The sequence below is a fragment of the Pelophylax lessonae genome (genome assembly GCF_965119305.1).
Source record: "Pelophylax lessonae genome assembly, chromosome: 5".
Lineage (NCBI taxonomy): Eukaryota > Metazoa > Chordata > Amphibia > Anura > Ranidae > Pelophylax > Pelophylax lessonae.
The window spans coordinates 117,106,798-117,178,886 of NC_138772.1; positions in this window are offsets into that span (position 1 = coordinate 117,106,798).

Sequence of the window (72,089 nt, forward strand, 5' to 3'; positions counted from 1 at the left end):
ATACTTTTTCCACCTGCACTGTGAATGTTTACATGGTGTGTTCAATAAAAACATGGCAACATTTCATTATTTGTGTGTTATTAGTTTAAGCAGACTGTGATTGTCTATTGTTGTGACTTAGATGATGATCAGATCACATTTTTGACCAATTTGTGCAGAAATCCATATTATTCCAAAGGGTTCACATACTTTTTCTTGCAATTGTATATATGAGGCGCCATTCAAAACTCTTTTTTTGGTGCAGTTTAAAGGAAATGAAACCACCCATAAAATATATGATGAAGTCTGTGCCATTACAACAAGTGCATGTACTGATTTTTTGTGGTAAATACTTCCTTAACTGCCAAGTTTTAATTTTTTTATTTTGCTCTACAGTTTTCACAGTCTGTCTGCTGCTTATTTCAGCGCATATTTCTGAATCTATTTTTAACTTTTTGTCTTTCATATTTTTCATCCTCTGTAAAACATAACTGGGTTATGAAAGGAGGCAAAAGACTTGAATCCATTATATGAATCTAGCCTTAAAATGACATAAATACTTTATTACATGAACAGGTGAATTGCCTCCCAAATGTCCCGTATAGACAAAGTCGTATATGAAGTATATATTCTCTTTCTCGGGATGGGTTTTTTATGGCAGGTGAAGTTAGGGGATGAGTGACCGCTCTTTCTCGGGATGGGTTTTTTATGGAAGGTGAAGTTAGGGGATGAGTGACCTCTTTTCCTCGGGATGGGTTTTTTTATGGCAGGTGAAGTTAGGGGATGAGTGACCGCTCTTCCTCGGGATGGGTTTTTTATGGCAGGTGAAGTTAGGGGATGAGTGACCGCTCTTTCTCGGGATGGTTTTTTTATGGCAGGTGAAGTTAGGGGATGAGTGACCGCTCTTTCTCGGGGTGGGTTTTTTATGGCAGGTGAAGTTAGGGGACGAGTGACCGCTCTTTCTCGGGATGGGTTTTTTATGGCAGGTGAAGTTAGGGGATGAGTGACCGCTCTTCCTCGGGATGGGTTTTTTATGGCAGGTGAAGTTAGGGGATGAGTGACCGCTCTTTCTCGGGGTGGGTTTTTTATGGAAGGTGAAGTTAGGGGATGAGTGACCTCTTTTCCTCGGGATGGGTTTTTTATGGCAGGTGAAGTTAGGGGATGAGTGACCGCTCTTTCTCGGGGTGGGTTTTTTATGGCAGGTGAAGTTAGGGGATGAGTGACCGCTCTTTCTCGGGGTGGGTTTTTTATGGCAGGTGAAGTTAGGGGATGAGTGACCGCTCTTTCTCGGGATGGTTTTTTTATGGCAGGTGAAGTTAGGGGATGAGTGACCGCTCTTTCTCGGGGTGGGTTTTTTATGGCAGGTGAAGTTAGGGGACGAGTGACCGCTCTTTCTCGGGATGGGTTTTTTATGGCAGGTGAAGTTAGGGGATGAGTGACCGCTCTTCCTCGGGATGGGTTTTTTATGGCAGGTGAAGTTAGGGGATGAGTGACCGCTCTTTCTCGGGGTGGGTTTTTTATGGCAGGTGAAGTTAGGGGATGAGTGACCGCTGTATCGGACACAGGAAGTTTGCTGTAATATCTGCAGACTTTGATCTTCTAGAACTCCTTAGAATCCTACTGCCATATTGTGATTTCAGCAGACAGTAAAACTGGCTGGACAGGATGTTTGGGGATGCAATCTATTAATCTGATAATTAGTGAAGCAGCAGTCAGCAGTCACCAGCAGGGATCTGGTGTAACTGAGAAAATTAGGTTATGGAAGAAATGTATATTCCACTTAAATATCCCTATTTTGGTGACAGAGTTTCAATATTCTGATTTTGAGGAGCTTAAGATGACTGTAAAGTGGGTTGGGTGGTTTTTTTTTTTTTTTAAATAGTCACACTGGGGATGGCTTTTTAGATGAAAAATAGGGCATACATGTCCTCATTTAAAGGAGAATTCCACCTTTTGCAAAGAAATAATAAATACATCCATACTGCAAAAGCAAAAATGTGCATTAATATTTTTTTGCATTTGATACTGAAAAGCATTACGATTATGATCAGACTTCTGTGGGCTGTTCCTCCAGCTCCACTTCGTATGAAGGTATGGATTTCAGCTACATGGCTGGAGGAAGTATCAATGGCAGGAAGAAGAACCCCCCTATTCTGTAAATGGGATATGGGAAGGAGGGGGAGTGAGGGTGGGGGACTGTGGACTCCAACCATGTTTCATGTTACAACCTAAAAATGGGTTTGGGACATGAGCCGTGGTCAGAAAGAGTTAAGCATTATGTACCCTCATAAAGTTTTTATTTGACAGAATATAACTTAAGTGTTGTAATGTAATGTATTGTATTGTAATGTATTCTTTTGTTTCCAAACATGCGTGGTGGTGGTCACTCATATTTTCAGACATATACTGTACTGATTAACTACTTCAATACAGGGCACTTTCACCCCCTTCTGCCAATGCCAATTTTCAGCTTTCAGCGCTCTCACACTTTGAATGACAATTGCGCAGTCATGCTACACTGTACCCATATGAAATTTTTATCATTTTTTTCACACAAATAGAGCTTTCTTTTGGTGGCATTTAATTACCGCTTTGTTTTTTATTTCATACAAAATAAAAGAAAAAGACAGAAAATTTTGAAAAATAAAGTTCTTTCTTATTTTCTGTGAGTAAATTTTGAAAATAAATAATTTTTCTCCTTCACTGATGTGCGCTGATGAGGCGGCACTGATAGGCTGCACTGATGGGTACTGATGAGGTGGCACTTATGGGCACTGGTGAGGTGGCACTTATGGGCACTGATAAGGTGGCACTGATCAGGAGGTACTAATATGCTGCACTGATGGGCACTGATAGGTGGCACGGATAGGCGGCACTGATGAGCACTGAAAGGTGGCACTGAGGGGCACTGAAAGGTGGCACTGATGGGCACTGAGAGGTGGCACTGATGGGCACTGAGAGGTGGCACTGGAAGCGGCACTGATGGGCACTGACGGGCAGGACTGATGAGCACTGATGGGCGGCACTGATGGACAGCACCATCAGTGCCCATAATCAGTGCGCACAGTGCTGCCAGTCAGTGCAGAGATGAGCAGGCACTGATGGGCACTCACTGGCAGCACTATGGGCACTGATTTTGGGCACTGATGGTGGGCACTGTGGGCACTGATTGGCACTTTATTTCACTTCAGTGTAATCAGGGCACTAATGATCAGTGCCCTGATTACATGTCCTTTTCTCCCCTATGAGGAGGAGCCACTAATCGGCTCTCCTCGCCTCACACTCTGACAGTGAGAGGCAAGGAGAGCCGGATAACGGCACTTCCTCATTTACATGTGACCGGCTGTGATTGGACACAGCCAATCACAGCTTCCCATGCTCAGAAGCTGTGCAGGGATGACGCGCCTGCACCGGAAGTTACGAGTGGGGCCAGTGCAGGGCATTCTGGGACCAAAGAGGACACCCTGGCTTCAGCTGCCCACACCTGAGTTGGCAGCACTGGACAAGAAAGGTTCAATGTAAGTATTTCTTCTAAAAGGTAAGTGCATCTTGGGACAGTTCAGAGGCTATCCATTCTGAAATGCACTAGCCCTGACTGTCCAGGGGGTATTTTTATCTCAAAAACGTTTCCGAGGCCGGAACTCAGCTTTAAGTAAATCAACCCCTCTATGTCTGTCCCCACCTGAAGTATAGATAAATCTCTGATCTTTAAATGTCCGTGCTAAATTTATTTTAGATTAACATAAACCTGCCTTCTGATTTACGCTGCTGGCCAGCTGAAGTTCTCCAATGGCCATCAAGATATGGGTTACCTTTAAAAGGTGCCACCTACCTAAAGCCTCTTACATACGATGAGAATATCGGACAAATTATGATTATTATTATTTTTTTGCATGTCAGTCTCATATCAAAAATGAAGAGATTTCTATAGGTACGAAAATTCTCATACGACAGAATACAACTTCGGAAGTGATGTAATGTGTTGTATTGTATTGTAATGTATCCTTGTGATTCCGACTATGCATGGTCTTGCTTTTTGTTTTTTTTTCCGGACAAATACCGCACTGATTAAATGAAAATCATACAATCTGGTATTGTACGAGAAAAATGTTTGTGTTTGTCCCTTCGGATCATTTCGGATGATCTGTCGCGATCGGCTCTCAAAAACTGTGTACTAACAATCAGATTATCCTAAGATCGCTTTGAAAGTGCTACTTTTCGTCCAATTTTTTTGATCGTGTGTGCTAGGCTTAATTCTGATGTGGTTAAGGCCTCGTTCACACCATGGTGGGTGCAGAGACCTCAGTTTTTATGCATGCATTCTGCACAAAAAAAAATAAACAATTGTTCTCTATGTGCCCTGTTCACACCACAACACTAGTATCACGTGCGGATTTTCTCTGCACGGGAAAAAGCTGACATGATGTCAACATTGGTATGAATAGTGACGCGCATGGAAACTGATGTAAGTTTCCCTTTTAGTTTCCATCAGTTTTCATGCACGTATGGTGTGAAGGAGCCCTAAGAGTTGCAGTAATCTACTGACTCCTATACTGTAAAATGTTATTTTTCAGCTATAACTCTATTTCATATACCTAACATTTATTCTGACTAATGTTGACTCATACGTTGTATGTGTGTGGGTGTAGAGGGTAAGTAACATACAGAGACTAGAAAATATATCACATACTTAAACTCAACCTACTAGGTACACCAAACATCAAGAGGATGCAAATCAGACTACACAAGTCATCCCAAACTGGCAGAAGGAAATAGGATAAAAGAGAAGACGGGTCAGCAGAGTGGAGACAGAAAGCCTTTTTTTACAGACTGCCTGAAGCAATGAGTTTGACCCTGCAAGGGTCACCACAAGGCTCCCCATTCTTGGAATGCATTTCAACCTGATGGTTGCTTGGCTAAAAGCAAACTATGACGGGTTTGGGTCAGTTTTATTCACAGTGTTTTATGTTTAAAAGTTTATAAACTGATATTTAATGTAACTTTTTCATTCAAAACCCTCAATTAGCATCTAAAGCTGAGTTCAAGCCGTTTTGTGTCTATTAAAAGTCAGCAGTTATAAAAAGTTTAGCTGCTGACTTTTAATAAACAGACACTCATCTGTCCCAGGATCCAGCAATGCGGCTGCCCGAGCCCTCAGTTCTCTCCCTCAGTGCTCTCCCCAGCGCCGGCACCTGGCTGTGACAGCTCCTGGGTTCACAGATGGCTGCGCACTGCACATGCGTGAGTCGTTCTGCGCCTCCTCAATGGCCGGACAATCTTCTGGGACCTGTGATGTGTCCCAGAAGATTGCAGGGAGGGAGGGGGGGGGAGGAGGACTTCCGTTTGAGTCGCCTAGGCGGCCCAAACGGAAGTCTGAAGAGCAGTACCTGTCAAGACTAGGTACCTACTCCACCCCCCCCCCCCCCAAAAAAAAAAAAACAATGACATGCCAAATGTGGCATAGAAGGGAGTGAGGAGTGCTTAAAGGGGAACTTTCACTTTTGGGTGGAACTCCGCTTTAAATAAAGGATGCCTCCATAACATTGTGTTTGCAGAGAATTCTGCGATCCCTAATAAGACAAGCCAGCACTAGCTGCTTACTTTATACCCTGTCTCTTTATTATCGTACACAAAATAATATGAATTAGAGACAAGAAGATACAATCAGCTGTTCTAAATTGAGCTGATAGCATAGGATCAGTTGAACAGCATTGAACTTCAGAAAACTTGCAGTCAGCATACTCCAGAGTGTCCGCCGGGCACCCACAATCGCTCCCCGTGGAGACAGAATGGCGGTCTGCTGTTGCTGACTGAATGTGGGAAATACGACATAAATATTTCATATTAAGTCCTGAACAAAATAAATTAATACAATTTGGACAAATCACAATATATTCTCTTTTAAGTGGTTGTAAAGCCTTTTTTACCTTAATGCATTCTATACATTAAAGTGAAAAACCTTCTGTGCTAAAGCTCCCACCTTTTTCTTTTTGATAAAAAAAAATTACTTAGAACCCCCAAACAATATATATATTTTTTAAAAGAGACCCTAGAGAATAAAATGGAGATTGTTGCAATACTTTATGTCACACCGTACTTGCACGGCGGTCTTACAAAGACACTTTTTTGGAAAAAATACACATTTTTAAGTTAAAAATAAGAAAAGAGTAGAGTTAACCCATTTTTTTTAATGTGAAAGAGAATGTTACACTGAGAAAAAAGATACCTAACATGTCATGCTTCAAAATTGCGCAAGCTCGTAGAATGGCAACAAACTTTAGTACTTAAAAATCTCTATAGGCAACTTTCTACAAATTTATACAGCTTACCAGTTTAGAGTTACAGAAGAGTTCTAGAGCAAGAATTATTGCTCTCACTCTAAAGCCCCGTACACACGTACCGATGGTCGGCTTACAAATGTTCCTCTTTTCTCCCCGGGATGTCGGTGTCTGCTGAAAAGTGCAAAGACAGCACAAGGACAGCACAAGAATTTTGTCCGCCGACTGCAGAAGTGATGTCATGTAATGGTTAACTTTCCCTGTGTTTTCTATTTTCTGAGCATGCCCAGTCTTGCAAATCTGCGGTCTGTCGGCCGAATTGTGTACTGACAGGCGAACAATCGTCCGTTCTGGTGTCGGCATACAAATATTTTCATGTTTGCACGAAAGACTTTTGTCCGCGGATTGTGCGCAGACATCTGTCGGAGGCACCATACTAACACGCGTACAATCGGCAGATCCTTCGTCCACCGACGTTTGTATGCCGACGATCGGTACGTGTGTACGGGCCTTTACAATCACAGTGATACCTCACATGTGTGGTTTGAACACCATTTACATATGTGGGCGTGACTTGCGTATGCGTTCGCTTCTGCACGCGATCTCGGAGGGAAGGGAAACTTTAAATTTTTTTTTTCTTATTTATTTTACCTTTTACTTTTTATTTTTACACTGTCCCTTTAAAAAAATTTTTTTTTTGATCACTTTTATTCCTATTACAAGGAATATAAAAATCCCTTGTAATAGAAATAAGCAGGGCAGGTCCTCTTTAATGTGAGATCTGGGGTCAAAAAGACCTCTAATCTCTCATTTACACTTAAAAAAAACAAAAAAAAAGTCATTTTTTTTTTGCAAGAAAAAAGGCCCATTAAGGCCATTGGGAGGAAGCAACATATCACATTGCTCCGGTCCTCCAAGGCCATAAAGTCGAGTGGGGGCCATCTTGCCCTCACTTGACTTCCTGCCTAGGACTCCATCGGCCCGGATCGTTTTCCCCGCTACCAACAACTCTGGTAAGCGGGAGAACGACCAGGAAGTGGCAGGAAGTGGCAGGAAGGGGCACCTCTCCCGCCGCTTATCAAAGTGATCCCTCTGCAAATTCGCTGCTGGGACCTCTTTTATGTTAAAGCGGACCGCCCACCCTTTAAAAAAAAATACTAGGGTTATGGCAGCTATCTGTTTTCATAATCCCGATATTTAAAGTCAAAGTACTGATGCAAAACTGCGGGGGGCGGTCCGTAAGTGGTTGAAGAAAATCTTTGGTCACAGCATACACTTTTATTTCATAACATCAGCATTCTAATAATAATAACACAAATTATAGTTCTATTTGACAATCCAGTGTACTTGGACAATCTCCTTTCATGTTGTGAGTGCTGTCTGTCTGCTGGCCATCTCGGAAAAACGGACATCAATGCATCTTTATGGAAAAACAGGCATAATCAATTTACATCAGTTTACGTCTGGATCTGTTAACATCCATTTTTTTAAACGGATCAAAGCCCTATTTTTGTTCTGTTAAAAAAACGTAATGGACAAAAAACGGATGTAAACGGAAAACTATCTGTTTGTACATCCGTGTTTGCATTGGTAGTGGATGTAAAAAAACTGATGTAAAAACTGATGAGAAACTAATGAGCAGCTCATGGCAAACTGATGAAAAACTGATGTAAACTTCATCTGCTTTTTCTTTGAAAAAACACGACTAAACTGATTAAATGAATGTTCCGCATGTGTGAAAGGGGTCTTAGGGGTTGATTTACTAAAGGCAAATAGACTGATCAATTTGCAAAGTGCAGTTGCTCCAGAGCTTAGTAAATGAGTTGCTGACTTCCATCATCCAAATATGTCCAAGCAAAATTTCTTTTTTTTTAATTTATTTTCTTTGCATGTGATTGGGAATTCTTTGAAAATGAAGCTTTACCCCATTTACTAAGCTGTGGAGCAGCTGCACTTGCAGAGTGCAACTGCACTTTGCAAAGCGAACAGTCTATTTGACTTTAGTAAATCAACCCCTAAATGTCCAAGGCAGTGTATCTAAACCAGGGTACCCAGAAGACACCCTATGATGGCACGAGCACAAGGCAAAAGGCCCAATTTTCCCTTCATCAGTGTCATAATTTGCCACAGTGTGGCGGGTGGGCCAGCTACACCATAACAACCAATGACAATCTAGAGCAGTGATGGCGCATTTTGGCACCCCAGATGTTTTGGAACTACATTTCCCATGATGCTCAACTACCCTTCAGAGTGCATGAGCATCATGGGAAATGTAGTTCTAAAATAGCCAAGGCTCACCATCCCTGCTCTAGAGCTAAACCATAACAACCAATGACACTCTAGAGCTACACCATAACGACCAATGACACTCTAGAGCTACACCATAACAACCAATGACACTCTAGAGCTACACCATAACGACCAATGACACTCTAGAGCTACACCATAACAACCAATGACACTCTAGAGCTACACCATAACAACCAATGACACTCTAGAGCTATACCATAACAACCAATGACACTCTAGAGCAGGGGTGTCAAACTTAATTTCATTGCGGGCCGCATTAGCATTATGATTGCCCTTAAAGGGCCGGTTATTATCATTATTATACAGGATTTATATAGCGCCAACAGTTTGCGCAGCACTTTACATAAGATGTCAAGAGCCCCCCCCCCCCCCCATCATCAGAAGTCAAGAGTCACCCATCCTTCCTTACATCACAATGCACCCCCTTAACTTGTGCTGCTGCCAGGAAGAAGATGCAGGTTGATCTGGGAAGAAGTGCAGGGTCTGGAGGAGCACCAGAGGAGGGCTGGAGTCAGCTTCTAGAGTCTGCTGCATGATGAGACCAGGGGAGGCAGAGGCAAGGTGGTGTTGCAGCTGCACATAGAGGTACAGGATCTGTAGGAGGAGTTCTGCCCTCCTTGGAAGGGGGGGCAAAGACAAGCCTTTCTGAAGCTGCACAGAGGAGTGCAGGATCTAGCAAAGGAGTTCTGTCCTCTCTGCTACTGACTACTGAGACAAGGTGGGGGCAGGGACAAGGGGAGTGCCGCAGCTGCAGGAGAGGTGCGAGGGCCACATGAAATGGCCCGGGGGGCCGTATTCGGCCCGCGGGCCTTGTGTTTGACACCTGTGTTCTAGAGCTACACCATAACAAACAATGACACTCCAGTCTAGAGCTACACCATAACAACCAATGACACTCTAGAACTACACCATAACAAACAATGACACTCCAGTCTAGAGCTACAATATAACAACCAATGACACTCTAGGGCCAGGGTGCATGGCATTATCTGTTGCTATGGTGATGGTGGCCAGATACACCCTCTGTGCCTCTGGAGTCAAAAGGTAGGGCTCTAATGTACAGAGTGATTGAGGGGACTCTGTGATGGGGAGACTATGATTTGGGGGTTATGTAATGGGGGGACCTGTATAACCTGGAGGCTCTGTGATTGGGGGGCTATGTGATGGAGGACTCTTTGGTGAAAGAGGTTTTCTAATGTGCTGTGGGACTCATGTAAAGGGGTGATATTATGTGATGGGGGAGCTCTGATGAGAAGGGGGGGGGACTCTGATGTAAAGGGGAGTACATTTGATGTGAGGGGGGAACCCCTGATGTGAAGGGGGGCTTCTGAAGTTCAATTAATCAGGGCGGTTGTGTGCATTGTTCCAGGCTCATGTTTCCACTGATAAGTCAATTTTACTTTTTTACATTTTAGACTGAAGTGCCCTGAGATTTTGGATACTATAAAAGGGGGCCACGACTGAAAAATGCTGGTCTAAGGCAGCCTTTGTACCCTGGAGGAATCCTTCAAATATTTTACAAGTCCTAGGGAATAGAAAAAATTATTTTTTTATGTTTCGTTAAATTGTGTCGATTCATTCAATTCGTATTTGGGATTCGTATTTGGAATTCGTTTTATGTCTTTTTCTAATTTTCTTCGAATTTACAGATTTTTTTTTTTTCTAATCGAAAAATTTTGAATCCGTTGAATCAAAAATTTCGATGTATTTATTTTTTTCGATTTGAATGTGGCGAAGTGAACAAACAATAGAAAAATCTTCATTAAATGATTACAATGACTCTTTAAATCATCTTTGGCTTAACAAAAACAGCATTTTTTCAAAATGGTACTCTAATAACACACACAGTCTTTGATTTCAGAAATATGTTTATAGTTGGAATTCGATTGGAATTTGATGTAAAATTTGATTCGAATTTCAATTTGAATTTCCAAAATTCAGACGAATTTCGTTTTGTTATTTGGAGCAGTTATTTGCAGTTCGGGTATTCGAATAGATCTGAATCTCCAAAAAACAAAAAAATGAGTCCAAATATTTATTCGGAACAAAACGAAACGCACATATCTGTTTAGGGAACCCCTGCTAAATATAATATATGTATAGTTCGTACATTAGTATGGAGCTTCCACAATAAAGTTCTTTATAGTGACATGACAACCCCTTCTTGTGTATTATTGCCCATGGTTCAGGGACACAATCTATCACTATGTGTCATTTCAATTCCGATATTTTCCTGAGCAAATAGCTTAAAAGATAAGTTCACCGGCGGATGACAGCCGGCGGATGACAGCTCCGTCTCCGCTTGCAGAGCAGAGAGGGAGGTGTCTCAGCCCCCGCTGCTCTCTATGGGGGATCGGATGAGAGCGGACCGCTTTGGCTCCTCCAACAAAAAATAAAAAATGAACATTTTATCACCTGCAAAAAAATGTGTATTTGATATGTTTTGTAAAAAGTTGAACTTATCCTTTAAAGTATAACTAAAGGTTAAAATATATTTTTTAGATTTGGATAGAATGTTGAAGTGTTAAAACCTCTGTCAGGTTTTCACTGCTGTCCGTGTCCCCGTTAGGGAGGTTTACTCTTTCTAATTGTTCTGATCTCCAGTGTCAAAATGGATGAAAGTGAGGAAAAAGCCAAAATTTTGGGTTGCCACCATAAGAGAAATAGAGGGGAAATATTCCAATTGGGACGCTTGTTCCTGTGACAACTGTATGAGACTTCGTTCACATGTGCAGCTGGGAGGGGGGGGGGGGGTGATAAAACTAGGCAGCTGAGCTGTGGTTTTTTCACTTCCCAAAATCGCCTTCTGGAACCTTGGAATGGAGCTACTTAGGGCATTACACCCCAGTCAAAGAGCAATCTAACCCTGGTCGCTTTTCACAGCTCACTGCACCTGTGAACGACCCCTTGGAGGGATAGCCTTTATATATCAGAAAAAAAAGAGGATATTCCCTCACTTCCTGTTGAGTCTACAGTACAGGAATTGAAGGGACATCTCTTTAATAAGATGTAGATTGCTAGAAAAATAAAAAAAGACGGTGGTTTTAAGCCCTCCTTGCAGTGCCGGGACAAGGTCCTCCAGCGCCCAGGGCAAAGATGCCAAACCGTGCCCCTCCTCCCTTCCCTTAGGGTCACCCATCCCTGCAATAAAGCATTGCACCCAGGGCAGCCGTCCCTCCTGCCCACCCCTTGTTCCGGCTCTGCCTCCTAGCACTAACCAAAACGATTTAAAAGGTTTGGCTTTATACATAGTTTAATACCCCAACTTACCAGTGTTCTCATCTTAAAAATGACCCCAAATCTGGACACATACAAATGTGCTGAATGTTCTGATTTTCCAACACTGTTCTCTGTATCGCTGACAAAACACAAAATGGAGTGTGAGAAGGTGGTTGCACATGTAACAAATAGCTGCAGTCCCTCCCAGAAACCTGCTAAATACACTTCAAGGCATTATATAAAACATGTATGGTTGTGTAGTCTCTTTTTTGCCTCTTTATTTTTCTTGCCCTGACCTACCCTGGCCCATCGGCATGTGAGAGCTGCCTCACTCCCAAATCTCCAACACGGTATTTAGACCGTGTTCGCATGGGTATACTTAAAGCGTCACTAAAGCTTCAGATTTTTGGTTATAAAATAATAAACATGTTATACTTATCTGCTAGCAGTCCCGGTCCTCCTCTTCTTGGGTCCCCCACTGTTGCCCCTTGCTCCTGCTCCCTGCTGATGTGTCTATGCAGGCGCTGCGTCCCAATTGACTTGAATGGGACTACCTTCATGCGGATGCATGGAACACCTGTGCATTCTGTGCCCAGGTCAAATTTCCACCCACACCCATGCACGCTTAAAGTGGTTGTAAATCTTAAAGTTGTTTTACCTTCATACATTCCTTGCATTAAAGTGGATGTAAACCCCATCCATGAAATTTGACCTGGGCACATTTATTTGTAGTGCTTACCCATCACTCTTCAAAGCCCTAAGTCCTGTGGCTTTCTCCTGCTCTGTTCTTCTGTTATCAGCATGATAACTTCTTACAAGTTCTCCATCAACCGAGATAATACCTGTCTGAAATTTGTGTCGGGGTGGGTGCAATAAATAGATTAGCAGATAGCTGGTCTATTCACAGCACAGCTCTATATGTTTCTGCCTATCTGGAGAGGGGGTGTGTGCCTTTCCTCCAATCATCTGTCTCACAGTGTATGGCAAGAATCCACACCCACAGGTGAATCAGGAAGAGAATATTCTAACAGATCATGCACTTTCTAAACAGTGTAGAAAGCTAAAGACAGAGCATATACCAGTAAAACCTATGTAGGGAGATTTGTTTCATCTTTGTGTATCATCTGAGGCTGCTCACTTCACTGGGTATATGTGAGGGTTTACATCCACTTTAACCACTTCCCGACCACCCGCCGCCTTTTTACGGCGGCAGGGTGACTCTCCTGCGCAAACCGACGTAGGTCTACGTTGGGCGTGTGCGGGAAGCTAGGGCAGCGGGGAAGCAGATCATGGGTCAGGTGGCTCCAATTGCCGCCTGACACCCGCGATCGCTCCCCACTGAGAGAGAAGGACAGTCGGCTGTTGCATACACAGCCGACTGTCCTTCTCCCTGAAATGATCACAGAGCTCATGTGATCCTTCTATATAGGATCACATGTCTCTATGGTCATCTCAGAAGCCACACCCCCTCACAGTTAGAATCACTCCCCTAGGGTCACATTTAACCCCTTGATCAACTATACTGGTAACCCCTTCCCTGCCAGTGTCATTATTACAGTACCAGTGCACATTTTTAGCACTGATTACTGTAGTAATGTCACTGGTACCCCCAAAAGTGTCAAAAATGTCAGTCAAGGGTCCGATCTGTCCACCGCAACGTCGCACTCCCGCAAAAATCACAGATCGCCGCCATTACTTGTAAAAAAAAAAACAATAAAAATGACATAAATCTTTCCCATAGTTAGTAGACGCGATAACTTTTGCGCAAACCAATTAAGATATGCTTATTGCGATTTTTTTAAATCAAAAATATGTAGCAGAAAACAAATTGGCCTAAAATGTAAAAAAAATTTACATTTTTTTTGAGAATGTCATATAGCAGATTGTGAAAAATATTGCTTTTTTTTTTTAAATTGTCGCTCTTTTTTTGCTTATAGCGCAAAAAATAAAAATCGCACAGGTGATCAAATACCACCAAAAGAAAGCTCTAAAGTTTGCTACCAAACTATCAATTGCATGATATCAAGCTGTCAAGCTGTCACCCAGCTCCTGAGTGTGCAGTATCAAATAAGAGAGCCCTGTAGTTGCCTATGTTCCTCTATGGGGCTCTGTTATTTGACTGTCTCTTTGTCTCAGCTGTCCTTACACAAAATTGTATTTTCCTACATGCGATAGTGTCACATTTAGGGAAATATGCTGTATGTGTATGTGCCGGTAAATGGCAATGCAGAAGCAATTGCATTTACTCCAGGACAGCTGCATACAACCATTTACTTCTATTGGCGGCTCAACGCAGCATCTCCGGCTCCCCGGGCACAAAAAGGTCCTGGGGATTTTACGCTTGAGGACTTTGGAGCTAATAAATGTCCGTGTACATAAGGCCTTATGCTCTGCTAGCAGCTTGATTCTAAGGTACAGACTCAGGGTGGATTAATTATAAGCACACAGTACACCATTCCAACAAGAAAACAAAAAAATAAAGCTCAAGCTGTGCAAGTAAGTAATGATTAGGACCCAGCTGGATTGCACTTGCAGGTAGAGCAGTAGTCTACAACCTTTTGTTATAGACTGAAATATTTTACTGACATTCAGCAACATAGTGTGTGAGTGGCTGTGTGTTGCCCCTGGCAGTCCTGTTGCCCTAGGCCAGGGCCCACGTTGGGTGTGCAGAAACCTGGCTCTGCATAGTCATTCATATCTATTACAAGTGATGTGTGAGTTTATGATAGGTTTTGCATTTATGGAATGATGCAGAAGATAACATGATTATCAATTAACTAACTTTGATGTTCATTTCTTTTTTTTATTATTGACAAACCTATTTTTGTTTATGCAAAAACACTTTAATTATTATTCTCGTTGTTAATTTCCCTCCGTTATTTTATAATTTTTAATTATGATCTGAGATGTACAATATATCTGAAGCTTCATAAATAAATCCTTGTAATGTAATAATATATTAATTTCTGACAACACATCATACTTGATCTCCATTTAATGTCTGTGCTGAACCACAGACACGCTAGAGTTATCAGATGCCTCTGGGCATCAATTATAATGAATAATAACATAGTGCAGCCAGTGTGTATTAGATTATTTTCCGCAGGGAGAGAAGGGAACAGAAGCAAATGCAGTGTTTTTAGGCCAGGTAATCACAAGACAACCCAATATTAATGCCTGTTATTAAGCATTATTTCTCTCCATCAATGTAATAACCGAATATTTAAGACGGCAGTGGAGGATAAAGGGGAAAACGATTTCACCGTTCCTAAACAAGCAGCCATAGCCAGATTATAAAAATTATGTCTTTTGAAATGATTCCCTTTACAGAGTCCTATTGTCCATTTATATAAGTAAAATGTTATTTTAGTTAAGTGATTTCCCAAAAACTAATTTATTTTCACAATAAAAGACTAATTTACTGTTTGTTTTGTATGAAGATTTAAAGTTCAATTCAAGCCAAACACTTAAAGCGGAGTTTCCGGCCTCAAAAATGACTTTGGGCCATCAGCTTGCTGACATTAACCTGAAAATAAATGGATAGTCCCGAATTTTTTTTTTGTTAACTTACCTTGTTTTTGAAGAAAGTATACTTACCTTCCTTCCTGCCCACGCCGTCACTTCCTGCTTGCATTGACTCCTGGGAGCCAAGCGTCATCGCTCCCAGGAATCAATGCGCCTGCACCGGCCCCGCTCGTCAGTTCCGGTGCAGGTGTGCCCATGCATTGTGCAAATTTTTGCTGGTTCCTGATGAACTGGCCTAAATTCGCTTTGAGAGTGGCCCAGTCAGCCCCCTCACCCCTGACATGCTTTAAATAAAAAATGAAGGAGTTTGGTGGAAAAAGTGTCAGCCTAACACCGGCTGCATCCATTCAGATGCAGCCTCTGTTCAGGTATTCTGACAACTGCAGGCAGGGGCTGTCAAAGTACAATATCCCAGCAGGGGAGATTTGTTCATCTTCGCTGTCAGCATGAACAGAGGAATCTGTTCAATTTTCTTTTGTGTATTTGTGTATTTCTTTTGTGTCTCTGTGTATTATGCAGTCCTTTTCCCAGCACTCTGTGTATTATCCAATCCTGTGCCTAGCTCTCTGTGTATTATGTAGTCGTGTGCCCAGCGCTCTGTGTATTATCCAATCCTGTGCCTAGCTCTCTGTGTATTATGTAGTCGTGTGCCCAGCGCTCTGTGTATTATCCAATCCTGTGCCTAGCTCTCTGTGTATTGTGTAGTCCTGTGCCCAGCTCTCTGTGTATTATGTAGTCATGTGCCCAGGGCTCTGTGTATTATGTAGTCATGTGCCCAGCGCTCTGTGTATTCTTCAATCCTGTGCCCAGCTCTCTGTGTATTATGTAGTCCTGTGCCCAGCGCTCTGTGTATTATGTAGTCCTGTGCCCATTGCTCTGTGTATTATGTAGTCCTGTGCCCAGTGCCTTGTGTATTATGTAGTCCTGTGCCCAGCGCTCTGTGTATTATTTAGTCCTGTGCCCAGGGCTCCGTGTATTATGTAGTCCTGTGCCCAGCTCTCTGTGTATTATGTAGTCCTGTGCCCAGCGCTCTGTGTATTATGTAGTCCTGTGCCCAGCGCTCAGTGTATTATGTAGTTCTGTGCCCATTGCTCTGTGTGTTATGTAGTACTGTGCCCAGCTCTCTGTGTATTATGTAGTCCTGTGCCCAGTGCTCTGTGTATTATGTAGTCATGTTCCCAGCTCTCTGTGTATTATGTAGTCCTGTGCCCAGCGCTCTGTGTATTATGCAGTCCTTTACCCAGCACTCTATGTATTATTCAATGCTGTGCCCAGCTCTCTGTGTATTTTGTAGTTATGTGCCCAGAGCTCTGTGTATTATTCAGCCCTGTGCCCAGCGCTCTGTGTATTATGTAGTCCTGTGCCCAGTGCTCTGTGTATTATGTAGTTATGTGCCCAGCGCTCTATGTATTATTCAGCCCTGTGCCCAGCGCTCTGTGTATTATGTAGTATTGTGCCCAGCACTCTGTGTATTATTCAATCCTGTGCCCAGCTCTCTGTGTATTATGTAGTCCTGTGCCCAGTGCTCTGTGTATTATGTAGTTATGTGCCCAGCGCTCTGTGTATTATTCAGCCCTGTGCCCAGCGCTCTGTGTATTATGTAGTCCTGTGCCCAGTGCTCTGTGTATTATGTAGTTATGTGCCCAGCGCTCTGTGTATTATTCAGCCCTGTGCCCAGCGCTCTGTGTATTATTTAGTCCTGTGCCCAGCACTCTGTGTATTATTCAATCCTGTGCCCAGCTCTCTGTGTATTATGTAGTCCTGTGCCCAGTGCTCTGTGTATTATGTAGTTATGTGCCCAGCGCTCTGTGTATTATTCAGCCCTGTGCCCAGCGCTCTGTGTATTATGTAGTCCTGTGCCCAGTGCTCTGTGTATTATGTAGTTATGTGCCCAGCGCTCTGTGTATTATTCAGCCCTGTGCCCAGCGCTCTGTGTATTATGTAGTCCTGTGCCCAGCACTCTGTGTATTATTCAATCCTGTGCCCAGCTCTCTGTGTATTATGTAGTTATGTGCTCAGCGCTCTATGTATTATTCAGCCCTGTGCCCAGCGCTCTGTGTATTATTTAGTCCTGTGCCCAGCACTCTGTGTATTATTCAATCCTGTGCCCAGCTCTCTGTGTATTATGTAGTCCTGTGCCCAGTGCTCTGTGTATTATGTAGTTATGTGCCCAGCGCTCTGTGTATTATTCAGCCCTGTGCCCAGCGCTCTGTGTATTATGTAGCCCTGTGCCCAGCACTCTGTGTATTATTCAATCCTGTGCCCAGCTCTCTGTGTATTATGTAGTTATGTGCTCAGCGCTCTGTGTATTATTCAGCCCTGTGCCCAGCGCTCTGTATATTATTCAATCCTGTCCCCAGCGCTCTCTGTATTATGCAGTCCTGTGCCATTTGCCAATATAAAAAAAATATGTCCTCGGATTTAATTTTAAAGATCTGCTCACCTTAATATACAGTATATATTTATATATATTGTATATATTGTGTCTGTTTAATGTGACACATTAGTAAGGTATTCATGCAGACTTGTAAAGTTACTAATAGTCTTCTTTAATCCCTAGCATCAAGTGACATCATTTTTTTGTTTTCTGTTTTCTTATTTATTATAATTTGTTAAAACACAAAGCAATGCAATTAATTGTATTCAGCTAACACTTGTACTGAAATGCCCTTAGTCTACTGTCATGATACTGGGAATTGCCAGCTGCTTAAATGTCCTCAATTTGTAAGCCTTAGTAAGCTGGTCTTTTTGTCCTGGCACTCTGTAGCTCAGCCCGCCATGACTGCACAAACTATAACTCAGTCTGGTATGTCTGCATTTTTTTCTCCCCATTCCTTGTAACACACAGGCTGCTGGTTAATGTTGGCTTGCTGTCTGAGACAGCTTTGCACAGCTTCCTTTCTGCATGTCACCAAGCAATTTTCGTTTGCATTCTGCTAGGATGGCGGAGTCCTGTACAGACTAATTGAAATGCCATACTGTTGACCGAAGGGAGGGGAGGGGGGCGAGGGGTGTCCTTAGAAATACTGATGCTGGCTTCAAGAAAAAGTGAAATTTAAACATTTAAACTCTATCTATCTATAATTTCAGTATACTTTATTTAAATACATTAACCACTTCAGCCCCGGAAGAATTTACCCCTTAACGACCGGGCCATTTTTTTGGGATACAGCGCTGCATTTCTTTAACTAACAATTGCGCAGTCGTGCGCCGCTGTACCCAAATACAATCCATGTCCTTTTTTTCCCCACAAATAGCGCTTTCTTCTGGTGGTATTTGATCACCTCTGCAGTTTTTAGATTTTGCGCTATAAACAAAGAAAGAGCGACAATTTAGAAAAAAACACAATATTGTTTACTTTTTGCTATAAACCATTCCCAATAAAATAAAAAATGTAAAAATCAAATTGTTTTATGAGTTTAAGCCAATTTGTATTCTGCTACATATTTTTTGCTAAAAAAATCCCAAAAAGCGTTTTCAATTGGTTTGCGCAAAAGTTATAGCGTTTACAAACGATGGGATAGATTTTTGGATTTTTTATTTATTTTTTTTCTTATTAGTAATGACGGCGATCAGCGATTTTTAGTGGGACTGCGACATTGCGGCGGACAGATCGGACACCTAACTGACATTTTCTACACTTTTGGGGGTACCAGTGACATTACAACAGTGATCAGTGCTAAAAAATATGCACTGTTACTGTACTAATGACACTGGCAGGGAAGGGGTAACACTAGGGGCAATCAAAGGGTTAAATGTGTCCCTAGGGGGTACTTGCTGCATGAGCACAGAGACCTGTGTTCCTAAATAAGAGGAATATAGGATCCCTGTGTTCATAACTGAAAGAACAGCGATCTGCCATTTTTACGGCAGACCTCTGTTCTGTCTCCACGGGGAGCAATTACGGGTGCCCGTTGATCTGGTTCTTCTGTGGCAAATGTGTGCATGCCCCCGCTAGCAGTCCCGCAAAGCGACATACAGGTACGGCGTTTCGTGGGACAGAGCCGACCAGCCGCAGTAAAACTGCGGCGAGCAGTCGCTAAATTATTGAAACAGACCTATGGCCTCCCATTTCTTAAATAATATGGGCTGCAACATTTAATTGTAGGTACATCTGCACTGATAGTTTTCTCTTAGTCCCCTGCAAAGTCCCACAAATACCTGTTGACATCTACCTAATGCAGCTCCCTGTGATGGTGTGGCAACAATGCTGCACTGCTCCGATATTCAGAACAGAGCTATCACTCTCATGGAGGCTGTGAAAGTGTAGCTATCAGCTTTGACAATGATTGCTCACAAGACTGTAGCTAGTCAATTAGCATCTGGCCATACCCAGTCCTGCCCACTGCTCTCTGGGGTGACAGTACTGAAATCCTCCCGCTGTGAGCTGCAGTGTCTAGGAGAGGGTGAGCGTAAGACACAAATGAAGGAGGGTTTGGCTCAGTTAATGAAGGTAAAGGAAATGTTCGTTTTTATTTTTCATCGTATAGTAATGGTTTTGGCACTTGTTTAGTCTGCCATACAGTAAGTGCATTAACCCAGTGCTGTATCCTGGCCTAGGCCAACAAGGCCCAGGCCTAGGGCAGCACTTTGCAGGGGGGCAGCAGAAAAAATATTTCATTATTTGTATAATGACTATGGACTTCCTATTTATTATACAAATAAGTGAAATAATCCTATAATTACAATCAGTGGCAGCAAACAAGTCCAAATATCTTAAGAGTAATGTTACTAATCCCATGACATAAGGCTGTACTAATGGGCACTGATGGGGCTGCACTGGTGACCACTGATGAGGCCATACTGATATGCTGCACTGATGGGCAGTAAAGAAAGAGGTGGCACTGATAAGGCTGCACTGATGAAGCTATGCTGATGGGCACTGATAGACTGTGGTTTACAGATGACAGGGTGGGTCATAAACAGGAAGGGGTGGGTCATATTTAAATTAGGGGGTGCACAAGTTTAGTCAGGCCTAGGGCAGCACAAAACCTAAATACGCCACTGCATTAACCCAAAAAGTTTTGGCTCCCTACCCCAGCCCCACTTCCCAGTTCTACTTACCTGTCCCTGTTCTGCTAAGATTACAGCTGGGAGGTCTCTCCATAGCAGACTACATCCTTCTGAAAGAGCCTTCTTAATTGGATGCATGTGCAACGTAATCTTGGAAATCCTATAGAGACACCCACCGTAGTGCATATTGTAAATTCTCCATAGGATTGAATAGAGACAATAGCGCACAAGCTGACTGGGGTTCAATATTAAAGAAGCTGACTTCAGTCCTAAGACTGACATTATCCCACTCATGGTCCCCGGGAGATGGATAATAGTCCTGGAATCCCATTATCACGAGAATCCTGTTTAATGTTCTCTGAGCCATCCCATCTAAGGCCTCGTCCACACAAGGTGTAATACAACCAGTATGAGGGCCGTGTTTACCCGCACTGGGATGCTCAGGTGTTCCTTGCTTCTCATGCAGACAGTCCCATTGATGTTAATTGAGAGGCAGCCCTGGATTCCAATTTGACATCCCAGTGGGTGCAGGTGCATGGCCCCGATTGCACACTGATTCAGCGTCATGCACTCTCATGGATGTCAAATTGGGAGCAGTGATGTCATATGAAGCATTTATCTCTGTGTACAAAGGCCTTGAAGGCTTAAAGGGGTTCTAAAGTCAGTTTTTTTTATCTTAATTCATTGCCTTCTGTATGTAGCAGCCCCCCTCAGCCGACCCTAATACTTACCTGAGCCCCATCTCTATCCAGCGATGTCCACGAGTGCCTCAGCCATCCGGGACTCTCTTTCCTGATTGGCTGAGACACAACTAGGGCGCCACTGGCTCCAGTGGTTGTCAATCAAACTCAGTTAGCCAATCAGGAGAGAGAAGGGGTGGGGCCGAAACTGCAGCTTTGTGTCTGAATGGATATACAGAGTTACAGCTCGAGTCGGGTGCTCCCATAGCAAGCTGCTTTCTGTGGGGCCACTCAACAGGAGGGAGGTGCCTGGGGCTCCACCCAGGGACCCGAGAAGAGGAGGATCTGGGCTGCCCTGTGCCCAGCAGCAGCAGCAGCTGTGTCTGTGCAGCCGCTGCACATAAATGGGACTGCCTGTACGGCGATGCACGGAGCACCTTGTATCCCAGTGTCGGGAAACATGGCCCTCACATGGGCGTACACTGTAGTATGACAAGTGTGAACTAGGCTTTAAAGTGTTACTAAACCCAGGGCCCTGCATTCACTATGTCTGGTCTCACACAGTACACAGAACATGGAAATGCAATTATTTTAGTAAATAAAATGCTGCTAAATACCTTTTCCCATTAGCAGTAAATAGCAGTTCTATGACTTATATCACTGTCTGGCTAAGCACAGGTTAAAGCTTGTAGGAGGAGATGTCATTCTCCTCTGTCTGTCCTATGAGGCTGCATGACCCCTGATATTCTGTCTGGACAGTGCTGATTGGCCCTGTGCTGATCATGTGCACCCTCCCAAAAAAAAAAAATCTCTCCAGCAGTACAAATTGAACAGAGCATGTGCAGAGTGCCTCCAAGGCTCTGTTCTCTCAGAAGATGGATTGGGGACAGTAAAAGAAGAGGGGGGGGGGGTGGTCAGAGAAGACAGGATCAAACAACCTTTTTATACAATGCAGAGGATTAACCCTTTAGATTCCACAGTGAGTATAGTAAGCATGCTTTACTGTATATACTGACTGATGTTACTGTTATGGGTTTAGCAACACTTTATCCCCGGTTCACATTAGTGCGATCAGGGAGATCGCATGTAATTCGCAGCGCACTGCTCCTAAATTACATGCGATCTCATGTGCGGTGCAAATTTCAGCCATACACTTTGTATGGCTGAATTCGCACTGCATCCGCACTAAACATGCACCTGACCCTTTTTTTTATTCGCAGCAGAATCGGATTGTATAGTGGTTCACACTGCGATATGCGATCGCAACTGGGGGTGTCATTAACTTTTAATTGACACTCCCTGCGTATCGCATATGGCAGTGTGAACTGCCAGGGGTGCGGACTGCGGAAGCGATGCGGGATCACGCTGCATATTTGCAGTGTTCCCGCATCGCACAAATGTGAACCAGGACTTAAAGTGGAGTTCCACCCTAAAATACAACTTTTCACCATCTTCTTCCTCTCTGTCACCTGTAAAACAATTGGATAATCGAACATTTTTTTTTTCTTTACTTACCTTGTTTTAGAAGAAAATATACTCACCTTACTTCCTGTTCCTCTCTCTGCGGCTGTGGCCCGTGCCGTCACTTCCTGCATGCATTGATTCCTGGGAGCTGAGCGTCATCGCTTCCAGGAATCAATGCGCCTGCATCGGCCCCGCTCGTCAGTTCCGGTGCAGACACGTCATTCAATGCTAAACAGCTTCTGGGCATGCCCAGAAGCTGTGCAGGAATGACGTGCATGCACCGGACATGACGAGCGGGGCCGGTGCAGGGCATTCTGGGACGAAGAGGACACAGAAGAGGACGCTCCGGCTTCAGCTGCCCACACCTGAGATGGCAGCGTTGGATAAGACATTTCCAAGGTAAGTATTTCTTCTAACAGGTAAGTGCGACCTGGGACAGTTCAGAGGCTATCCATTGTGGAATGCACTAGCCCTGACTGTCCCGGGGGAATTTTTATTAAAAAAAACTTTCCGAGGGTGGAACTCCGCTTTAAGGTTCTTTTACGTGAACATATGCAGAACATTCTAGAAGTTTTTTTTTTTACTGTTTACAAATCTATTCCCTCCACTAAAGGGAAACCTGCTGGCCTTCTTCTAACTATACTAGTTCCTTGGCTGTCACTGGTTTTGATGATTTCACAGTCACTGACCTGGAACAAGCATACAGATTACTGAAATCAAAACTCCAGATCTGCATACTTGCTCTGAGCTGGTAACCCAGAAAATACTGAAGCTATTGGATTGGGATGACAGCCAGAGAATTAGCATTTTAAGAAGGAAAGGTCGCCAGTCTTCATAATCTCTAAGCACAGATTTCCTTTTCATAATCACGAAAATAATGATGGACCAAATCATCGTATGTTGATTCACTCATTCAAAATATCTTGTTCCTAAACAAAAGTTGAATAATTAAAAGTTTTTATGCTGTAATTATAAATTGTAACAGGGCAATCGCCCAATAGGACGTGACTTCTTGATGAACATGTTGGAAGAATAGAGAGTTATCCCAGAATCGTAATAATCAAACACCAGCATCTTTGGCCAGCTTGTAGAACTGTGTACTATTATATGCACTGTCAGTGTTACTATAGGATTACCACATTCTGTATCTTAGAAAGCTAGAAACAAATCCATACAGAGTTCACTCATAATTAATCACTGACAGTTATACACGCAGTACTGAAGAAGAAAAGTAAGCTGCAAGCACCAGAAGCCTTTGTGTGCTGTCATTTAATCCAGATCACTTGCTTCAGGCAAAGTTTCTGGATTCCTTATCTGAGAGATCCTACTGTTCTATTCTATATGGGGGGTGTCATCTGGGGCGGATTTATGTTGTATATGATACATTTCCCAATTTTATTTTAGCTTTTAAGTATAGCTTTTTTTTTTTTTAATATATAGACTGAACAGCCAGAACATTATGACCACCCACCACCAATAGACCTCTGAAGTTATGCTGTGACATCTGGCACCAAGCTGTCAGTAACAGATTCTTGAAGTCCTGCAAGTTACAAGGTGGGGCCTCTTCGAATCAGACTTGCTATTCCAGCACATCCCACAGATGCTTGATTGGATTAGGATCTGGAGAATATGGAGGCCAAGTCAACACCTCAAACTCGTTGCGTTCCTCACAGAGATGTATAGTAACTAAGTAGAACTACTTCACTACTGTACTTAAGTACCGAAAGGTGGTATCTGTACTTTCCTAGAGTAGAATTTTTTTCTCCTACTTCCACTTTTACTTCACTACATTTTTTCGATTATTTCAATACTTCTACTCCGATATTTTTTTTTTTGTGCTGCGTAGTTACTCGTTACTATTATAAAAAATACCACTGCCAGAACAGTAGATGGCAGGTTTCATGAAGCTCAAAACATGTGTATTATCAGCGAATACGAAAATAAAGGCTACTGTATGTATAAATAAAAGCTGCATTTGAAATAATAAAAAACAATATGATGTTCAAACTTTTGACTTCTTTCTTTAATAACTACATAACACAGTACTTGTACTTTTACTTTCAGTACTTGAGTAGCAAATTTTTTTTCAAAAGTACTGGTACTTTTACTTTCAGTACTTGAGTAGCAAAATTTAAAAAAAAAAACTACTTGCAATACTTAAGTACAGAAAATGTTGACTACTAGTACTTCTACTCAAGTCATTTTTTGATCGAGCACTTCCACTTCTACTCAAGTCACTTTTTGATCGAGCAATTGTACTTTTACTCAAGTATGGTTTTCAAGTACTTTATATAACTCTGGTTCCTCAAACCATTTTTGAATTCTTCAGACCAAGCCATCTTCTTCTATTGCTCCGTGGTCCAGTTCTGATGCTCACGTGCCAATTGTCAGTGCGTTTGGCTGTGGCACGGGCACCCTAAATGTTCTGTGGCTACACAGCCCCATACAATACAAACTGCGATGCATTGTGTGTTCTGACATCTTTCTGTCAGAACCAGCATGAACTTTTTCAGGAGTTTGCACTACAGTAGCTCTTCTATTGCATCAAACTACGTGGCCAGCTCCCAATGTGCATCAATGAGTCTTGCCCACCCATAACCCGGTCACCAGTTTGCTGGTTTTTCTTCCTTGGACCACTTTGGTAGGTCCTGACCACTGCAGACTGGAAACATCCCACAGAAGCTGCAGTTCACACTAGTGTCATTTCTGTTGCAACTTGAGTAGCACAGAATGCAAGGGACAAAGGAAATCACATTATATTCAGGGTTGCCTATTCTTATCAATACGACTCTTCGTGGTTCAATTTTGGAAAAGGTTCCTGTGCTATTTTGGTGCAATTTACAGTGCGACGTGGCCCCATAGAATATGCGAGGATGCAGCCAGGCCGCATCAAAGTTGCATTACATAATCAAATTGAAAATTGTGGCAAAATGCATCATGGCAATGTGAGCCGAGCCTTTGAGTTGCTCTAGTTGTCACTAGCTGTCTAGCAATTTTAATTTGGCCCTTGTCAAAGTCACTCAAATCAGAGGCGTAACTAGAACCTTCAGGGCCCCGGTGCAAGAAAGCATGAAGGGCCTCCCCGAACCCCTGGCAGGGGTCCTTCCCTTCAAGCCTGGGGCTCCTCCCACTGATCCTGGGGCCCTTTACTCTCATTGTGGGGCCCTTTTTTACAATCCTGCAGCGGGACCCTTTCACAAGTTCAGCAGTGCGCCCCCTTCCTGCCATCTTGGGGACTCCCCACGGTGGTGGAATGCCAGGGCCCGGTCGCAAGTGTGACCTTTGCGATCCTGGAATTTCACCCACTGGTGTCAGTAGTTTTTATTTTTTGGTATTTTAATTGTATTATTTTTTATCATTTTATTATTTTTTTTTTACAATGTCACTGACTATGACTCTGTCCATTCAGAAAAGGAAAGAGCTGGTAAATAAATTACATATTTACCGACCCCTTCCTGGTTCTCTATTGTGACACATCCCCTGCAGCAGCCGGCAGGAGGGGGAAGGGAACACAGTGGGGGGGGGGGGGCAGCACAGTGGGTGGGGGGGGGACCAGGGGAGCACACTGAGGCCCAGCGAAAGCAGAACACAAGTGAACTGGATAGGAGGAGTGGCGGGGGTAGCATACAGAGGAACCAATCTCCTCCATTTTCCTCCAGCAGCTACAGGAGGAAAAAGAAGGACAGTGATTTCTCTACATGCTGCCCCCGCCGCCCCTCCTATTCAGGTATACAGGGGAGTCGCACAGGTCCCCTGGAGCATGGGGCCCGGTTACAATTGCAACCCTTGTAGTTACGCCCCTGACTCAAATCCTTCAGCTTACCCATATTTTCTACTTTAAATACATCAACTTCAGGGACAACATGTTCAATGCTGCCTAATATATCTCAGCCACTTCCCAATGCAATTGTAACAAGATAATCAATATCATTTACTTTACCTGTCAGTGGTCATAATTTTATGGTGTATCGGTGTGTATGTGTGCGTGTATGTGTATATATATATATATATATATATATATATATACCGTATATATGCAGGAGGCCTTTATTCAGTTAAGCAGTAGAAAAGGCAATGGTGATGACCAAAGTCCATTAAGCTTTAGCGACCGTATATTTATGAATTCTAGTTTGTTGCTATAAAGTACTGCACTCTAAACACTCACTGATCCTGGTTTATATTTGACAGATAAGCGTTAAAGAAAACATTTAGATATATGTGTAAAAAACATCAACTAGATGTTTGTTTATACCTAGCAATGCGCGGTGACACGCGTGTCTCCATGCAGTATTCCCATGTTACCAAGTGTTGTGTTAGGATAGCCCATTCAAAGTGAACAGCAAAAAACTGAAAATTAGACATGCACTTTTTTTTGTTCTTTAACACAGCACATGGCAATGCACAGATAGTTCACATTGGAGAGTGCTTAAATGTAAGTACATTGCGAAGTACAGCCTAAGTTCTTGATAATGAATGCCACTGTACCCCAACTGTGTGTCAAACATTGCAATGGATTGTAGAAACACACATTTCATCACGTGCTACTGCAGTAAACTGATATTCTATTGGTATGGGTTTACAAGCCATAAATTATTCTTTTTTTTTCTTTCAGCCTGCAGGCAGGTGCAGTCTATTTTCTCCACTGCAGGGGGCACTCAACCGCAGTGGCAGTGCAAAGGGAGAGGAAGTCAAGAGGAACATGGTTTATCTTTGGTTTCCTGGGTCACTGGTGCAGTGTTCTGGTTGCATGCTGACAGCCCATGTGACTCTGGTGGCCATCTTGGGTCAGACAGAGTCTATTTAAAACCCTGGCTTCTGAGTTTGGCGTGCATTTAGCATGTGGGTAGTGTAGAGACAGGACCCTCTGTCAGGGTCAGAAAGCTTTCAGAGGAGTAGGGAAAGTATAGGGGTCAGCCACTTCTCCTGGAAACCTCCCCGCTTGGGCAATGACTGACCAGTCTGCGTTCCGCCCCTCAAGACAGATGCTGTCAGTTCGACTGAGATCTGCTCTGCTAAAATCCTATTTCATCTGGACTATGTGTGAGTTACTGCCGCCACACCATGCTGCACCCTCTCACAAGCCAGTGGGCTGACCCAAGAAACCAGAACGGATTCCCCCATACACACAAACAAGGTGAATCAAGGAATCCTACCCTCTGGGACATTACATTCTGACAGTAGGACTCCATGCTGTCAAAATATACTGGCAAAAGTTTTTGAACTTGTTTGTTTGACAGAATTCGATCCAACACAGGGGCGTAACTACAGGGGTTGCAGGGGTTGCAATCGCTACCGGGCCCCATGCTCCAGGGGGCCCGGTAGCAAACCAGTGGGTGAACTTCCAGGATCGCAAAGGTCACACTTGCGACCGGACCCTGGCATTGCACCACTGTGGGGAGGCCCCAAGATTGCAGGAAGGGGGCCCACAAGATTGCAGGAAGGGGGCCCACTGCAGAACCTGCTGCGGGACCGTAATAAAAGGCCATGCAATGAGTGTAAAGAGCTCCAGGATTAGTGGGAAGAGCCCTGGGCTTGAAGGTAAGGGCCCCGGCCAGGGGTCTGGGGGGCCCTTCATGGTTTCTTGCATCAGGGCCCTGAAGGTTCTAGTTACGCCTCTGATCCAACAGTTGATTTCTTGCAAGCAGGGATAGCCACACACAATGGTCGAAATTAGGTCAGCCTTTGCTGAACTGGATACATTTCAGTCCTTCTGTGGCCAGCTTTAGGCTAATCTGCAAAATCTCAATGCCTAATTAAAAATATGGAAAAGTAAGAATATTCAGCATCAAAATGATTTAAGATTATTTGTAAGCAATTATTATTTAAGATATTAAATTATATTTAAGATAAGCTTTGCAAAGATTCAAAAATATGCTCAGGAAAATCTTTATTAAAGCAAGGACACATATTCTAACATTATATAAATGATATGACATTATGGAAAACCTCTTACTTTCTGCCCAAAACAGGCATGAGACTTATTCCAAAACCTGGGTCCATTGGAGCATATTCACATTCTTAGAAGAAGGGAAAGCCCTCCTCATATCCTGAGTGTATTAAGACACAGTATCCTACTCAGGGCTGTCTTTAACACAGGGCAAAAGGGGAAGCTGCCCCGGGCCCAGCCATTGTTGTGGGGCCCAAATAGTTGATAAGTGCATTTGGTAGGGCCCAAGAAAATTTTTGCCCAGGGTCCAATCGATACTAAAGACGGCCCTGATCCTATTGTCCCACCTTTAGGGTCCTTCAACCCTTTGCTGGCAACTACACCAGTCTTACCCCCCCCCTCTCCCCCCCCTCCTTCCCTTCCACCACTGTTCCCTCTCTCACTCCTTCATTTCTTTAGTCTTTACCTTATCCTTTCACTTGATTTAATGTGAAAAATGCTTTATCCCATGCATTCATGGTGGCAGCGACAACTTCCAAGAGAGGCGACCCCCTCCTACCCCACTTTAAGCTCTGTTGATTTTGTTATTGCTGGGTGTTCCTGAAAGGTCGCCCATGCACTTCATGCTAACTATAACTGATGTTGTATTTCCGGTTAGTTCAGGACCTCTCTGGGGTCACTTCATGCATGTATCTGTCTAATGTGATTTACTGCTCTGTGTATGCTGGATACTTTAAATAAAGAATAAAAAAAATATTATATGACATTATTTTCTGAAACTATAGGCATTCATTTGGAGTTAAAATAACTACCCTTTTTAAGATATAACTGCCTCCACACTTCTGGGAAGGTTTTTCAACATTGGATTATGTCTGCGGGTATTTAGCCAAAAGTGTATTTGTGTGGTCACTTTCTGATGTTGGATAAGAAGCCATAGCTTTCAACTGGCCTTGTGGTTTATTTTATAGGTGTTCAGTAGGGTTGGAGTCAGGGATCTGCGCAGGTCACTCAAGTTCCTCCATACCTAACTCATCAAACCATGTCTTTATAGGCTTGTCTTCGTGCACAGTGACACAGTCATGCTGGAACAAAAATGGCCTTCTCCAAGCTCACAATTTTCCTAAATGTGTTTGTATGCTGTAGCATTAACAGTGCTCTTCACCAGAAGCACCTGAATTTAATAACTTGATGGGGTGTCCACATACTTTTAGCCATATAGTGCCTACGTTATGATCCTGGATCTTAGGACAGACCCTGCTCATGGTCTGCATTTCATCTGCCCACTTTTCAGGTGGGTGCCCCCAAATTATGACCACCCTATAGGTTAGTCCCACTGCAACTCCACCTCTGAATATGTGGAGAACACTAATGATGCCCACTTAATGGGTTAGTCTCACCCAGGCTGCCCCTTTTAGGGCTCATTTACACCTGCTTTGACTTCAACACACATTAAAGTGTCCACTGCTTCATCATGCTTTTTTTATGTGTTTTTGATGCTTCTGTGATGTTTCAGTGGTGCTTTAATGATGCTTTAGTATGCTTCCATGATGCTTCAGTGATGCTTTTTCGAAGCTTTATTGAAGCTTGGAAGTTGCCCTGTGTGTGTATTGATATCTCATACCTGCAATACCTCCAAAACAAAGCAAAGCTAAAGCTTAACCGGTTGCCGACCGCCGCAAGTACATATACTACGGCGGTCAGCCCCGGCAAGGCAAAGTGACGTACCGGTACGTCACTAGCCTGGGATCCAATAGCGGGTGGGCGTCAAATTCGTTTAGGTACAGCGTCGCACGACCGCGCAATTGTCCATTAAAGTCACGCAGTGCCGAATCGCAAAATACCCCCTGGTCAGGAAGGGGGTAAAATCTTCCGGGGCTTAAGTGGTTAATAAAAGCCTCCGAAAACCTGCAGGTGCTTCAAGCGAGCTTTATCATAGACTTTTATAGGGGCTTGGAAGACACTTTGAAGCGCCACTAAGGCCGGGTACACATATGTGCGGCCGCAGTTCCCAGCATGGGGTCTGGTTCCGGTTGACCGGTTCAGGAGTGATTTAGGTCCAAATATTTGCCTGAATTTGCACCTGAACCAGACCGAAACACGCACAGCCACCCAGGATGTGTGTGAACCAGCTACATTGAGAGCTGGTCACAGTTGCATGTCATGCGAATTGGATGCGGGGAAAAACTGCATCCGATTCGTACATATGGGAACCCAGCCTAAAGAGACATTGGGTATAATTTTTGAAGCAAAGCAAACACAACATGAGAACAGGACTGTAAGCTTACAATTTTATTTATAAACATTATCTAAATAAAATTGATGTGTGTATATATATATATATACTGCATATAAATATGTTAGGATATGATAATTCAGTAAATAAATCAAACCTCAATATATCTACAATAAACCATAAAAAAAAAAAGTGTGCAATAAATGTGCAATGAATCGTGTAAATCATTAAATAAATAATTGCATAATGAATTCATATATCACAGTCATATTAAATACATTCATTCCAAAGTCAATAAAAACTGCAACAGTGGTAGAAAAAAATCTATATAAATAAATAAATAAAAGTCCATAAATGAAGTGAGTCCTATACACCATTCAATTTTTGTTCAACCTCTGCAAAACTAGGCGGAGTCTGGATGCCATATACTGGAATATTGATGTGACATGCCTTGTTTTATCTGCTGAAATGTGTGAGACAGTCTAAAGATAGAGGAAGACTTGAGAGAAGTTTTTATACATGTAAATAAAGTGAAGTTGGCCTCCTTATATTAGTGGGAGTCCAACATGTGAGGTGAGCAAATACCCATAAGGTGGGGTGAAGGGCACTCTGATGTGCATGGTGTGGAAACTGAAGCTTTCTTGCACAGTCCGAAGATAGACTTTATTGCAACAGGAGATTGCTTGAAAATTAGGTGGTGTATGGGACCCTCTTCATTTATGGACTTTTTTAATCATTTATTTATATAGATTTTTTTTTTTTCTACCACTGTTGCACTTTATATTGACTTTGGAATGAATGTATGTAATATCACCTTGATATATAGATTAATTATGCGATTATTTATTTCATGATTTACACGATTCATTGCACACTTTTTGCATACTTTATTATTTGCATTTTTTGTATGGTCACACCTGAGCACATTTGACACTTTAGAATTGCAAGGAATTGTGATGAGAATTTTAAACTTTAGGCAGAAGTAGTGCAACTGAATGGGAGAATTATTCCAACTCTGCTACTTTGGCCTCAAGTTTAAAATTCCCTTTTCAATTTCCTGTAATTCTCTCTTTATTGAGTAGACCCTATAATCGGATGATAAGTAGGTGGAGATTAATAATGTGGGGTGGGTGGAGCTTTAGGCAAGTGGGTGTGGTAAGTAATTGATAGCTGTGCTGCAAAGTATCCCTGGAATTTTTTTTAAAATGTTGGCAACTATGCTGTGTGTGCATTTGCACTAACTCAAAGAAGGGTGGCTGCTGTAATGCCGGGACATGGCCCAGGACACAGTATCGATGGACAAGAAGAGGGGCTGTCCCTTCAAACCTGGAACAGTTTGCATCTATGTATAGTGTAAGGGCTCTTTCACATGGTCCGCCTCCGTAGGCGGATCCGTGCTGCTCAGCGGGGATTGATCAGCTGATCCCCGCGGAGCCGGCGGATGACAGCTCCGTCTCCGCTTGCAGTGCGGAGAGGGAGGTGTCACAGCTCTTGCTCCTCTCTATGGGGGATCGGATGAGAGCGGACCGCCTGTCCGCTCTCATCCGATCCGATCCCTGAACGGATGGAAAAATAGGGTTTCCATCCGTCCAGATTTCACGGACAGGATCGGATACGGATGGCAGCGGGTGTCAACGGAGGTGTCTCCGCTGACATCCGCTGCCCCATAGAGATGCATGGAGGATCCGATCAGATCCGCCTAAAAAACTGACAGGCAGATCTGATCGGATCTCCCGTGTGAAAGAGCCCATAATCTGCTGAAAACTTGAATCCAGAATGGAGTTTTGCACAGCTGAAAGATCATGTTAGAATACAATCATTACTACAGGAAAAGCGAATGACTTTCTGTAATCTCCCCCTTGTTATACAGGTTTGGAGCATGAATATAAACATCTATACACTAGTAATGTTTATGGGATAAAACACCTTCTCTAACAATAATGTAGGTGTAAAATCAATTAGAAGTATTGATTTACGTCCTCTTGCAGGGCTGTTTGCTGGGAAGTTGGAGCAAGGCTCAAAGGTCAGGCAAATAGATTAATCCTCTAAACTCCTCCATCTTTGTTTTATGGCCGTCCTTATCACAAAAGGTCTAAACACTTGGCACTAGAATCAGCTGCAACTAGGAACTACACAGGCAAATGATATTCTTCTCCCAGGCCAGGGACTAACATTAACCCGCTTTGTGCCAAAGGCACCTGTAGGTTGTGGGAAAAGACTTGAATCAATATTTGCTTGTAGAAATAGCAGGGCTGTGTGCAAGCAGCTGAATTTCTGCACAGGTATAGCAGAATATCAGTTTGATTTTACACAGTGGAATGCTTTGTAATGTGTAATAATTAACACACATGTTACAGCCTGGATGTCTGGCACGGTCACAAGGAGGACTGCGTCGCACATAACCAGCATTTAAAAGCCTATTAGAATAAAAGTGATATTATTTTAAAGATGGCAATACAATCCAAAAAATAAGTATGGAAATGTTTACACTTGCTTATGCTTTATCTGCTTGTGCATCGAACCTGAGAGTGCATTCTGGAGCTTAATGTATAACCGTACATTTTTGGGTAGGTACACTTACTGAGCATTAAAGCGTATCTAAACCAAGGACAAAATTTTAAATATTGAAGCATGCTAGTCTTTAACCTGTTGCTGCCCGTGTAACACATATGTGCAGCTTTGACACTCTGCACATATGCACACTGGGCGGCCGATGTTTCTGTACGGACTGAGCGCTCACTGCACACTTACAGAACAAATGCCAAGCTTCTGCACCGCCATTTTAAAAACGTTGGCATGTGTGCATATGCACTAGTGATCGACCGATTATCGACAACACCGATATATCGGTGGCTGATCTGCACTTTCCCCGATATATCGGAATCGGCCTTTTGATTTACAGATATTGCCAATATTTCGGGGACGTGCTTGTACCGGGGTGATGCCTGCAGTCCATAGCCGATGGTCGGCTCAGCTGTCATTCCAAGGAGCGGGAGGGGACGTCTCCCCCCTCCCGCCGCCATCCGCGGCTCGCCCAGGTCTCCTGTCCCACCGGGAGACCCGGGCATCCTACCTGCACCGCCGCCATCTGATTGGGTCTCCATTTTTTTTAATCCAGCGCCGATTACCCGGAAGTGATGTCATGATATAGAGATGCATGGGGCAACCGTTCAGGTCCGCCTGAAAAACTGACAGGCGGATCTGAACGGTCCGCAAGTGTGAAAGGGGCCTAAACTGGTTGCGGGTGTGATTTCTATATTGTCAGCACCTGCTAATTGATACAGGTGAGGGAAGGAGATATGATCCAGGTGGGATAGTGGAATAGAAGGGGAAATGGGGAAGTGAAAGTCAAGGGGAAAATGTATCTATCAGACCTGGACAGCGGGGATTTGAATGTGCCTCTTAAATATTAAAAACATATGTATCCACATATAATATAAAAGAAAAATAAATATTTTTGTAGAATATACATACAATCCACTAAAACGGATACAATCAAAGTTGAAAGTACATATACATACCAGGTCAAATGGCCTTAATATGAATAAGGTAATCTGCTGATGGATCTCCTGATCCATATTTATTTTTCTTTTATGTTATATGTGGATACATATGTTTTTAATATTTAAGAGGCACATTTAAATCCTCAGTGTCCAGGTATGATAGATACATTTTCCCCTTGATTTTCCCTTCCCCATTTCCCCTTCTATTCCACTATCCCACCTGGATCATATCTCCTTTCCTGCTACTATATAGGGGACGGTGCCATTTACCTGTCATGCAGTCCATCCTCTCCATACAATCTAAATTGATACAGGTAAGTTTAATCACAAAATACAGGAGGATCACGAACTTGGGATGCAATTATTTCTTACAATTTTGAGAAGGTGTCAAAACATTTTTCCAGTACATTTTTGGAGTTTTGTGGATTGTGTAAGATTCAGCTTTTTGTTTCTCCACTTTTTTTTTTTCATACCAATACAAACACACAAAAAAGAAAAAACATTGGAATGCCTAAAAAAATGTAATTGCAACAATTTTCTGGGTGAAGTAGGGCATTATCTGACAGAAATGCAGAGGTGCCAATATTTCTGGCCATGACTATATATATCATACCTGGCCAACCTGAAAGCTGAAAAATCACTGTGGTAGACACCGCTAATCCAATGATTGCCACTTGCTTCTAGGTCCTGCACCAAGTAGCTGCCCTGCTACATTCTGAACACTGGAGTTTGGCCACTTGGCATGGACGCCACTCAGTGAATGCTTTGCATTTTCTAAATGAATGCAAAGTGTTCTCTGATTGGACAAGGTAGAGAAGCCAGGCAGTGACTTCACATCACAATCCAATTCCCTACCTAGAATTCCTCATAATAGTATTCTCCAGTAAAACTTAAACCTTTAATATGAAAACACATACCAGATAAATAGTCTGCCTGCCCAGGACTTGCTTTTCTTAATCACAGGTTGACATGATCATTCAGAGCCCATTCAGACTAGCGCGACACGACTTTGGGGGGCGACCTGTGAAGTCGCGTGCACCGCTGTGCACCACGACTTCGGTGCGACTTGCAGAGACTTCACATAATGGAAGTCTATGGAAGTCGCTCCGAGGTCGCCCCAAAGTAGTACGGGACCCTTTTTCTAAGTCGGAGCGACTTGTGTCGCTCCTATTAGAATGGGTCCTGTACTACTCAATGGCCCGCGACCGAGGGCGACTTGTCAGGCTGACAAGTCACCTGACAAGTCGCGCTAGTCTGAATGGGCTCTGAAGATCCTCTGTTTGTCAAAAAGTTCTAATATTTTTTTTTCCAGGAACAACAAATCCTGATTTTGTAGAAAATGGATTCCCAGCTCCACCTATCAAGTTCGTTCCATATGTTCAAAGCCCATTCTCCCCCAAGTGCAATCCAAGGAAACATCTTATGTAGATCAGTGCATGTAGGCTGCACAAAAACCCTGGCTGGTGATAGGATACAGCCCTGCCCGGGATGATGTTAAAAAATGTTTGAATTCTGTCAGTAGAACAATTATATCAAATTTAAAATTAAATAAATTTTGTCAATTTTCTAAATTTGCAGGGTGATATGGATATTTGGATAATATTATTAGCTTACATGAAACAAAATTGGCCAGTTCAACAGGGACCTACCAAATTATAATACATGTATGGGCACTCAAATGTGTGGATAGGGAAATCAGGTCTTTTTTTTTTTTTTCGTTTAACACACTGATTGAATGAACAAAACTGACATTATATATGGGTTGCCTTAAGCTGGAAATAAGCGGATTGAAATTTGGCTGCTTCAGCAGGGACCAGCTGAATTGTGGTCAGTGTGCATCCTTCCCCATTTGATAGAAATGTATTGTTAGATTGACTTCTATTGAATGGACAAGCTGTCAGTATATATGTGCCAGTGGGTCGGTTTCCTCCATTACTCTTGTTTGTGTGAATGGAGTAATCTGTGGGATAAACAGATCAAATTTTAGCCATTTCAGCAGGAATTGTTGCATGGGTGGCCCAGTTGGCACCACTATTGTCTCACAAGCTGGGTGGAAAATTCTTGGCTGAACCATGCCTACAGTACATCCAATCACATGCAGGCACTCTTAGGGTTTTCTGACAGGTGTGGGTGCTGCCAGTCATAAAATATAAAACGTGCACTGTAAATTTGCCCGTCTACGCTGTTGAATGGGGGAATGGCGTAAATTCTCTGCTGGGCTGAACAAAAAAAATGTTAACATGTATGGCCAGCCTAAAAAAGAATTGGAGTTGATTTATTAAAACCGGAGAGTGCAAAATCTGGTACAGCTCCATTTTAGAAGCGGATTGGACAGCTGCACTAGATACTACACTCTCCAATTTTAATAAATCAACCACATTGTCTGAGGCTAAAGTTATGTTTCTAGTGTATGTATTAACTGTGCCTATGTACATCTCATGCAACCTCTCTCTGACCTTTCTGTGCTGTCTTCTTCTTCCGGCATTAGAGCATAAAATATGATACCCCTAGCTGCAGATGGAAGAGACATCAGATACCATATTATGAGCAGCTCTGCTCTGCCTCTTCTTCCCTAGTGCAACAGCAATTAAGGCCCCTCCCACTTTTAGCCATATTTTAAATTTCTGCTGGTGTCTAGGTAACAATGAGAGTTTGTTCTAAGGATTACATGCACACATACTGCAGTTTAAAGCAGCGTTTTTCAATCTTTTAACACAGTGGAACACCTAAATAACCTTTAGGTCTTGAGGAGCCTACTGCTAAAATTGCTATATCTACAGGCCATTGAGCATTAGGATATAAGAATAAATAAAATAATGTATGTGGTGTATTTAGCATGCTATTCTAAGACAAATTTATGTGCAGTATTATCTTTAAAATAAAAAAATAATTATAAAAATGATCAGAAAAAAAAACACAGTCAATGAAAACTATTAATTGATGGTCAGAAGAGAAATGGCCAATTACATTGATGGTCAAAGAAAAGTGCCGTCTTGCATTGGTGGTCATTGTAACGCCCCCCTCACATTGGTGGTCAGAGGAAAAAGGTCCCCTTGCGTAAGTGGTCATTGTTGTGCCTCCTTACATTGATGGTCATTGAAAATCTCCCTTACATTGGTGGTCAGTGGAAAAAGCCCCTCTTATATTGGTGGTCATTGGCAGAAGGGACATTGGCTGTCAGGAGGAAGAATGCCCCTTACAATGGTGCTCAGTGGGGAAAATGCTTCCGCATTTGTGCTAAGTGGGAAGAATGTCCCTTACATTGGTAATCAGAAGGTAAAAATGCAAACTCATTAGAGAAAGCCAAAAAAATCATTGACGTCAGTGGTTACTTATCGGAGAGGAAGAGATTGCTCATTGCAATTGAACCTCCAGCAACCTCTGGATTAACTCTAGGGTTCCATGGTACACGGTCGAGCAAGGCTGGTATAAAGTGATCCTGTTCCATGCCATAACTATTTAAAACCAAACCCATACCTGTAAAGAAGAGAAAGAAAACTTGCCTCTCTTGCTCTACTAGTAAACCAACCCTTCTTGAAGTGTTGCTTTCTGTGGTTTTTGCAGCCCTCACTGATTCCTTTGTTGACCTCACGTCACTGCAAGAGAAAGTAAAAATCCAGCCAAAACTTTTTTCGATAGAGTGGAAAAAGGGTGCTAACCCCTGTATGGTTTTAACCACTTAAGCCCCGGAAGATTTTACCCCCTTCCTGACCAGGGTTTTTTTTGCGATTTTTTACTGCGTGACTTTAACGGACAATTGCGACGCTGTACCTAAACTAATTTCACGTCCTTTTTTTTCCCACAAACAGAGCTTTCTTTTGGGGGTATTTGATCACCTGTGCAATTTTTTGATCATGCGCTATAAACAAAAAAAGAGCGTACATTTTGCAAAAATAACAATATTTTTCAAATTTTTTATATGAAATTCCCCCCAAAAAAATGTAAAAAACAAAATTTCTTTAACATTTTCGGCCAATTTGTTTTATGCTACATATGTTTGGTAAAAAAAAAATCGCAAAAAGCGTATTTTTATTGGTTTGCGCAAAAGTTATCGCGTTTACTAACAAAGGGAAAGATTTTTGTCATTTTTGGTGTTTTCTTTTTTTAACGAGTAATGGCGGCAATCTGCGATTTTTTTTGCGGGACTGCGACATTTCGGCGGACAGATCGGACCCTTGACTGACAGTTTTGACACTTTTGGGGTTACCAGTGACATTACTGCAGTAATCAGTGCTATACATATGCATTGTTACTGTAAAAATGACACTGGCAGGGAAGGGGTTAACTGTATTGGAGAGGGAGGGGTTAAGTGTGTCCTAGGGGCGTGCTTCTAACTGTAGTGGGACAGGTCTACTATTGTAAAAACAAAGATCAACGGTTCTACATAGTAGAACCGTCTGATCTCCATTTTTACACAGGGGAGAATGACAGGCGGCTTGTTTACATTTGCCGCCCGCCTTTCTCCCGCTCTACCGACGATCGTAGTGTGACTGGCGGACATCGGGTCCGCCAGTCACACGCGCGGACTCCTCAGTGAACGAGCCGGGGCGGGCGCGCGCCTCAGCGGGTGCGCTCGCCCGCTATTGGCTCACAAGCCGGTCACAGGCTAGTGACGTAGTGTATATATATATATACGTCACTTTGCCTGGCCGGGGCTGACCGCCGCAGTATATCTACTTGCGGCGGTCGGCAAGTAGTTAACTGCTACACCAGTTGTCAGTGGGAAAGGAAGTCAAGTAAAATCCCTATAGTGGAGCTCCAGATAACAATAAAAACTCAACAAGCGTTTTAATCATCCCTCACAGCAAAGGTTTTGCTAGACACCAATTTTAGTTGTGGCTTCAGAAATTGTATTCTGAAATTCTGTTTACAAACCAAATAGATTTGCGTGGAGTTGTTAATGACCTGTAAACGTAAATTGTAATCAATGATGTTTGGAATGTTTTTATATTTGCACCTAAATATGTATTTGTGAACACTTTGGTCTGTACGTTCCTTCTGAATGTTCTTGGCACAAACGTTTCTGGTTTACATAATACAGGAACACCAAGCTTGCAATTACAGTGTTATTATTTATGGGTGTAAGTTATCTGCTACGCCATTATTATCGTGGTCTAGCTGCAGATAGGAGAATTTTCATCGAGTTCCACGTGGAGAAACTAATTACAGGGAGTCACTCTATGATTACAAAGAATCATTCTAATAACTTTCACCCCCTCCAATCAGAAGCACAACTACCGATTCATATTCCCAAGAGAAGAGCAAAGATGGAAAACACGTAATACAAATAGAACTAGTCACAACACAAAGATGTTTGGACCACATGTAGCACCGCAGCTTCTGTATCTCATTTTAGAACTGACACTATAACAGTCATCGTCATCTGATCAGACTGAAAAGGTCAGCTAGAGAAACATTTGAATATCCCTGGGCATTTTGTGATCTCTACACACCCCCTGGCTAGACAATCTCAGGGAAAAATAATGGACTGTCCACAATGGATTTTCCCAGATGATTGCAATTGTGCCCTCAAGATAAGATTTCAAGTCTATAGGTAGCCCAATATACTGGTGTTGTAGTGTGAATAGTAAGAGCAGGTTCACATAGGTGCGACCCGACTTGCCGGGGCGACCTGTGAAGTCGCGGTGCATAGCTCGCACCGCGACCTCGGAGCGACATGCACGGACTTCACATCATTGAAGTCAATGCAGGTCGCTCCAGGTCGCCCCAAAGTAGTACAGGACCCTTTTTCTAAGTCGGAGCGACTTGTGTCGCTCCTAATAGAATGGGTCCTGTGCTAATCTATGGCAGGCGACCCACGGCGACTTGTCAGGCAACCAGGTCGCCTGTCAAGTTGCCCCAGTGTGAACGGGGTCTAAGTGTTTTGAAAACAGAAATGTTGTTAAATATTTACTAAGGCCGGTCATAGACCAAGCAATGTTCTTTCCTGCAACCACAGGTTGCAGAAAAGAAAATTGCTTGATTCCCCCCTCAACACATTCAGTGTTGATAGTGGAATCCCTCCCATGGAGTCATTGGAGTTTATTTACTAAAGGCGTAGTTACATAGTTTGTGAGGTTGAAAAAGACATCTGTCCATCCAGTTCAACCTATGATGTGTGTGTGTGTTTGCTGTTAACCGTACATTGTATACCCCTGTATGTTGTACATTGTATACCCCTGTATGTTGTGGTCTTTAAGCTGCCCATCTAATAGTTTTTTTAAACTATCAATGCTCCCTGCTGATACGACTGCTTGTGGAAGAGAATTCCACATCCTTACTGCTCTGACAGTGAAGAACCCCTTACGTATTTTAAGCTTAAACCGTTTTTCCTCTAGTTTTAGTGAGAGGCCACGTGTCTTATTGTATTCCCTTTCTCTGAATAGTTTGTTCCTTATGCTAGGGTCGCCAGTACAGTATTTGTACATTGATATCATATCCCCCCTCAAGTGTCTCTTCTCCAGAGAGAATAAGTTCAGTGCTTGTAGTCTTTCCTCATAGCTGATGTCCTCCATTCCCCTAATTATTTTTGCTGCCCTTCTCTGGACTCTTTCCAGTTCCAGCACATCCTTCCTGAGGACCGGTGCCCAGAACTGGACAGCATACTCCAGATGTGGCCGGACCAGAGTCTTGTAGAGTGGGAGAATAATCTCTTTATTTCTGGAGTGAATCCCCTTTTTTATACATGCCAGAATTCTGTTGGCTTTGCTTGCAGCGGCTTGGCATTGCATGCCACTGCCAAGCCTGTTGTCCAGTAGTACCCCCAGGTCCTTTTTCATCTTAGATTCACCCAGAGGTTTCCCCCTAGTGAGTAGCTTGCTTTCGTGTTTCTGACGCCCAAGTGCATTATTTTACATTTTCCAACATTAAACCTCATCTGTCATGTAGTTGCCCACCCCATTATTTTGTTCAGGTCCGCTTGTAAGGTTTCCACATCCTGCACAGAAGATATTGGCATGCTTAGTTTAGTATCATCTGCAAATACAGAGATTGTGCTAGATATCCCCTCCTCTAGATCATTTATGAATAGATTAAACAGGATTGGTCCCAGGACAGATCCTTGGGGGACCCCACTTTCCACACCCGCCCAATCCGAGTAATCACCACCCTCTGGACTCTCCCCTGGAGCCAGTTTTCTATCCAGGTACTCACCCTATGGTCCATACCTATGTACCTTAGTTTGTACAGTAAACGTTTGTGAGGAACGGTGTCAAATGCCTTTGCAAAGTCCAGATACACCACATCCACAGGCTTTCCTTTATCTAGGTGGCAACTCACTTCATCGTAGAAAGTTAATAGATTGGTGTGGCAAGAACGATTTTTCACGAATCCATGCTGATTGCTACTAATAATACCGTTTTCATTACTAAAGTCTTTTATGTGGTCCCTTAACATCCTCTCAAAAATCTTGCAGACAATTGATGTTAGGCTGACCAGCCTAGAGTTACCCGGGATATATCTCGGCCCTTTTTAAATATTGGTACCACGTTGGCTTTTTTCCAATCAGCTGGCACCATACCCATCTGTAGACTATCCTTAAAGATCAAGAATAATGGTCTGGCAATCACCTGGCTGAGCTCTTTAAGAACACTCGGGTGCAAGCTATCCGGTCCCGGTGATTTATTTATGTTAAGTTTCTCTGGTTTAGGTCTATCCTCTGTTAGCCATGGTGGTACTTTCTGAGGTGTATTATTTAGTTTAGCATTACAAGCTGGGTTAGTGTAGCTCCCCAATTCTTTTGTGAAGACTGAAGAGAAGAAATTATTTTACACTTTCGCCTTCTCTCTGTCCTCTGTGGCCAGATTTCCTTTGTCGTCTTTTATGGGGCCAATGTGCACTACAACAAATCCACTGTGCACTACAAGTGCACTGCAAGTGCACTTGGAATTGCAGTCACTGTAGAGCTGAGGGGGACATGCAAGGAAAATAAAAAAACATAATTTTTGCTTGCACATGATTGGATGATAGAAATCAGCAGTGCTTCCCCTCATTTCAGGTCTTCCCCTCAAATCTACAGCGACTGTACCTCCAAGTGTACTTTCAGTGTACTTCCAAGTGCACTTGTAATGCACAGTGGATTTACCTTTAGTAAATCAACCCCATTGTGTTTGGGGAAGCCATGCCCACCGGAAGAACGCAGTGATTACTGCTAGCAGCTATAACAGCCACTAGCAATAATCGCATGTAAAATCCGACAGGCTGGTTGTACCATAGTTGATTGATCAAATTGGGTACATTCAGCCTGGCCATGGTTTGAATCTCGGCCGGTGCCTGCTGAAACAAAAGAGATTTGAACAGTCTATGGCTGGCTTAAAGCCCAGCAGCAGCCAAAATATTTTATTTTGTTTTGGATAGCCAATAGAAGGGTTAAGCCGGCCATAGAAGGAGTGATTCTCTTTCCTGCAACCACAGGTTTCAGGAAATACAAACCCATCGATTACCCCATCAACACAGTGAGTTTTAATGGGGGAATTCCTCCTACTGAGCCATTGTGATCTTCTGGGAGCCGAGAATCCAACTGTATATAGCCGGCTATAGAACCTTTGTCAAGACATTGTTGTCTGTGTACTCTTGAAAAGTGATTGGCAATCTCTCTAGTAGAAACAAAAACAAAAACATTTTTAGGAGTTGGGAAAAGTTAGAACTTTTAGAGTCGGTTCACACTGGGGCGACACGACTCTGTACTACTTCGGGGACGACTTATGCATTCCCATGCACCACGACTTTGGAGCGACTTGCGTGGACTTCACATAATGGAAGTCTATGTAAGTCGCTCCGAGGTCACCCCGAAGTAGTACAGGACCCTTTTTCTAAGTCGGAGCGACTTGTGTCGCTCCTATTAGAACAGGTCCTGTAGCAGTCAATGGACTGCGAGGGAGCGCGACTTGTCAGGCTGACAAGTCGCCTGACAAGTCGCGCTAGTGCGGACCGGGTCTTAAAGCTTACATACACTGTATCTAAGTGCCGCAAACCAAAAATGCTATTTAATTAATTTGTATTCAATTTTATTCAAAGCAAACTCCCCCCATCAATCAATGTCTCCATGCTTTATTTTGCTGAGAAATCACTTTGAAAAACATCCCCCTAGCATTTCTGGCCATGGCCATTCTTAGTTAGGGCAGATGATTAATCTAGCATTTACTTCCTAGAATCTATCTACCTTTAGCTCAGGCACGCAGGCAGGAGGATGTGCTTAGCTGAGAAAGCCCCTCCTCCCCTCCTGATGACTCCTGAAATGTATGACCTAATTTGCCTAGACCTGGAAACCACGAAGTAACTACAAACATGTAAAAAAAAGTAAATATAATAGACCTTCCTTCCTATTTACTAAAGTTAGCAGTATAAGGATTAACAATAGTCAATGCTGAATTGACAGAGTGAAGTTTTGCTTTAATATTGCTTGTACCTTCGGTTCCGGTGACGCCCACACTCACTGTTCTTTGTACAAGAGGTGGAACAGGAACAAGGGAAAGTACGGAATGTGAAAGAACATTTCTCTAATGGGGACAGAGACAAGAATGAAAAGAAATCAGACTTTTCTTGCTCAAGTTTTGTTCTGCACCCTGTCACTATGTACGGATGTGTGAATGAACACAGTAGGAGGCTAGATTTTCATTTCTATAGAAAGTAGGGAGCTATTGGCAGATCTTGGAAAAACTCTGAATGCATCTATTAGCATTCCCAACATTCATAAGTGCTTGTTATTGCTGCTCTTTTACCATCGACTTTATATTGCATCACTAATTGTATTGGGCCGTGTGTGGCCAACCTATGAAAAACTTTTTTCCAGTGGCCAGTGAGGCTGTCCATTATCAGGATGGACTAGTATCATTCTGTGTGGGCAGAGCAAGCTCCAACACTACCCAGAAACAGTGGAGCTTTGCCTATTGGTATGGCCCAAGATTGGGTTATGACGGGACATATTGGAAGGTGTAGATAAGCTTAGAAAAGAAATGGATTGCTGGAATGTATGAAAATGTTGAAATATTATGAGAAATAAATGAGAATGTGATTTTTTTTAAATACGATTTTTAATAAGTTTGGGGAATTTTGGAAGGCATAAGGCAATGCTGAAATAAATTGAAATGGTTTTGGTACGGGTAATAATAGAAGGTACAAGCATTTTAGTTTTTATTAAGGCTCCGTTCACATATATGCGTCTCGGATCGCGGACATAATTGCCTCGATTCTGCCCGCGATTCCAACCAATTGCAAATCGCAGGACGCCTGAGCGATTCCCGTGACTTGCAATGGCACCCCAAACGCGGCACGATTTTGCCGCGTTAGTCGCCTGACAAATCGCAGTAAAATTGCAAACAGAATCACGGGACGCCTGACGCCCAAAGGCAGCTCTTGTACTTCTTTTGGGCGTCAGGTGTCCCGCAATCCTGTTTGTGCAATTTTACCGTGATTCATTGGGCGACGATCGCAGCAAAATCTCACCGCCTTTGGGGTGCCATTGCAAGTCACGGGAATCGCTCGGGCGTCCCGGGACTTGCTATGGTTTGGAAATGTGAGCAAAATTGCGGCAATTCTGCCCGCGATTCGAAACGCCTATATGTGAATGGAGCCTTAATAAAAATGTAAATGTTTGTACCTTCCATTATTACCCGTACCATCAAACAATTTCAATATATTTCAGCATTGCCTTATGTCTTCCCAAATTCACCAAACTTATTAAAAATTGTATTATGAAAAATCATATTCTCATTTATTTCTCATAACTCAACATTTTCATACATTCCAGCAATCCATTCTGAATGGAGCCTTAAAAAAAAAACTCACTCTCTCTCAATCAATATTGACTATTTTTGTTTCTTGTGCTGCTAGCATTAGAAAATAGATAGAATGAATATCATATTTACTTGTTTTACTTTTTTTTTTTTTACATTTCTTCAGTTATTTCCTGGTTTTCAGGCCTAGGCAAAATAATGTCATACATCCCAAGTGCCTTCAGGAGGGAAGGAGGGGTTTTCTCAGCTAAGCACACCCTCCTGCCTGTAGGCACGAGCTAAGGGTAGATGGATTCCAGGAAGAAGATGCTACATTACTCATCTCACCTTACTCAAGATAGCCATGGCCAGAGATGCTAGGGTTGTGTTTTTAAAAGTGATTTCTCAGCAAAATAAAACATGCTTTTAGATTGTAAGCTCTCTTTTAGATTGTAAGCTCCCTTTTAGATTGTAAGCTCTCTTTTAGATTGTAAGCTCTAACGAGCAGGGCCCTCTGATTCCTTTGGTTCCAAATTGTATTGTAACTGTAATGTCTGCCTTCATTTTGTTAAGCGCTGCGCAAACTGTTGGCGCTATATAAATCCCGTATAATAATAATGATAAAGACATGGATGGATGGGGTAGTTTTCTTTGAATAATTAAAATTAATTAAATGTTGTTTTTGGTTTGTAGCTCTCAGGTACAGTGTAGTTCCGCTTTAAATATGGGGAAAGTGGGGAGTATAGGGAATGTTGGAAATTTAAAAAGTATAGAAAATATTGGGGAATGTTGGGAGGCGTAGTAAAGTATGGAAATTAGATTGGGGAATCCTAGAAAAGATAAAAAAAAAAAAGATATAAAAATATTGGTGAGAATAGGAATTGTTGGGGTTTATTGGGAAATATGGAATACATTAAAGTGTTACTAAATCCAGGACCCTGCGTTCACTATATCTGGTCTCCCACAGTACACAGAACATGGAAATGTAATTATTTTAGTAAACATAAACTACTACATTCTTTTCTCATCAGCAGTACATAGCATTCTTGTGACTTCTATCAGTGTCTGGTTAAAGCTTGTAGGAGGAGTTTTCAGTCTACCCTAACTGTCCTATGAGGCTGCAGGACCCCTGACCCTCTGTTTGGACAGTGCTGATTGGCCCTGTGCTAATCACATGCACCCTCTAAAGAAAAAAAAACTTTCTAGCAATGTGCACCAAAGTGAGTATGTGCAGAGTGACTCCAAAGGTTCTGTACTATCTGGAGATGGATTGGGCACAGTGTAAGAAGGTGAGGAGCAGAGAAGACAGGATCAAACAGCCTTTTTACACAATGCAGAGAATTAACCCCTTAGGTTCCACAGTGAGTATAACAAGCATGCTTTACTGCATATACAGACTGATTTTTTCTGCTGTGGGTTTAGTAACACTTTAACCACTTGCCGACCGCCCGCCGCAGATATACGGCGGCAGGCTGGCTCGGCTGTCTGAATCACCGTATCTGTGCACCCCCCATTGGCTAGTGGGGAAGCTGATTCACAGGGCCAGCAACCGCAATTGCCGCCTGGCACCCGTGATCACTCCCCATGGAGAAAGAACAGAGGTCTGTTGTTGTAAACACAGTAGATTGTTGTTCTCTCAGAAATCAGCACAGAGCACCTGTGATCCTCCTATTTAGGAACACAGGTCTCTGTGTTGATTCCACAAGCCCATCCCCCTCACAGTTAGAAAACACCTGCTAGGCATACACTTAACCCTTTGATCACCACTGATTTAACCCCATTCCCTGCCAGTGTCATTATTACAGTAACAGTGCATATTTTTAGCATATTTTTATTTTTTGTCCCCTAAAAAATTAAAAAAATGTCAGTTAGGGGTCCGATCTGTCTGCAGCAATGTCGCAGTCCCACTAAAAATCGCTGATTGCCATTACCAGGAAAAAAATAAATAAATAAAAATGACATAAATCTTTCCCCTAGTTTGCAGACGCAATAACTTTTGAGCAAAACAATTAAAATACACTTATTTGGATTTTTTTTTTTTTTTTACCAAACATATGCAGCAGAATGCAAATTGGCCTAAAAGGATGAAAAAATTTGATTTTTAAATTTTTTGTTAATGGGAATGTTATATAGCAGAATGTGAAAAATATTGAAATTGTAGTGCAATATTTTTCATAGAGATGAAAGCTTGGTAAGAGTAGAGGTTGTGGGACTGGAACAGAGAAGATGGATCCATGGCTTTTTGCCCGACTCCTGAAAATGACGCAGCTCTGGAGCCAGCAGAAGACAGAGGTGCTTCAGTGTGATCGGGGCTGTGTGATGTGGCTATTGGCACCCTCCATGAATCCTGAACAGACAGCCTGAGAAGCTCACAGCAGGTATGGACATTTTTTATACTGGATGCAACTTGGATGATTTCTGACCCAAAACTGGCTATTGATGGTTCCAGTAAAGACCATAAAACTTCTGGCATCTGGTTGCATTCATTTGTCACGGCCAAAACATTACTTCCTAGTCAGAGGTGAATTATAATAATTAGCCATGATTCTTTTCAGAAGAACTATTTTAAATAATTTATATTATGAGCGTCAGCTGTTGTTTTTATGATTATTAAAGGAGAAGTGTGGCCAAGGCTCTTTTGGACATACATCTCCTGTGGGTAACAGGAGTGCACTTAGTTTTGCACTCTGGTGACCCAGATTCAGCCAATAGTGGCGTTTTTCCACTGCATGGAACGGATCGGTTTGGCTCGGTTTGGCGCTTTTCCACTGCATGGTACCGCATGGTACATGTTACAGGGGCGGAGCCAGAGGGCTAGCTGAGGTGGCAATTGCCACCCCAGACTAAGTCCTTGCCACCCCTGTTGCCACCCCGCTGAAAACATTACACTCAGTGGCCCCGGGTCACTCAGTCCATCCTCTGCCCTGTGTCTCGCGGCCTGGCCAGCCCACCACACTGGTTGCTAGCATCACCTGTCGTCTAGAAACCAGTGAGGTCAGCCTTGTGTGGGGGTGTGTCATCATGTGAGGCTTCCCCTCCTCCCCCAGCATTCAGAGCGCAGGAGGATTTTCATTTCATGATCCTCCGCGCCTGAAATTGGCTCCACCCACCTCCCTGCCATCAGAGAAACTGACTGAAGCTGGACAGGGCAGGAAGGATTCAGCCGCGGGACGGATAGATGGATGGTGTCAGCGCCGGTTCCTGGACTTGGTAACTGTTACTGGCTCTGCCCCTCTCTCTCTCACTACTACCCCCCTCCCTCACTACTTCCCCTTCCCCATCTCTCTCACTACCCCCCCCTCTCTCACTACTCCCCCTCTCCTTCTATCCCTCTCTCTCCCTCTATCCCTCTCTCTCCCTATATCCCTCTCTCTCCTTCTATCCCTCTTTCTCCTTCTATCCCTCTCTCTCCTATCCCTCTCTCTCTCTCCCTTCTATCCCTCTCTCTCCTTCTATCCCTCTCTCTCTCCTTCTATCCCTCTCTATCTCCTTCTATCCCTCTCTATCTCCTTCTATTCATCTCTCTCTCTCCTTCTATCTCTCTCTCTCTCTCTCTCCTTCTATCGCTCTCTCCCTCCTGCTATCCCTCTCTCTCTCCTTCTATCCCTCTCTCTCCCTCTATCCCTCTCTCTCCCTCTCTCTCCCTCTATCCTTCTCTCTCCTTCTATCCCTCTCTCTATCCTTCTATCCCTCTCTCTCTCTCCTTCTATCCCTCTCTCTCCTTCTATCCCTCTCTCTCTCCCTCTATCCCTCTCTCTCCTTCTCTCTCCCTCTATCCCTCTCTCTCCTTCTATCCCTCTCTCTCCCTCTATCCCTCTCTCTTCTTCTATCCCTCTCTCTGCTTCTATCCCTCTCTCTTCTTCTATCCCTCTCTCTTCTTCTATCCCTCTCTCTCCTTCTATCCCTCTCTCTCCTTCTATCCCTCTCTCTCCTTCTATCTCTCTCTCTCTCTCCTTCTATCCCTCTCTCTCTCCTTTTATCCCTCTATCTTCTTCTATCCCTCTCTCTCCTTCTATCCCTCTCGCTCCTTCTATCCCTCTCTATCCTTCTATACCTCTCTCTCCTTCTCTCTCTCCTTCTATCCCTCTCTCTCCTTCGGTCCCTCTCTCTCCCTCTGTCCCTCTATCTATCCCCCTCTCTCTCTCTACCTCTTTATCCCTCTCTCTCCCTCTTTATCCCTCTCTCCCTCTCCCTCCCTAAATATTCTGATTCTATTCTTCCGGAAGCACATTTGTGAGGTCAGGCCTTCTCATCCAACATCTGTGCCTGTTATAGCTGCGAAGGGTGAGTCATTTTATGGTGGGGCATTGGGCAGGGGCGAGGGGCGGGCATTGGGTGGAGCTTGGGTGGGACTTATGGGAGGGGTTACCTTGCCACCCCTTTGCCACCCCTGTTTTAAAAGTCTAGCTCCGCCACTGACATGTTAGAACGGTTCGGTACGGTTTGGTACATCGGCGCTTTTCCACTACATGGTATGGCGTCGGTACGGCTCGCTTAAACAGTACCACCTTGGTTGGGGTTCCAAGCATTCCGTACCTATACCATATCCCACAATCCTTTGCATGCAGTCTTGATTGTTTGTCACTACTAGCCACTGATTGGTCAGAGAATCGTTGTAATCCCACCCACTTACTACTTAAGTGGAAAAGCAAACCGAGCCGAGTAGAGCCTATACAGTGCTGAAAGGTGCCGACTCGTACCACGCAGTGGAAAAGCAAACTGAGCCGAGCATGGCCAAGCTGTGCTGAGTGGAGCCAAGCCGGTACTTGCAGTGGAAAAGTGCTATAGTAGGCCTTTAGCTTTACCCACTGTTGATTGACATCACAGAGCCGATCCAGGCTCTGCAGGGATCCCGACAACAATGTCGGGATCCGCCCAGATTCCAAACCAGCACCTTGCTTAGCCTCTTACTGTGACGCTGAAAGTCTAAGCCACCGGCTCCCACCTCCTCCCCAGCCTGGCACTCCAGTGAGCGTTAGAGTGGCAGAGCACAGAGAACTGAGAACCAATTGGCTGCAGCCGCTGATCGGTGTATTCTTTAAGCAGAGGAGTCCCCACTGTCAAAATACAATGGCTCAGTGGAGAGAATTCCTCCATCCACTTTGGTGGATGGAGAATCTCATTGTTTTTTTGTTTTTTTTAATCAGCCCTCTACAGCAACATCCTACTAAGCAAGTAACTCTAGAATGATATAGAATGATGCAATGCAGTTATATAATAATTAAACATACAGTATGTACTGTATTTGAAATACAACTGGTGTTAGGACCTATATGTGTCTTGATTTCAGCGTTCTGCAATCCAGTACAGCAGCACTCAGACTGGGAGAGAGAGGACCAGTACTCAGACCCAATCAAACTCTGCTTCATGCAAATGTGCTGACAGTAATCCTACTGATAGGAGGAGAAAGCAAAGCGAGCAGAGAGATGACATCATCCCTGTGCTGATTCCTTGTCCACCCACCTAATATATTTTTTACCCAGCACTGAGGACCAGAAGCTATTCTGATGCTTCTGCAGTAGCATACAAGGATCTGCTTGTGTTTTGTGGGAGGAGTGTCTGCATCCCAAAAAGGCCAAACAGTATTATAAATCCTTTGGGTGCAGGAGGGAGGGGGGTTAAAAATACACAGATATGTGTTTCTACTGTGAATTTACCTATCTGCATTCAGTTTTACACCAATATAATATATATATATATATATATATATATATATATATATATATATATATATATATATATATATATACAGTGCATCAGGAAAGTATTCACAGAACTTCACTTTTTCCACATTTTGTTATGTCACAGCCTTATTCCAAAATGGATTCAATTATTTTTTTTTCCCTCAAAATTCTACAAACATCACCCCTTAATGACAATATGAAAGAAGTTTGTTGGAAATCTTTGCAAATATAATAAAAAATGAATAAATCACACTTACATAAGTATTCACAGCCTTTACCATGACACTCAAAACTGAGCTCAGGTGCATCCTGTTTCCACTGATCATTGTTGAAATGTTTATACAACTTGATTGAAGTTCACCTGTGTTAAATTCAGTTGATTGGATATGATTTGGAAAGGCACTTACCTGTCTATATAAGTTTCCATAGTTAACAGTGCATGTCAGAGCACAAACCAAGCCATGAAGTCCAAGGAATTGCCGTAGACCTTTGAGACAGGATTGTATTGAGGCACAGATTTTGGGAAGGATACAAAGAACATTTCCGCAGCATTGAAGGTCCCAGTGAGCACAGTGGCCTCCATCATCCGCAAATGGAAGAAGTTTGGAACCACCAGGACTCTTCCTAGAGTGGGCTGCCCAGCCAAACTGAGCAAACGGGGGAGAAGGGTCTTAGTCAGGGAGGTGACCAAGAACCCGATGGTCACTCTGACAGAGCTCCAGCATTTCTCTTGTGGAGAGAGGAGAACCTTCCAGAAGAGCAACCATCTCTGCAGCACTCCACCAATCAGGCCTGTACGGTATATTGGCAAGACAGACGCCACTCCTCAGTAAAAGGCACATGACAGCCTGCCTAGAGTTTGCCAAAAGGCACCTGAAGGACTCTCAGACCATGAGAAACAAAATTCTCTGGTCTGATGGACCAAAGATTAAACTCTTTGGCCTGAATAGCAAGGATCATGTCTGGAGGAAACCAGGCACTGCTCATCACCTGGCCAATACCATCCTTACAGTAAAGCATGGAGGTGGAAGCATCTTGCTGTGGGGATGTTTTTCAGTGGCAGGAAATGGGGGGCTAGCCAGGATCGAGGGAAATATGAACGCAGCAATGTACAGAGACATCCTTGAAGAAAACCTGCTCCAGAACCCTCTGAACCTTAGAATAGGGCAAAGGTTCATCTTCCAACAGGACTATGACCAGGGATTTTTTTTCAGCAGGAAGGCGGTGGAACGCAGTCCCAGCACCTCCAGCACTGAATATATGTAATAGCAAGGGGTGTGTTGGAGGGTCTCTTGATGCTGGCTGCTTGGGAATCTATTGTCACTGGTAGGGATCTGGTATTGTGCGAGGGTCTATTTTTGCTGCTGGGCGATCTATTGTTGCTGGGGGGGGGGGGGTTCAATGTTGTCTGTAGGGATCTCCTGTTGAGGTAGAGGTCTATTGTTGGCTGATCTATTAAAACTGGTTGCTGGGAGAGCCGTTGTTGCTACTGGAGGGGGTCTAATGTTGCTGGGCTGGATCTAATGTTGCTGGGCGAGGTATTTTGTTGTGCGCGGGAAGTGGGTAGGGGGTGGAACCAAGGGACAGTGCTCAGAGGTGGGTAGTGGGTGGAGACAAGGAGTGACTCAGAAGAGGGGAGTTCCTGCACCTATTCTCCAAGAAAAAAAGCCCTGACTACGACCCTAAGCACACAGCCAAGATAACAAAGGAGTGTCTATGGGACAACTCTGTGAATGTCCTTGAGTGGCCCAGACTTGAACCTGAACATCTCTGGAGAAATCTGAAAAAGGCTGTGCACCGACGCTCCCCATCCAACCTAATCGAGCTTGAGAGGTCCTGCAAAGAAGAATGGGAGAAATTGCCCAGAAATAGTTGTGCCAAGCTTGTAGCATCATACTCAAAAAGACTTGAGGCTGTAATTAGTGCCAAAGGAGCTTCAACAAAATATTGAGCAAAGACTGTAAATACTTATGTACATGGGATTTTTTTTTTAAATAAATTTACAAAGATGTCAAACAAACTTCTTTCATGCTGTCATTATGGGGTATTGTTTGTAGAATTTTGAGTAAAATAATGAATGTAATCTTTTTTAGAATAAGGCTGTAACAACAAAATGTAGAAAAAGTGAAGCGCTGTGGATACTTTCCGGATGCACTGTATATATATATATATATATATATATATATACAGTACCTTGCGAAAGTATTCGGCCCCCTTGAACTTTGTGAACTTTTGCCACATTTCAGACTTCAAACATAAAGATATAAAACTGTAATTTTTTTGTGAAGAATCAACAACAAGTGGGACACAATCATGAAGTGAAACAAAATTTATTGGATATTTCAAACTTTGTTAACAAATAAAAAACTGAAAAATTGGGCGTGCAAAATTATTCAGCCCCTTTACTTTCGGTGCAGCAAACTCTCTCCAGAAGTTCAGTGAGGATCTCTGAATGATCCAATGTTGACCTAAATGACTAATGATGATAAATAGAACCCACCTGTGTGTAATCAAGTCTCCGTATAAATGTACCTGCACTGTGATAGTCTCAGAGGTCCGTTTAAAACGCAGAGAGCATCATGAAGAACAAGGAACACACCAGGCAGGTCCGAGATACTGTTGTGGAGAATTTTAAAGCCGGATTTGGATACAAAAGGATTTCCCAAGCTTTAAACATCCCAAGGAGCACTGTGCAAGCGATAATATTGAAATGGAAGGAGTATCAGACCACTGCAAATCTACGAAGACCTGGCCGTCCCTCTAAACTTTCAGCTCATACAAGGAGAAGACTGATCAGAGATGCAGCCAAGAGGCCCATAATCACTCTGGATGAACTGCAGAGATCTACAGCTGAGGTGGGAGACTCTGTCCATAGGACAACAATCAGTCGTATACTGCACAAATCTGGCCTTTATGGAAGAGTAGCAAGAAGAAAGCCATTTCTTAAGGGCTCTTTCACACGGAGCGGACCGCATTGCGATCCGCTTCGGCACTTTCTATTTATTTTTTTCACGGAGCGGATGACATTTGTGTCATCCGCTCCGTATGTCCGCATATCATCCCATCCGTTTGCGGATGATATACGGACATAATGTAAGTCTATGGGCATTGCGGATGTCAGCGGATGACACCGCTGACATCCGATTTTCCTTCCTTTCCGTTTTTTGAACGGAAGAAAAATAGGGTTCTGTTCCGTTCCAAAAACGGAACAGAACTGAAAGGAAGAAAATCGGATGTCAGCGGATGGTATTCCGCTGACATCCGCAATGCCATTGACTTACATTATGTCCGTAAATCATCCGCAAAAAAATAGGATGATTTGCGGACATAAAGAGCGCCCGTGTGAAAGGGCCCTAAAGATATCCATAAAAAGTGTTGTTTAAAGTTTGCCACAAGCCACCTGGGAGACACACCAAACATGTGGAAGAAGGTGCCCTGGTCAGATGAAAGCAAAATCAAATTTTTGGCAACAATGCAAAACGTTATGTTTGGCGTAAAAGCAACACAGCTCATCACCCTGAATACACCATCCCCACTGTCAAACATGGTGGTGGCAGCATCATGGTTTGGGCCTGCTTTTCTTCAGCAGGGACAGGGAAGATGGTTACAATTGATGGGAAGATGGATGGAGCCAAATACAGGACCATTCTGGAAGAAAAAAACATAAAGCAAAATCTACAATGGAATGGTTCACAAATAAACATATCCAGGTGTTAGAATGGCCAAGTATAAGTCCATACCTGAATCCAATCGAGAATCTGTGGAAAGAACTTGAAAACTGCTGTTCACAATTGCTTTCCATCCAACCTCACTGAGCTCGTGCTGTTTTGCAAGAAAGAATGGGCAAAAATTTCAGTCTCTCGATGTGCAAAACTGATAGAGACATACCCCAAGCGACTTACAGCTGTAATCACAGCAAAAGGTGGCGCTACAAAGTATTAACTTAAAGCGGAGTTCCGGGCACAAAATCAATATTTTTTTTTGTGCCCCTCCGCTAGTTAGACATCACCTGAAAAGGAATTGGATAGTTAGGTTTTTTGTTTTTGTTTACTCACCTTGTAATTGAAGATCGTAAATACTCACCTCAGAGTACTTCCTCCCTCAGCGCCGCGGCTCACCCGTCACTTCCTGTCTCGCGATGATTCCTGGGAGCTGAACGTCATCGCTCCCAGGAATCAATGCGACGGCACCGGCCCCGCTCGTCACTTCCGGGCAATTCCCCTGCTAAACAGCTTCTGGGCATGCCCAGAAGCTGTGGAGGAATGCGGCGCCGCACCGGAAGTGACGAGAGGGGCCGGTGCAGGCACATTCTGGGACAAGAAAACGCGGAAGAAGACACAGAAGAGGACCGCGCCGGCTTCAGCTGCCCACAAGAGAGATGGAAACGCTGTGGAAGAAATTTTATAAGTAAGTATTTCTACTAAAAGGTAAGTGCGAACCGGGACAGATCAGAGGCTAGCCATTGTGGAATGTGCTAGCCCTGACTGTCCCGGGGGTATGTTTATTGAAAAATGACTTCTGTGCCCGGAACTCCGCTTTAAGGGGGCTGAATAATTTTGCACGCCCAATTTTTCAGTTTATTTGTTAAAAAAGTTTGAAATATCCAATACATTTCGTTCCACTTCATGATTGTGTCCCACTTGTTGTTGATTCTTCACAAAAAATTACAGTTTTATATGTTTATGTTTGAAGCCTGAAATGTGGCAAAAGGTCGGAAAGTTCAAGGGGGCCGAATACGTTCGCAAGGCACTGTATATATATAAATCTTTTTTTTTTTTTACAAACTGATGTGGTCCACCTTCTGAAACCTTATATATAATTTAGGCATCATGCTTTGTATTAGAATAGCCAGCCATACAAAAAATATCTAAAACAGGAGTACGCTTGGTGTGTCTAGTGGCATTGGTGCTGACAGTGTGCCTACATGACAATTCTCCCTGGATGAAGATTATAGGAGCTGCGCCAGTCCAGGACACTGCACCTCTGTGAGGTTAAAGAATCCATGTTCTGTTCAGAGGTGAAACCTTATAATTGCTATAATTGCAGGGCAGTCATCCCAGCTTACAGTGTTCTAGTCACTGAAACTGTAATTTCCATTCACCCACCTGTGATCAGGAGAAGTCTGTCTCGGCTCATCCATGTCTCAGTATACAACTCCCCAGAGTCTGCATTAAGTGATGCCATGTGTGAAGGCTTAGACTGTAGAGTAATGTGCAAGAAATCAAATAGGCAAAATTAAAGCCGCTGTCTTGAAACTTCAATAGATCAAGCAAGCTGGCCTTTCATTCACCTTCCTATCTTCAAAGAGCGCCAAACAGATGAAGCGGAAAGATGTGTACATATTTTAGTAGGATGTGTGTGCATGAATGAGATATCACTTGTCGAATGGATATGGGCTGCTACAAGAATGTAAGTTTATAATATGTATACCAGGACTACTCATTTCATTCCATGTGTACAAAAACAGCCCCCAGAATGTAACAATCAAATAGGAGATCTAGGTATATGCCTACAGTAGCATCCTTAGAGGGATGCTTGAGGTTGACTATTCATTTGAGGGCCACCATGACTGTCATTGTCTCCACGCACCACCATATGTTTTCACAAATCAGTTCAGACTGCCCTAGGCCAAAGCTATAGCTAAAACAAGGTCTCATCTAGTACAATGGTTTCTAACCTTTTTTCAGTCCTTGAGCCCTTTAAGAGTCTGATGAAAACTATGGACCCCCTAGCCAGGAATATTCACATAAACAAAACTTTGCATGCAATGAATATATGTACTTTTTTTTATTGAAATTTGATTGCCTGGTAAATATATGACATATAAAAAGTTTGAATAAAGTAATCAATCTTAACAAAAACTCACTTGTTTTCATGCAAAAACAAATAGCCAGTCATTACAAAAATGAAACTCAATCATCTTATGCAAATTAAACAAAACATTTTTAATTCTGCTCAAATCTACTACTACTACTACAGCTACTACTACTACTACTACAACTACTACAACTACTACTACTACTACTCTTACTACAACTACTACTACTACTAAATAAGAATTAGCATTTTCTAACATGGAGTGGCACAAGATGGCGGGTACGGAGGCACTGCGAAATACAAATATGATTATGTAGTCTTATGTATAGAGACAGTGTCACCTTGCTCATTCAAGGCAAAGTTTCATCCCTAGACCCCCATATACTCAAGTTACCTGCTAGCTCTTCCACAGCCAGCACTGAAACTGACTGCTAGGCCCAGGCACCATCACAAGGTATAAAGTCATGTTACCCCCATACCCCAAGCACCAAGTGTGGAGGAGAAAGATGCTGCAAAGATATGAGGCTAAGGTAAGTATAAGGGAGTCTGGGGATGCACTTTGCAGGGTCTCTGTCACTTTGGCATGTATGAGCAGGGTGATAGGGTCTCTTTAATGTCTGGTACACACAATGCGATTATCGGACAAATGATGGTCCGTTTTTAATTTTTGTGTGCTAGTCTCATATATAAAATGAAGAGTTTACTAAAGTGATGAAAATTCTCGTATGACAGAAAAAAAATTCGGAAGTGATGTAATGTGTTGTGTATTTGTATTTTGGAACGACAACTGAACAGAGAGGCCCGGAGTAAAGGAGAGAAGAGACAAGGACGGAGGGCCGGCATGACAGGGGTTAAAGGGGTTTGGGACAAGGAGGAGTTTTTAGCCCAGTACGATAGTAAATATAAGTGTTGGGACTTTTAATTGGTGTTTTGGCCAGGAAGGGGTGGAGCTACAGGGAGAGGTCAAGCTAGGGGCCTCAGGAAGTCTTCAGTCGGAGGAAAGCTGCATTGGAGAATATTTAACACCCTCCCTTCCATTTTCTTGTTTTTTCTGACTTTTGGTTTTGTGGTCCGCTGCCCTTGTTTTTTTTTTAACAGAGGCTTTCTTCTTTTGGGGTGTTTCTTTGTCATGGCAGCAATTGGGGTACAAGGTCCTGGTAGGTTAGTATGGTGAAAACTTATACTTGGTAGGGACCCGTCTGAGGTGCGGCTCCCAGATGGTGCAAAACTTATACTTGGTAGGGACCCGTCTGAGGTAGGCTCCCAGATGGTGCAAAACTTATACTTGGTAGGGACCCGTCTGAGGTACGGCTCCCTGATGGTGCAAACTTATATTTGGTAGGGACCCTTCTGAGGTATGGCTCCCTGATGGTGCAAACTTATACTTGGTAGGGACCCGTCTGAGGTAAGGCTCCCAGATGGTGCAAACTTATACTTGGTAGGTACCCGTCTGAGGTACGGCTCTCTGATGGTGCAAACTTATACTTGGTAGGGACCCGTCTGAGGTACGGCTCTCTGATGGTGCAAACTTATACTTGGTAGGGACCCGTCTGAGGTACGGCTCCCAGTAGTTGGTATGTTGGTACCTGCGACTGGTTGTCTCCAAGCTGGTGCTGTGGCGGCTGGAAGGCCTAATTAAGTCGGACGCAGGTACCTCCTTCTTTGATGCCTACCGGGACCTTGAGGCTCCAGTAAAAAACTGGGTTTAACGTGTTATTTACCTGTTATGTATACAGTTTGTTAATAAAAGGCTGCTATGGCCATTTAACTCCAACCTGTGGTCATGTGGTTATTTATAATGGAGGAGGAGAGTGATGGTCAGAGCAGAATGGAGATAAATCATCTTTAATCCCCTAGTCATGATTAAACGAAAATGGTACCATCTGGTATCGAACGAGAACATTTTTCGTGCTTGTCCCATCAGATGAACTGTCGTGATCGGCTCTCAAAAACTGTGTACTAACCATTAGAGATTTGTACGATCACTTGGAAAGCGGTATTTTTCGTACAATTTTCGCATCTTGTGAACGGGCCATAAAGCTGAACTTTGGCCATCTGCCAGGTAAATGTAACACAGCTGGGATAGCATTTGTTTCCTTAAAATATCATCTCCAGTTAATTCATGTCTTGTCTTCAATCTATTGGTTCTTCAGCTTAATGGGCTACCTCAGTGTCCAATAGGGAATCGTTAGAAGCAGCCAAAAAGTCTAGATTTGCATATTAGGTGGGGCAGGCGGGGGCTGGATTTTGTGGCTCCCAGGGCACTCTGGGGGATGATAAAAGGTGTGAAATGCTTGAATTTCAGCTTCTGATTTACAGAATGTGAAGAGTGAACTGTGAGAAGTTGGGGTTGTTACACAGCTGGTTGACAGCTTGTGGCTAGTAAATCTATAATCTAACATAGGCAGCCCTGCTTATCGCCATCCCCACACGCTCACACCACAGAGCGTAAGCAGCACTAGAGTAGTATTAACAGCGGTAATGATGTTAAAGCAGAACTCTAGGGGTAGACAAACAGCTAAACACATATGAAACACATATGAGTGTGCTGTTTTATCGGAAAAAGGATTTCTGTCCATCCAGACCTGCGATTTACACAGCTCTATCAGAAAGAACAATCCTGTCTAATAGGGCAGAATACATTTGCTACAGTCAGGTAGCAATTACAGGTCTCATCTCTCCCCTAGTTTGTGAATGGACAGTGAAGGAGAAGCAGCAGAATGATCAGCTCAGCTTTCTATTACTCTGCTCTCTCCTCCTATTGGCATCTTCCTTGTTAGCATAAAGGCACTGCAGCGCAACTGTCTAACTCTGTCCTCTTTTTTGCTCTCTCATTGTGAGATCTGCTGTGCAAGAAGTTAAACCAGAGTGAAATACAGGTGCTTGCACTGATTGCATCTGAAACACATTCATATAATAATACATTTTATTTCTGTTTAAATATATTTCTCAGTAGCTACAAAGGATAAAAATGTATTTTAGTCCACTAAATTAATTTACAGACCCTGATATTTACCTTGTAAAAGTAGTGGCCACATCAACACTGCATTGTAAATAGCCTGTGCAGGGAGCAGAATTATGGGAAGGACCCAATAGGCTCCACCCACTACTGGCTGCCTGCAGAAAAGAACAGGAGGGGCAGAGACAAGACCAGTCACCCTGCACAAAAAGAGAGAGAAGAGCTGTGGGAGGGGCCCAGTAGGCTCAACCCCCCTACAGGCTGCCTACAGGAGGGGGCTGAAACAAGACCAGTCACCCTGCACAAGGACAGAGAGAACAGCAGTGACCGGTCTTTATTACAGGAAGCTCCTGCACAGAGGTACATTTCACAGATCTAGAAGAAATACAGAAAGCACACCAAGATTCAAGTAAGAATACACACAACTCTTGCATTTAGACATTTGCTTATCCTGGGGTTCAGCTTTAAGAGCCAGTTCACACTGGGGTGATTCAAAGTCGCCCCGACTTTGAAGTCGCTCATGCAGCACGACTTCATAGCGGCTTGCAAACGACTTCTCTAATAGAAGTCAATGCAAGCCGCTCCGAAGTCGCCCCCAAGTAGTGCAGGAACCTTTTTCTAAGTCGGAGCAACTTGAGTCGCTCTGATTAGAACGGTTCCATTGCACAGAATGGAGCGCTACTTGTCAGGCGTTTAAGTCACCTGACAAGTCGTGGCAGTGTGAACCGGCTCTTACAGTTTGCATATTATTATTATTATTTTTATGTAGCACCCTACAGGTAGGTGCTAGGTAAATGTATAGTGGGCCTTGTCTGCCTAACAGCAGGGCTGTGATTTATCTAGTCAGGGTGTCATGGCTTCCAGATGTGCCTGCTGAGGGGAGAAGTATCCCCACTGGTTCCTGTGAGAGGCTTCTCATAGGGCAGTGTGGGAAGCCCAATCAGGGGACACATCCAAGCTTGTAACTACCCCAGAAGGCAGATTACGCTGCAAAGGATTCTGGGAGTGGGTATAAGTTTGAGGGGAAGTGCGTGGCACAATGTCTTTGGTGGGAGCAGAGTCCCAGGAAGGAGAGTGCGGCTGTCTCTCCTCCTGTCTGAGGAAGGTGGATATCTCGGGGTGTTGCCTGAGTGTCCAGAGAGTGCTGAGTTGAGCTGAGGGGATCCGGTGTGCTGAGAGCCTGCGGAGCGTGAGAGGGGTCCAGTCACAGGAAAGCCAACACAGGTCCTGAGTACTGAGGATTGCCCCTGGGGGTCTGCCTGAAGTTAGAGGGGACCACTCTGGAAGAGGTTCTGGGATCCAGTGTCAGCTAGCTACAAAGGGGGTACCTAGGTTGAGGACCCTGAAGCTACAGAGGGGGTACATAGTCTGTGGACCCTGAAGAGTTCAAGGTCAAAGGGGGCGCCTGCAGTCTGGGCCCTGAATTGCACAGAGCGTGCCAGTTAAAGTGACAGCTATACAGAGTTCTACTATATACTACCTCAAGCTGTGCCAGGCGGGGGAAATTATTCAGTGACTTTCACAGTATATAACAGTGTCAGGAGTTCTACAGTTCTCAGTCTTGGATCTTCTGGACTATAAGTCAAGGATTCAGCACTTCTTCTGTTCTACAGAGTGTTCTCAGTGTCAGTGATCGTTGGCTGCCATCAAGGAAGCGCCAACGGGCATTTCAGAAGTAAAGTCCCAATTGTAATTAGTTAAGCCTCAAGGAGTATCCCACTTATTCCCTTCTCCCATCCCCTAATTCAAATAAAATCCACAAAAAAAGATGCCGGAGTTGTCGCTGCTTCGGTTGTCACAGCTCACATGGGCTGGAGGGATTACCGGTACTAATGGCAGACCCACATCAGGCCATAGGCCTGGAAACCTTGCTACAATTATAATTTTTTTGTGTTTTGGTTGTTAGTTTAATAGTTTTTAACTGAGCATAATACTTAGGAGAGTAAGGCCCCTTTCACACAAGCTTTACTATCAGGTCCGCCTGTCAGTTTTTCAGGCTCCATGCAGCCCTATGGGGCAGCAGGTGTGAGCGGTGACATGTCTACTGTCATCTTCTGCTATCCAATCTGATCCTGTCTGTGAAATCCAGATGGATGGTGACCCTATTTTCCATCCGTCTGGGGGATCAGATTGGATAGGATCGGATGAAAACAGACAGGCGGCCCATTTTCAGCTGATTTTCAATAGAGGAGAGCGGGGCTCTGACAGGTCTGTCTCAGCACAATGAGTAGAGATGGACCCGTCATCCGCCTGCTCAGCGAGGATCAGCGGATCGATCCCTGCTGAGCAAAACAGTGGGTGGAAAGCCGGTGTGAAAGCACCCTTATTCTATAAAGCCACCCATAGACATGATATAACTTCAACCATCAATAGATAATTTGGCATAATATGCACACTCGCTGGGATTGATTTATGAAAGGAATTACTGTAAAGCTGTTTACTTAGTAAAGTGAGAGATCACGTAGCTTAGTGAATGAGGTGAAGCTGTATTAACTACGATCATCCAATCATTTGCAAGCAAACATCTTTTTTTCTATATCCCTTGCACGCAATTGGATAATGTTGTTGCATAGTGCTCATTCACTCACCATGCTTATATGCAGTTGCAGGCCTTGTAACTCCATGTATCACAACTAGAGGTAGGTAGCTGGGTAGGTGGTCTGGAGCCCTCCAGACTTGGCATACAGACAGCCAGGCTAGATCCAAATAGCATGCAGCTTCTCCAGAAGATCCATCTCCCAAAGTGCTACCATTTATTATTACAGGTATTTATATAGCACTGTCAATTGACATATATTGTACATTCACATTAGTCTCTCCCCTCAAGGAGCTTACAATCTAAGATCCCTACTTCCCATAAACACATACTACAGCCAATGTAGACAGGTGGCAGTTAACCACCTCACCCCTGAAGGTTTTAGCCTCTTAATGACCAGGCCATTTTTTGCGATACGGCACTGCGTTAATTTACCTGACAATTGCACAGTCGTGCGACACTGTACCCAAATAAAACTGATGTCCTTTTTTCCCCCACAAATAGAGCTTTCTTTTGGTGGAATTTGATCACCTCTGCGCTATAAACAAGAAAAGAGCAACGATTTTGGAAAAAAAACAAACACAAATTTTTTTTACTTTCTGCTATATAAAACATATCCAATAAAAAAAATGTAAAAAAAAATCGAATTTCTTCAAAAATTTAGGCCAAAATGTATTCTGCTACATATTTTGGTAAACAAAATCCAAATAAGCGTATATTGATTGGTTTGCGCAAAAGTTATAGCGTCTACATTAAATGGAATATTTTTATGGAATTTATATTTATTTTTTACTAGTAATGGCGGTGATCAGCAATTTATAGTGGGACTGCGAGATTGCGGTGGACAAATTGAACACCTAACAGACACTTTTTTGGGGACCAATGGCGTTATTACAGTGATCAGTGCTACAAAATATGCACTGTCACTGTACTAATGACACTGGCAGGGAATGGGTTAACATCAGGGGCAATCAAAGGGTTAAATGTGTTCCCTGAGAGTGCTTGCTAACTGAGTGAGGGTTGCTCTAACTGGGGGAAGACAGAGATTCATGCTCCTGCTTAGCAGGCACACAAGATCTCTGTTTTCCTTCCTGTCAGAACTGTGATCTGCCTTGTTTACATAGGCAGACTGCCGTTCTGTGTCTCTTGGGAATGATCGCGAGTGGCTGATGGACATCGGGTCCAGCGGACCCACCGATTGGCTCCCCCTCTAGCCAATCCGGCAGAGCGCGCACCTGCACAAAATTACGTACAGATACTTGATTTTGCACAGGGAAGCCAACTTGCCGCAGTAAAAGTACTTTAGGCAAGTGGTTATTGTCTTTGGCATGTGAGAGGAGGAAACCGGAGTATCGGGAGGAATCCCACACAAGCACAGGGAGAACATGCAAACTTAATGCAGGTAGTGTCATTGCTGGGATTTGAACTGATGACCTCAGTGCTGTGAGACAGGAGTGCTGGTCAATAAGTCACTGCGCCGTCCTTGGAGCCCTCCAGGTTGTCACCTGTGTTAACAGCGCAACCCTTGACATCACTGCGAGGGGCGCTGTTCATGAAAATAAGTGCAAGGCACTGTTTGTGTCCTGTACCGTTTTATTGAATAAATGACTCACAAGCTACACTCTCTGCTGCTCTGGAGTCTCATAGTGACTATGCTAGGAATCCACGTTACCCAGACTGAGTCACAGAGACTTTGCTGTTTAGGAAGCTTTCATTATCTGTTTTGTGTTACTATGCAGTGTATGCATGCTCTTTGCCATTCTGACCCTGCTTTGCATACTTGCTTCTAACTTTGTCCCTGTTTAGTAAATTGAAACTCAAACAAGCCATAGATTATGTAGTTTTCTTTCCTTCAACCACAGGTTGAAGTAAAAAGAATTCACAGTCAGTGTTGATGGGGGAATCCCTCCTGTCCCATTAGCTATTGCATTCTGACAGCAGGAAGTTTCCCCACTGTCAAAATACAATGGTCACTGCTATAGCCACCGGAGAGGATTGCTCGAGAAAAACCCGACAGACTGGTTATACCAGCCTTTCCCAACCTTTTCAACACAGAGGAACCCTTGAAATAAATTTCTGGCATCGGGGAACCCCTGCTAAAAATTAAAAAATCTACAACTCATGACACATTAGTGTGATGGTCAGTTGGAAGAATGCTCTATACTCTTGTCATCATTGGGAAGAATGACCCCCTTACAGATAGCTAAAAGGAACAATGGTGTCATTGGAAACTTATCTGAGAAGCAGAAATCACCCATTGCTCAAGGAACCCCTAGCAACCTCAGGAGGAACCCTGGTAGAGAAACCCTGGTTTATACTGAAGTCATTTTAGTACAACCAGCCTGCCAGTTGATGGATAAAAATTTAGCAGGTTCCTGCTAAACTAGACGAATTTCAATCCCTCTATGGGCAGCCTTACAGTTAGGCCTCTTTCACACGGAGCGGACCGTATTGCGATCCGCTCCGGCACTTTTTTTTTTCCACGGACACGGATGACACTTGTGTCATCTGCTCCGTGTGCCCGCATATCATCCCATCCGTTTGCAGATGATATACGGACATAATGTATGTCTATGGGGATTGTGGATGTCAGCGGATGACACCACTGACATCCGATTTTGCATCCGTTCCGTTTTTTAAACTGAAGAAAAATAGGGTTCTGTTCCGTTCCAAAAAACAGAACAGAACTGAAAGGAAGCAAATCGGATGTCAGCGGATGGTCATCCGCTGATATCCGCAATCCCATTGACATGCATTATGTCCGTATATCACCCGCAAACGGATATGATATACGGACATACGGAACGCCCGTGCGAAAGAGGCCAAATGCCCCATACACACGTGCAGATTATCTGCAGACTTTTGTCTGCAGACTTACCTTTTCTATGTAGTGCAAGGGCCTGCCGGATTGCATACAAATTGAAAGTGTCTAGGTTTGACCTCATATTATATGGTTTTGGTAAGTCTGCAGACAAAAGTCTGCAGATAATCTGCACGTGTGTATGGGGCAAAACTCTCTGTCTGATCATTTGGACAATTACCCATCCTGGTAAAAAGTGGAAACAGCTTCGCTGTACAGGGCTGTACAGTAAATAGGACTACAGTTTGGCATACACTAGTAGATTTTCAAACAAACGTTCGCATGGATATTCATTCGAAGTACATTCTATAACTTGACAAATGTCTTCGAAAGTATTTCAAACTTCCATTTTTTTTAATATTAAAGTTTAGAATGAATGTAATTCCCCAAATGAAAATCACATGCACTATTAGGCCTCGTTCACACAGGAGCATTTAGGCATAAACCCGTGAGAGAGCCATGATTACCTACACAGGTGTTCTGAGCATGCCCATGCCCATGTAGATAGTCCCGTTCATGTCAGTTGGGACACAGTGACTGCACAGACACAGCCTTTGCTCCCAATTTGACATGCACAGCCTTGAACGCAGACAGTGTGCATGGGGAGGCACAGATCACCTGTCCATCCACGTGTGGGTAATTGTTGCCCTTTCACAGGTATGCCTGTGTAGCACTGTCCCCGTAGGACTTGCAGTATGATGTCTTCTCGGGTCTCCTCTGATTACCCTCAGACAGTCACATAGGGACAGTTCACTCATCCATCCTTACTCCCAGTTGCTCGTTACTCAATAAACAGTCCAGGGGTTTTGGTTTTATATTTATTGTGGAACTTTGATGGGAGAAGGGAATAGTGGGATACTCCAACTGAACTATTCACAGTGGATAAGGACAAATCTCACTTGGCCTCACCAGGGTATTTGTGGAAGCAGACGCACTGCTTTAACCATACTGCCACTTGTATGGAAGAATTAAGTCTTCTTGCTCTCTCTAGCAGCAGACCTGTTGCAACTACTTTATCTTCAGGACACTCTCTAGCATCCCCTTGACTGACACCCGTCCACTGACTCTTCCACAGAAGGGGTGGCCCTCTCAGAACAGATCCCACAACACAGATCTGTACTCACTGTAGGCAGAATAAGATCCTCTCCAGTGTCTCCCTTCCAGTCAGTTCTACAGGACATCTGGGTTCAGCTCCTCTTTCACCCCCTGGCCCTCAGGCCGACCACCTTAGGCCACATGGAAGCTTCTACAGAGGAGGGACCCCGTTCTCCAGCTGAAAGACCCTGAGCACATGTGCCCTTGGCATTTATACAGTATCCCAGCATGCACTGAGGCACATTCCTCTGCCAATCACCAGGGCTGTACTAAATGCATGTGCACTCATTTGTCAGGTTTCCTCCCACTGTCCAATATGCCTCCCTATTGGACCAGTGCTAAACACTTCAGTCAAACTGAGCTGAACCTGAGCACCAAGAGCAGACCTCACTAGCAGATCCTGCTCTCTGGTAGGCAGAGAGCAATATACATTTACCTGGCAATCTCTCTGGTAAGCAGAAAGACCCAAGAACTCTACTTTCTCTTCTAACACCTACCTAGGAGGGTGCTACACCTGTGTGAAGGAAGCCTTCAAAATTTGTTCATATCAGAAACAATCTCCATTCTGCTCCTTTGAATTTTCCCATCACTATTGTTCAGACATCAGTAAATGGCGGACCGCAATCCAGGTTTGGACCAAGTCACTGTACCATCCGGGCCGGCCGCAATCCTGCCACTTAGTAGCTGGCTCATTTACTCAGTCGCCATCACTGCTGTCATCCTCTTGGACCTGAAATCAGAGGCAGGACAGCTCCAGATGGACAGCGGGAGGTACATCAGTCTAGAGCTGATATCGGAGGCAGGACAGCTCCAGATGGATGGTGGGAGGCACATCCGTCTACAGCTGACATCGGAGGCAGGACAACTCCGGATGGAGGGCGGGAGCTTCCAAGTTAACTTTTCAAGTTAACCAGCAGGTGATTGGTTGTAAGCTCCCACCCTCCATTCAGAGCTGTCCTGCCTCCTATGTCAGCTCTAGACCTGTGTAGGTAGGACATGGAAGAGAGATTTATCACTGATGTAAAGGATTTTGTGGCAGCTGAGAATGCCAAGGACAGGAATCTGGAGGAAGAGGGTGGTGATATAAACTGGGAGGGGGGGCGAGGACCGTAATGTGAAGAAGAGGGGGTGATATAAAGGGAGGGCCAAGTACAAGAATCTGAAGGAGGGGGTGATATAAGGGGGGAGGGCTGAGGACAGGAATGTAAATGGGGGGGGGGGATGTGAAGGAGGAGGGGGGGGTAATAAAAGGGGGGAATGAAAATAGGAATGTAAATGGGGGTGAGGACAGAGATGTGAAGGAGGAGGAGGCTAATATAAAGGGGGCAGAGGACAGAAATCTGAAGAAAGAGGGAGCCGATATAAAGGGGGGTGGGGGGGGGGGTGAGGATAGGAATGTAAGGAGGGGTGAGGATAGGAATGCAAAGGGGGGTGAAGACAGGGATATGAAGAAGGATGATGCTGAAATAAAAGGGGCAGAGGACATAAATCTGAAGGAAGAGGGGGGGTTGTAATAAAGGGGAATGGGAATAGGAATGTAAAGAGGGGTGAGGATAGAAATGTGAAGGAGGAGGGGGGATGATACAAACAGAAAGGGGGGGGGTACTGGTGGCAGGAAAGTGAAGAGGCTGATATGAAGGGGGGCTGAGGAATGTGAAGGGGAGGTGATATTAATGAGGGGAGGGACGTGAAGGGGAGTTTAAGATACTGCTGTGAAGGGGGGACTGTGATGTAAAGGGGTGATCTTGATGGAAATGGGATGGAAATGTAATGTGATGGAAGGGCAGTCATAAAAGGGGGTGGGGGGGGGGGGGGTTGTGATGTAAAGGGGGTACTGAGAACACTGTTGCAATGCCAGGATTGTGATGTGAAGGATCTGAGGCTAGGTTTACATCTTTGCTACCTGTGTTCTACGTGTAGGAAGCTCATTCATTTCAATGGGCTGTCTTACATGCAGTAACGCAGAAAAATAATTCCCTGACCTTTTTTTAAATTGCGCTCACAAAAACTTGTGGTGTTTGCCAATGCTCTGAGAAATTTTAATGACCGGACCTGTGGGAATTTTAAGTCAATACCCCTGCTATAGTTGAAATCGAACGTTGATTTGACCCTCAATAATAATTAGAAAATTGAACAAACATTCTAAAAATGAAAAACCTCGAAGGAAATTCTCCTCATGCATGACCAGCTTTATTCTTATACCGATCTTTCTGATCACATTTGTTGAATACCCTTTACACCAGGAAAACCTGAGTTGTGTTTTAGCTGAAATGGTATGCGTAATATTTAGAAGAAATGTAACCACTCTTCCCATCCTTATGTAACGTAGAAACACATTGTGGTCTACGCTGACATGACTGCAGTAACCATGACCCTGCTGACTACTGCACTCTGAGAGCGGAATTATTTTAGGAGGACAGCCCTTTTATTCCCCACAGTAGCTGTCATCGACGTAGAGGCCCTCCTTCCTTTGAGACGCCGCCAGTGGCACATCATAGTCACCGTTCCCATCATCTATCATAATGTCGTCACATAAAGGGGGTGTATTTCTGTGTAAAACAAACTGAGGAAGTCAGAGAACTGCTACTCCCTGTCATGTCTCCAGGAACTGGGAGGAACGCTGACTGCATGCTGAGGTAATAGGCTAAAACAGAAAGTCGCTTATAAACAGTAGTGAGACTGGAGGCCATCCCAGACCGAGTATGAGCTCAGCACGACAGCAAACGGCAGGCTCCTGGTTTCCTAAGAAGATGCTGCACCCACTGAGGGGAACTAAAGAGTTTGCCGGAAACCCCACAGCTGTCTGCTAACGTGTGACACATAAAGATTTCTAAATATAACAAAAAAGTACCCAGGATTTGCTTTCATATTCTCCGTTCTCATGACAGGCTTTCAGAAAGTTTGGAGTTAGGTGATACCTTTCATTACCAAACTTAAAGTGGAGCTTCAGGTTTCTGTAGAAAAAAAGTCAGCAGCTACAAATACCGGTGTTTGTAGCTGCTGACTTTTAACCACTTGCTTACTAGGCACTTATACCCCCCTTCCCCCTTCCTGCCCAGGCCAATATCCAGCTTTCAGCACTCTCCCACTTTGAATGACAATTGCCCAGTCATGTAACACTGTACCCATATGACATTTTTATCATTTTTTTTTTTCACACAAATAGAGCTTTCTTTTTGGAGGTAATTAATCACCACTGGGTTTTTTATTTTTTGCTAAACAAACATGAAAAAAGGCTGAAAATGTTGAAAAAACCCCCAAAAAGGTTTTTCATTCTTTGATATATAATTTTGCAAACAGGTAATTTTTCTCTTTCATTGATGTGCACTGGTGAGGCTGCACTGATGGGCTGCACTGATGGGCACTGATGAGGTGGCACTGGTAGGCACTGATCAGGAGGCAATGATGAGGCTGCACTGATAGGTGGCACTAATGGGCACTTATAGGTAGCACTGATGGGCACTGATAGGCAACACAGAGAGCTGGTATTTATAGGTGGCATTTATTGGCGGCACTATAGGTGATATTGATAGGTGGCACAGAGAGGTGGCACTGATAGGCAGCACTGTTGGGCACTGATATGTGGCATTGATAGGTGGCACAAATATGTGGCACTGATGAGCACTGATAGGCGGCACTGATAGGCACTGCTAAGTGGCACTGATAGGCAGAACTGATGAGTGACACTAATGATGAGGCACTGATAGGCGGCACTGATGGACACTGATAGGTGGCACTGGTGGACACTGATTAGCAGTACTGATGGGCACTGATAGATGGCACCGGTGGGCACTGATTAGCAGAATTGCAGGGCACTGATTAGCGGTACTGATGTGCACTGTGTGGGACCGATGTCCCTCTAACAGAAGCTGGTTAACATCTCTCTTCTATATGCTGACAGCGTGAGGGGAAAAAAAGCCGATAACCGGCTTCTGTTTACTTCCGTGATCAGCGGTCATTGCAGTGACCAGCATACATGCCCCCAATGCAGTGACCAGCATATATTCCCCCAATGCAGTGACCAGCATACATGCCCTCAATGCAGTGACCAGCATACATTCCCCTTCAATGCAGTGACCAGCATACATGCCCCCAATGCGGTGACCAGCAAACATTCCCCCAATGCAGTGACCAGCATACATTCCCCCAATGCAGTGACCAGCATAAATTCCCCCAATGCAGTGACCAGCATACATTCCCCCAATGCAGTGACCAGCGTACATGCCCCCAATGCAGTGACCAGCATACATGCCCCCAATGCAGTGACCAGCGTACATGCCCCCAATGCAGTGACCAGCGTACATTCCCCCAATGCAGTGACCAGCATACATTCCCCCAATGCAGTGACCAGCATACATGCCCCCAATGCAGTGACCAGCATACATGCCCCCAATGCAGAGATCAGCATGCGTGCCCCCTTCAATGCAGTGACCAGCATACCATTCCCCCAATGCAGAGATCAGGTTGCATACCCCCTTACTTACCTGGAGCAGCATCGGCGGCGGGCGGCTTCTCATCAGTCTCTCGGCATCGGCTTCTCCTCGGTTCTGGCGGCGCGTCTCCTCCAGTCCTCCCGCTCCTGCTCCCGCCTCCTCCTCGGCCAATGGCATGGGGTTTGCCTTGCGGCCAATCAGGAAGCGCGTATCGGACGCGCTTCCTGATTGGCCAGGAGGAGGATCGGTGTGACAATAGCGAATTTTCATTCGCTATTGTCACACAATGGGTGGGCTCGGGACGCACTGCTCTGTGCCCCGGGTCCACCCTTTGCATCGCCCTATTAGAGCTTCTGGCTCTAATCAGGTGATGCCAAAAAAAAAAAAAGCTCCATTGAACTCCATGTGTCCGGGGCCCCTGCATGCAGATTAGTACACCGGCTGCCACTGCTTGAACCCCATCTCTGTCCAGCGATGTCTGCGAGTCCCTCGACCGACCAGGTCTCTTCCTCCTGATTGTCTGAGAGACAGCAGCGATGCCATTGGCTCCCACGGCTGTCAATCAAAGTCAGTCAGCCAATAGAGAGAGAGGGGCGGGGTCGAACGGCAGCTCCGTGTCTGAATGGACACACGGAACTGCAGCTCGGCTCGGTTGCCCATATAGCAAGCTGCTTGCTGTGGGGGCACCCAACAGAAGGGAGGAGCCAGGGGCAGAAAAGAGGGACCCGAGAATTGGAGGATCTGGGCTGCTCTGTGCAAAACCAACTGCACAGAGCAGGTAAGTATAACATGTTTGTTATTTTTTTTTTTTTAAACAAGACTTTACAACCACTTTAATGCATAGAATGCATTAAGATATAAAACCCTTTAAAGTAACTTGGGTCCTTGGTTGGGATCTCAACCAGGACACTCTCTGCATGGAGTTTGCATGTTCTCCCTATGCTTTTTTGGGTTTCCTTCTACACTACAAAGACATGCTGGTAGATTAATTGGCCCCAGAATGGAATTCTACTAAACATGCCCAAGATGGCTGCCCCACCATCTGCTCCAAGCAGATAAAAGCAGTTTAAGTCCCCAGGGAGAAAAGCACTATAGAAATATAAAATAAATAAGACTAGTCAGTGACATATATTCTAGTTAACAGTGGCTCTGGCTCTACCGGAGATTGGCGGGAGATAAGTGCATGAAAGATTCAAGGAGTGGTGTCATTTGGTTTTTTTATTATCTTTTTTTTTTAACATTGTGAAACATTTTAATAACAGGGTGACAATGCTTCTCCTCCATAGGTACAGTGCAGTGAGTGATCGTTGTCCCCATGGACAGGAATTGTGTTATTGGCAGGATGATCAGGTATAACAAAGAAAATACTGTAACCGAGAAATAATAGAAAACGCAGCCACTGCATCTAAGAAATGGTAAGCTGCTAAAAAAATAGAATTTTTGTTTTTAGATAAGCAATGTGTTACAGTGCCATTCCTGTGTGTTACAGCATCATTAAGACCAGTTGCACCCGAACGTAAGAATTTATTGATGCTTATACTCAGGATCTTGTTGACAAAAGGATTATGAGTAAAATGTTTCATAAAGACCCTGTGTAAATGCGCGTAAACGCGTTTAAAGGCGCGTAAGCGTATACAAGCGAAATATTCTTCTTCACTGCCAGTATTGGAATATACGCATATATACGTGTGAAAACATTTGTATAGGCACATAAACACATGTACATCCATAAATGACTGCACTCAAATGTATATTCTTTTACAGCTCTGTACTCATTGCTCTATTTCTCATCTTTGCACAGCTGTGTGTACGGTTCCATAGACTACAATGCATCTATATTAACATCAGTAAAAAGCATGGTGTTTTTTTAGGAGGCCTAAAGGAGAAGTTTGGAATAATTAA